Source organism: Aricia agestis, chromosome 11, assembly GCF_905147365.1.
Source record: "Aricia agestis chromosome 11, ilAriAges1.1, whole genome shotgun sequence".
NCBI lineage: Eukaryota > Metazoa > Arthropoda > Insecta > Lepidoptera > Lycaenidae > Aricia > Aricia agestis.
In genome coordinates, this window is record NC_056416.1 from 17,336,650 (window position 1) to 17,408,738 (window position 72,089).

A 72,089-nucleotide genomic window follows, 5' to 3' on the forward strand; every position below is an offset into this window, starting at 1 on the left:
TTAGTTTAATTGGAATAATTTTATAAGAATTTAATATTTGAATGTAATATACTTAATTTTTAATGTAAATTGATTGTTATGTTGTAAAAACTTAATTGTAAACAACAAGCCCTGACACCGTTAGGGGGGATGAGTATTAATAAAAAAAAAACCCTACCTCATTCACGCCGGGTTAAATCGCTATCACAAAACGCACGTCGCGTCGCGTCTCGATGTCAACATAACTGACCCAGCGGTACAATAGAATTACAATTAATCGCTGTTAACTCGTATGCAGGATCCAAATATCCTGTCAGTTTTTTAACATGGATTTTTAATAAACCATACGATTCATTCATTACTATGTCCGACGTTAGATTTGATGCTTATATATACGAAATCTAATAAGTAGTAGGTAACTATTTGATTTCGTATACCCAATTTTTATACAGATCGAATAGTACATCTATACATGCCCTAAAGAATTATTATCACATTGTATCATTTTTTTTATGAAATAAGGGGGCAATCGTGCTTCCGTCGCCCATGGACACTAGCAGCATCAGAAGAGCTGCAAGTGCGTTGCCGGCCTTTTAAGAGGGAATAGATTAATAGGGGAGGGTAGGGAAGGGAAGGGAAGGGAATAGGGGAGGGTAGGTAAAGGAATAGAGTAGGGGAATGGGCCTCTGGTAAACTCACTCACTCGGCGAAACACAGCGCAAGCGTTGTTTCACGCCGGCTTTCAATTCATGAATGCAATATGGTCGCTCTATCATCTATGGTTTCTAATACAATCTGGTTTGTGGTCAGCGGGCGCGTGCGGTACTGTTAAGTGTTAGGTGCGGTACCGCGTAACCCATTTGCGGCGGGCGGCCCTGCGGCCAGGATCGCCCCTCGCCCCTCGCCCCTCAAACCAGCCAGCCGTTCCCACGCTCCACGAAACTCGTTTGCAATAAAACTGAAGTGCCTTCATTATGATTGAGGAAAACGAATGGAGACATTACGATTGGATTGGGCTACAGGCGCGATAGTCTTATGTTGTAGGGTCGGTCTATGGCTGGCTGGAATTATTCACCCTAATTTTTATCCCACTCCAGCCAAAATAGTATAAGCGGAGGTTTGGTCTCACATGGAGTAGTTTCTCAATCTTCAGAGTTCAGACAAGGGCACCAAACACTTGTTTAACTGCTGCTTTTCGGTTCTGTGTTTCCACTCTCTAAAAATCAGTCAAGTAAAGCAAAGCAATGCTAATAATTAATATGTAGCTTATAGTTAAAGATACAAGTTTCTCATTATTTCTTTGTTTTTTTCAGCAAACAATGTAAGCGGGAGCCGGGCTGTTCGCGCCATCAAACATAATAAGCTATCGAGTAAGTTAAATCCGTTATTTCTGTTTAGACACAAAAAAATCTTTATCGGTAATTAAAAGGAGATTACTCATCCTCAGAAAATCTTTACTCGTAATACACGCATACTTTGTGGTGGTTCCAGGGAAGGTGGAGCTGCCAGCGGGCTGCCTGTACAGCGGGCGCTGGCACGGTGAGGGTCCGGTGCGCGCTGAGGCGTGCCTGGAGTGCGTGTGCGTGCGCGGCGCGCTGTCGTGCCGGCGCCGCGCGTGCGCCCCGCCCCCCGACCCGCCCCCCGCCTGCCACCTCCAGCAAGTTTCCGGAGCCTGCTGCCCCGAGATCCACTGTCCAGGTTAGTCTTCCTATACAGGTCTGATACACCTAAGATAAAGATTCGGACGAGTGCACCTTCTTAAGCATAGCAAAAATATTTTTTCAGATGGCGTGATAAAGTTGGATCAGACGGCGTCCGCGAGATTGGACGACTTTACACCGGAATCTATGAGCCAAGGTTTGTTAAATCTTTAACTGTGTAAATAATACGATATAATATGAGGAGTAGTGTAGACGATTAGTAAGTACTAGCTGTTGCCCGCGACTTCGTCCGCGTGGACTTCAGTTTATAGCGCGCGATGTCAACAAAATTGGTGTCAAAAGCTTTTATAAAAAAAAAACCCTGGTAAACCTTAAATCAAAACAGCTGTGCAGTGTGCACATAATATTTCATTTTTTAAAATTAAACTTTACATTTTATGCCAAATTTTAAAGCTTATTTAGCCCCCCAATTACGAGTACACAACTTTACCCATAAACTATTTATCATTGATAGGTTTAAAATATATATGTATTATCTATGGGTTTAAGGTTACGTCACTGTTATATATAATATAAAGTATTGACTTATTAAATAACGTAAAAAAGAAATAACAATCGAAAAAAATCGAAAAAAAAACCCAAGTGTATGATGATACCACCTCTTATAGAAAGATGTTGGGCAAGCGTTAGCGCAATGTAAGAGACGCACGGCGCCATGAATTTTTGGAACTAACTTAATTTTAACAAATTTTCGTATTTTCACCCCCTTACAACCCTTTTTTCGAGGAAAAAAATAGCCTACGACCTTTCTCAGGCTTTAGACTATCTGTATACAAAATTTCATTACAATCGGTTCGGTAGTTTTGGCGTGAAAGCGAGACAGACAGACAGACAGACAGACAGACAGAGATACTTTCGCATTTATAATATTAATTAGTATAGATTGTCAAACCTTGTAATGTAATGATTATACCGGTGGTAGGCACCGTAGTATCGACGTTCGGTAAAGTTGTTGTAAAAAAATTACTCCGAATAAAAATATTTTTGATTTGATTTGATCAGGAGTAGTTCTGCCGGCGTGCGTGGAGGGCGGCACGGTGTACGCGGCGGGCTCGGCCATGGCGTCGAGCGTGTCGTGCGAGCAGTGCTTCTGCCTGGGCGGGTCGCGGCGCTGCGTGCGGCCCGCCTGCCTGCCCCCGCCCCCCGGCTGCCGCGCGCACCCCGCGCCCGGCGCCTGCTGTCCGCAGCGCTACTACTGCCAGCACGTAGACACCACACCACCGCAACCTCAAAACCATCATGGTGAGCTATTTAGAAATTACCAAGGTTTTAAAATAAAAATTTTAATTAAATAATCTTTTCTTTTAATGAGAAATACTGTTGTTCGAACAGTAATGCTTGTAATAAAAATTTCAGACTGCCAGACAGAAGACGGTCAATGGGTTCGGGAAGGCGAGGGAGTGCCGGCGCTGAGTTCGGACAAGTGTACTCAGTGCTTCTGCTTGGGAGGAAAAATACTGTGTCAGAGTCAGTCCTGCGCACATAAGCTGAAAGGCTGCACGCCGCTCGTGCTGCCCGGCCAGTGTTGTCCTCATAAGTATATCTGCAACGACCGGAGCAATAGTAAGTGTTCATTCCAATGTGGAAGTGCCTTTCTCTGGCACGGCAAGGAAGGTAGCATTTTTAGGAGCGTAACTTATAAAAAACGGTGGTCTCCTGAAACGACTCTTTATTTCATGTCACCAAAAAAAAAAAAATTAAACTAGCTGTCCCGGTGAACTTCGTGTCACTTTAAAACCTGCCCTGGACTTCTACGAATGTTTTAAGACTAAAATCAGCCCAATCCGTTCAGCCGTTTGCGAGTTTTAGCGCGACTAACACATTTGAAAATAAATTTTTATATATAAGACTAGTCTTATACAGCTAGCTGTCCCCGTGAACTTCGTGTCACTTTAAAACCTTCCCTGGACTTCTACGAATATTTTAAGACTAAAATCAGCCCAATTCGTTCAGCCGTTTTTGAGTTTTAGCGCGACTAACACATTTGAAAATCCATTTTTATAAATAAGATTTTCAATGGATAATAAAAAATGGATCTTGTCAGTTTTTAAAAGGAATAAGTTATGTTATTTGCTATTTCAGATACCATATCAAATTTTAGTAAACAAGATAATCTGATAGTGGCATTGAACGAGAACAGATCCTTCCATACATCTAAATCTACTAAACGTGAAACAACAGTTAAGGCAGCCAGTTCGAATACGAACAAGAAGTCGACATCCCCGACGACCACCACGACAACTAAACCGACGACGACAACAAAACCAACTACTACTAAACCCACAACAAAAACAAAAAATACAGAAACCACTAAGACGACGACGACGGTAAAGAAAAATTTGGTTACTAAAGTTGGGAACATGACCAAGACTGGTATCACAAATAGTGAAACATCGAGAAACACTATTAAGGATATAAACGTAAGTTTAGCGACCACACCAGTACCTAAGGTTAAAAAAGAAGTAACCACAAAGATACCAACAACGGTAACGGAGGAGAACACTACACCAGAAAGTTTCACAGAGATTACGAGCACAGAACAACCCGAGAGGAGTATAAAAATTATCATTAACGGAACAGTGAATTGCACGACCGAACTGTCTTCGTCGACTCTACTACTAAATACAACAAACACAAATGATACAGTTTGGATAAACACTGAAATACATCCTCGAATACCTATGTTCAATAAAGAAGAAATAGAGGCGCACACCTCTTTACCAAATGAGATCATAACGAATAGAGTATTTAATGAAGATTTTGATGAGAATGAAAGCTTTACTATAAATGTGACGAGTTCCCTGCGTACCAACATGAGCAGCCCAGCTCTTAGTACCACTACCACATCGACTACACCACGGTCTAAAACGGTACCACCCATAATGGTCGATGGAGCAAACGCATCAAAGTCAAAGAAAGACGAGTTAGACTTTGACTACAACGAACCTACATTACCACCGTCGCTGCCTAATTTAAAGTAAGATCTTAAATGAGACGATGTAAATGATATCTGTATATTTCACTTGTATGAATCCACTTTTTGTGGATTGCAAATATATGGCATAAATAATATTTGTAAAATGTTTTTCAGGATAATTCCTTTCGTAGCAGCGGATGCAGTTGTCGATGATGAAACGTTACCAAAAGATAACTTACCATTCACAGCAGTTGCGCAAGACGAAAAGTACCCTGTGTATTTTCCAGGACTAGAAAATAAGGAGCTTGAATATCCAATTCGAAGAGAAGACGATTACAATGCTAATCAATATCCGATATTCGTATCAAAGAAAGAAGATAATAAGAACTATCCTTCTTTGACTAACTTTGATAACTTTAATACAGGTAACGATAATAACCTGACTGATGCGTTACCAGGAATGCAAAAATTCATGACCAAGAAAACGAGCGGTAATAAAAATGAAATCAAAACATCGGAACCAAGCATCGACAATAGTAGAATATCGGGATCTAGCCTGTTTTCTCCACCAGTAGAGACAGAAGGTACTATACTATTGAGCAAAACGAGCATACTAACGTTACGTTATTTGAGTTGTAACACTATTACTTAAACTGTTTTAGGTGGATTCATTCCTAAGGGGCCCGGCGGTATCGATGAATATTACTCCATATATCCAAGTACTCCGGCGGGTCCGACGATGCCCCATCTTACGACTTCAATGCAAATAGATACTAAAGGTCGTATTTTTTATTTTATACAAAGCTTAGTTTTCACTAAGTTTTCCTACAGTTAGATATCCTACAGTATGCTGAAACTTTTTATATAATATTTTAATAGGCTTAGCCGGCGTGAAATGTAGGTGACATTAATAATAATAAGGCAAACACATTTTTGCTTCCAGAGGACTGTATATCTAGCACCGGCCAGCGCATATCCGATGGTGCATCAATTGAGATGGGTTGTTCGCTGTGTATCTGTGCGTGGAGCGAGCTGCACTGCTCTCCCCGTCCCTGTCACACACCACCCGGCTGTAAGTGGCGCACCGCCAGCATGCACTCACACGATCTTTGCTGCGGGGAGTTGATTTGTGACTATGGTAAGACTAATTACATATTGTATCTAACTAAGATTCTATAAGTATGAGTATTGAGTATTCTTTAGGTTTTTCATAGATTAATAAAATAATAATAGTTTCAAGGTGCACATACCTAACCAGCTTATCTATAAATTGTTACATATTTAATGAATAAGTTCTGTTTTAATTCCAGATAATAAATACCCATCAGTAACGACTGATTCAAACAAGATGATTGAAAAATCTTCTGAAGCACCTTCTAACAATACTGCGAACGACTCGGTCAAAGTAGCAGATAATGCAACTGTAAATAATACAGTAAATACGATGCAAAAGGAAACACAGAAGATATTAATTGGATATAATGAATCACCTTCAGAAAATAAAACTCAACTTGAAGTATCTACACAACAAGTTCCACTCGCAACTGCAAAGGTCGAAGTCAGTACAACCAAGGCACCAATATTCACTGAACCTTCTGATAACAGCAGCAACACTCAGTCACTGGAGTACGACGAGGACGAAGACGATGATGAGGGATTTTCTCTGGGGAGCGTATTAAAACTACTACTCAGTGAAAGTTACGACACCAAAACTACCACTTTAACACCCACTAGGAAGACAACATCACGCGTAACAGAACAAGAATACAGACCAACTACGCCCAGAATAGAAACACCACCGAAAGATTTCTACGACACGCACAACGAGTTCATACCTATGCCGCCATCAATAGTGCCCTTCAAGAAGATACCGATGCCTAATCCCATTACACGAATCGATCACCTTCTGCTCGGTGAATCTAATGCAATCAGAGATACAAGTCCCCGGCTTCCGACCACAACTAAACCGACGCCAACGACTAGAAGATATACCGTGAAGACGACGCAGCCGCCGTACACGAGCAAGCCGACGACGATTAAAGAAGTAATACCGGAGCCGACACGACACGACAACGACATACCGTCGGTGGAGGTTTCTCGGCCTCCGCAGCCGCTCGGCCTGGGCCCGCTGAAGCTGGCGGGCTGCAACATCTACGGGCAGATGTACCGCGTGGGCAGGATCATCACGGAGCTGTCCACACCCTGCCAGGAGTGCCGCTGCACGGAGTTCGGGGTCCACTGCACCGCGCTCGACTGCTGAACTGTTTGCAATATTGTGATGAAGTGTTACAATCAAATTGTCGCATTTAAAGTGCATTTATAGTTAACGTTGTACAGTAGAGGAGTAATTAAGATTATATTTATTTAGTTTAATATCAGTATTTACGCCGGCGTTGATCTCACGTAGTAGTACCGTTCATATTTTATATTAATTTTCACGAACGATGTGAAACATACATTTGAGAGTAGCTTGCCTCAATATCTTAAATTTTAAGTATTTCCAAGGATGTATAGGAATAAAATATTAAACAGGATATTTGTTTCATTGCATCGATGATGCCGGTCAATCGGATATGAAAAAAATAGATAAGTGTGTATATAAGATGGCTTTATTAACAAGTATCACAAAAGGACATCAACAAAATCATCACAACGACAAATAGCTTGTGACTTCGTTTAATGTTCAACATTCAAAATAATACAGTCTTCACATGAACACCTTGGAAGTTACACAATCACATAACGACATACCAATAGCAAAAGTCAACAATTTCAAACATAATAGAGTGCGCGAGCACTGTTTCTTTGTACCAATCAATCAATCAATAGACATTTGAATAACGCATAATAGGTATAAATAATGAAAATTCTTATATTCTTTATGTAGTGTCTTTTGATATGTTGGTTAAAAATCTTCAAATGATATTATAATACGGGGTAATCTAGATGCCCAAAATGAAAAGGGGACAGAACTTATATCGGACTAGAGTGAACGTTATAACGTCACGTTGGCAACTATAACTTACCAAGTCATCAGAGTATATTTTATGCCATTTTATGCACCCTAAGGTCATCCATACTCTTTTCGAGAAGCTCCAAGATATATGCTTCGTGTTTCTCTACATCTCATTAGATGATCAAAATCTTCTTACTTTAAAACTAGTTGCCGTTATAAAAACAAGGCATTTTTAAGTCAATTCGTTGCGTTTAAGTTATTTCACTTATGTAAATACCTATCTAACAACAATGTACACTTAAAAATATATTTCAATGTTATTTATATGTACAAAATTTAAAAAAATTGTATAAATGTAAAAACACATAAGTACCTTCCCTACTGTTATCATATAATCGGTATTTGGTTTACAATTATCTTACAATGAAATCAATAACGACTATGAGGTTACACATGAAAAATCACTAACAGTTTCTTTGGTTACTTCATTAGACCTGTACAAAATCGCCTAAAACAAACCCAGCGACAGTATGACACGTATCAAAATATACTGGAAGACTGAATTTTGTGCGCACTTTTTACATTGTACTCAATTCGGTTACATAATAATTATTCCTTTAAGCGTACGTATGTACTGCTTACTTCGTCTATTTCATCGTCTGTACCATATACCAGAGCTTTATGTACACTTTAACAGTCAACAACTAAACTACATGAGTATTGAGGTTCACGTCGGTTTGACTAGCGAACACAAGATGTAGTCCCTCAGGGACCGCTACTCAGCCCAGAGTTCATCTATTGACTTCCATACTCAGCTGACAGTGCAAATATTTTCTGTATAGCTTGTTCCTCGTCTGGAAGACGATCTATCAGGTGCCGAGCTCGACCTGGTACTTGTGTATGTAGAACACTGTCATGGTGAGTACACCCGTCATCAGCAGCACGAACGAGCCGACCCGGCAGATCTCTATGTAGGCTTTCGACGAGTTTTCACCTGGAAATGAAAAGGAACATAATATTTTAAAATTATGGCAATTTGAAGATACCGAGGATTTACAATTACTTATTGACTAACTTGCAACAATAATATAACATTTTGTAGCCTGTTGCTTTTAACACGGCAATAATATCTTTACACAGATTGCTAATACATAATTGAGTTTGACAACAGCGCCGATAGTCACTAGACTGCGTGCTAGAGTACACAAAACATACAACAGATGGCAGCACCGGTGAGGAAATATTTAGAATACTAGAGCAACGCCAACCGGTATCTAGTATATTACCATAGGTACCGTAAAGAGCTATAATATGCACTTGTACGTTAGTCTCTACCTGTGGCACAGAATAGATAATCCGATGGTAAGAATCGGATTCGGCAGTGTCTTCGTTATGCTCGTTTTCTTTTTTCTTCTATTTAATTGTTATAGAAATATCACACACCGGTAAAGACTATAAAGCCGAGCAGTAGGCCGAGCAGCGCGCCGAACACGTGCGCCGGCCACGCCACGGGCGAGCCGTCCGACGGCGCGTGCAGCAGCGCCACGCCCTCTGACGCGCCCAGCACCAACACCGACAGCGGACGGAACCACCACAGCGGCACGTGACCGTACCTGAAACATAATACAGCTTACGTTAGAGAATCCCGTCATAAGATTGTCCCTTTATAAGCCTCTCCATAAGATTGTGTTCAGAGTTTACTGACTCGAATTGGATTTACGAACATTGATGTGGTAAATGAAGATTTCTTTACATTGAGGAAATCTAAGCTTTAATATTATAATGTAAGAAGCAGACGCTAGGTTATCAAAAATGATGAAAAAAAATGTAGTAAGTACCTCAGGCAGACGTTGGGTATGTGCGCGGTGAGTAGCGCGTACACGGCGGCGGAGGCGCCCACCACCTTGACGCGCGGCTGCAGCGCGCTCGCCCCCAGCGCCCCGCAGCCCACGCCCGACACCCACACCAGCGCCACGCGCGCCCACCCCTGCTCGCGCTCCAGCCGCCAACCCACCTGGAAACATATTCAATAAATCAGTACTCATACACTGATATAGAGAATAGAGATCTTAGAATAGCGACGTGTGTAGTTTAGTTAATACATATATTACATTACTTTTTTATACTCAGAACAGGCTTTTTAAATATATACCCGTAACTTTGTTGCTCCCAAATCAAAGCTTAACTTACTTGAAAACAATAAAAAAACAAGACAGTTTCTTCGGTATAACAAGAAATGGTACGTACAGCGAGGGCGACGAGGGAGTTGAGCACGAGGTGCATGGGCGTGGCGTGCACCAGGCCGTAGGACAGCAGGCGCCAGGGCTCGCTCCAGCGCGGGCCCGGCAGCCACTCCAGGTGCGCCTGCCACCGCGCCGGCCCGCACAGGTGCAGCAGGACCTAGGGAATAAACATGTTTATGTGTATCTTAAAGATTTGAAGGAATATAAACTAAAAAAAGTTAAATTGTAAAAAGCTGCGGGGATAAATTTCAAATACAGAAAGAACAATGTTCATTACTAATACTGTGATCAAACGTCCACCAAGTTTCTTTAATTACTGATTGCTATCAGTATTTGCATAGTCTATGTTGTTTTGTTTAATTATGCTAATTCCTTATCATCAAAATGAAATCCAATGCTACTACTCAATTACTTATCAACTGTTACTTAATTAATTATTATCGTTTTATGATTATTATTGCGTATTAATCGAGGAACACTCACGATGATGGCGATCATGGATATAATGAAGTAGGGCGGTCGGAGCGCGTCGAGGATCTTCTCCTTCCGCTTCTGGAACTTGGTCTTCGCCGAGACGCTCGTCTGCTTCGTCAGCGGCGGGCACTTCAGAGTCTTCCTGGTGAGGGTGAGGTTTATCTCGTACTGGCGGCGCGGCGTCGACTTCGCGGTGTGGCCTAGCAGCCGGCGGCTCTCCCCGGGGCTGTTGGTGCGGCTGTCGCCGGGCGCGTCCTCGGTCTCGGTCCAGGCGCGCGCCGGCGGTGGCAGGTCCGGCAGGATCCGCCGGCCCTGGTGCACGGGCGCGTACTCCTCGCTCGGCCTCCTCGCCTCCTCGCAGTCGGCGTCGGGGGCCATCGTTCCCCGAGGTCATCTCCGGCCGTCACGACATGTCGCCGGCCCGCGCTGCAACATAGTGACACGCTCAGTCCGGCGCCCGACATTTATACGGGCATTACAGGAAAACAATTACGGGAAAATTAGTCAGAATCTGGCGATGGAAAGGAAACTGACAGTGTATTCAGTTTTGCGGTTCCCCAATTATGGTGGTGTCCTTAACTGTTACATTAATTCTGATAACTTAATCCGTCATGTTGTCGGGTCAAATATAGCCGTTCGCTTTCTTTGTGGTATTTCGTACTCCAGTTGCGTTTGTAAAATATTAATATGTACTTTATTCTCTAGTTGAGTACCAATAGATCTCTACCGAACTTTTAAGAATTTGGATGTGAAGTGTATATGTTACGCTCAAAGACCGAAAACGCTCAGTGAGCGAAAAAATGGCTCACAACGCGTTGTGGTCATAGTGAAACGGCCACGACGCGAAATTCGCGTCGTGGCCCTAGTGAAAACGGCCACGATGCGTTCTGGTAATGACAGAAATACCACATAGCGAAATTCGTGTCGTGGCTGACGTGCTATTCGACCACAACGCGTTGTGGTAATCGAGAAAAGCCATGACGCGTTCTGAGCATTTAAAAACAGCCACGACGCGAATCCGTGTTGTGGCCCTAATGAAAACGGCCACGACGCGTTCTGAAACCAGGTTAGTTACTCAGGAGTAATTTTATAGCGTCCAACTCCGCCCAAGTGTGTGCGCAATATACAAGAGCACTCTGGTTTCAATTAAACTAGGCCAGTTACGAGTGAGTAATTTTATAGTGCCCAAGTGTGTGCGCAATACACAAGAGCATGTTACGCAGGAGTAATTTTAAAGTGCTCAAGTGTGTGCGCAATAAACAAGAGCACTCTGGTTTCAATGAAACCGGTCCAGTTGAGCAGAAGTCATTTCATAGTGCCCAAGTGTGTGTGCAATACACAAGAGCACTCTCGTTTCAATGAAACCAGGCCAGGTACGCATGAGTTATTTTTATAGTGCCCTAGTGTGTGCGCAATACACAACAGCACTCTGGTTGTTACGCTGGAGTTATGTTTTAGTGCCCAAGTGTGTGCGCAATATACAAGAGCACTCTGGTCTCAATGAAACCAGGCCAGTTATTGCGCACGCACTTGGGCGCTATAAAATTACTCCTGCGTAACACGGCCTGGTTTCAGAACGCGTCGTGGCCGTTTTCAGTAGGGCCACAACACGAATTCGCATCGTGGCTGTTTTTAAATGCTCAGAACGCGTCATGGTTTTACTCGATTACCACAATGCGTTGTGATCGAATAGCACGTCAGCCACGACACGAATTTCGCTTTGTGGTATTTCTGTGATTGCCAGAACGCGTCGTGGCCGTTTTCACTAGGGCCACGACGCGAATTTCGCGTCGTGGCCGTTTCACTATTACCACAACGCGTTGTGAGCCATTTTTTCGCTCACTGAGCGTTTTCGGTCTTTGAGCGTAACATATATACTGCATGTTCTGCGACGTGTTGGTTTGCACGCTATTAACAACGTGACATTGTTGCTGTATAGCGCAATATATAATATTATGTTGTAACTTGTAGTGCGTGTATGTGTGTGTTGTTGTTATCCTGTGCCTTACGGTCTGAAGTACCTAGACGTAGGTATTCCCCCGTAGATATCTCCACTGTAAACAAAGTAACAGCTGTGCAATTAACCACAATGTTATGGTGGGTTTTCACCCGCGCCGCTATACGCGTTACCTTTTGGCTGTAATTCAGCATTTTCGGCTCGATGATATCGTCGCGCTGGGCTCTTAAAATACTTAAGCTTATTAATTTTGTTTACACTACATAATATTTTGTGCATGACGTAATATGTATTTTGTAAAATTTATAATAAGTAATTACGAGTATATCTCTGTGGCCATGCAAAAGACATTTTTTTCAGAGTTTGTACAATTGCAAATAATTAGGTTGGTAATCGCTTAATTTATTTAAAATGTTTATCTCACCACCGTCAAACGAAAGCCAACGACTACGTGGTGTATTCCTGCGCTGCGGCAAGTAAGCCACATGTCGATTGTCATGCCCATATTCCATAAATAGTGTTGATGATATGATGGGCCCATGTTCGTACATGTTGTCACTGTACATGTACACAGCTAATTATGCCAAGCCATCAGCGGTGTCAGCTGCCAGACCAACGTGTTGATCTCACAGATATGCCTGACTCAGGAGGCAGGATGAATATTCAAACACTGATCAGTGATCACCTAAGCTGATAGTGCTCTGTGCCAACTGTCTGCCTAGTGCGTCGCCTACTAATATTGATACTAGGTGTGGGGAATGTGCATGAATAGGGAATATTACGAAAAGGTCGTGCAGAGGGCGCTACTAGCACATACAGTAAATAATCCGACCAAAATTCGACATGTTGCACAGTGCACAGTGCACAGTGCACACGTCAAACGTCGAACAAAACTTTATGTTTACTGTCTGTGCTTGTGCTGCCATCTAATATAAAAGAAAAAAAAGAGCTAATATTAAAGGTTTCCTAAACTTAAATAATAGAACATAAGTTTCGGGCTAGCCACCACCTTTTGCGCCTGTTTCTCATTAAATAAAAAAGTATGATAGAACCACAACACGGTTGTTCATGGTTCTATCGTACCTACTTATTTATTTCGAATTAAAGAAATTTGACTTACAGAATATGTTCCTTATTCCTTTTCAGGAAAATTTCGTAAGCACATAAAACTGAAGTTGGCTATAAAACCTATATAATAACTGGCTATAAAATAAAATCACCACACTTATCTATCGCGAAACGATAACATATTACATCAGTCACATTTAGAACATAGAGAAAAGTAAATATAACATAAATTGATTTAGAACGTTTGTCACTGTCATAATAATATATACTTTTTTTTTACCGAGCACAAACATTAACAATTTTTTTAACATCCGAAAACCACGTCTGTGCTCACAGACGTACTCAATGAGGTAGTAAGAATTTTTCGGGTTCTTATCTTAGCAGCAAACAAATTATTCTGCTAAGTGCTAGTAACTAGTTCGGAGCACAACAAAAGAATTATGGTTTCCGAGAAAAAAATAATTTATTACCTACCTGTAGGCTGCAGCTTAGCGATACAAAAATATGAACAAACTTTTAGCCTAAGACAAAATGTACACCCGTCTTTCGGAGGCGTACCTAAATATTTACACAAACTACTAAGACGTGCTTATTCACAATTTTTTTTTTCTTTAAAGTAGATGGCCCGGTGAACTTTCTATCACTTGTCTCCAACTATACAATGTGTCCCGACACCGGTGTCCGATCCTTTAATGTCATGACTCATGATCTATGGCATATTTTATCGACAAATTGGCCCTCAATTTTTTTCTCTCTCTCACGGTTGTAAAATGGCAACCATTTTAGTTTTTCTCAGGCTTTCACACTTATCTGACCATTACTTCTCATGTAAATATCCTATGAAGATAAAAAAGGTCTCATTTGATAGCTAAACTTGTGGACTACGCTTACACAGGCAATATGTTATGAATTTCGTGGAATTAACAATAGAAAAACGAAAGTTTAAGAAAAAAAATTGTGTATTTTTTAATTAATGGGTTTTTGTGAAAAATCTAACACATTAAACTGGTTCTTTTTTATTTTAAAAAGATAGAGGAGGTTTTTATCTTAAATAAATTCTATACTTAAGTTAAAAGCTAAAAGAGCTGCAGGTGCGTTGCCGGCCTTTTAAGAGGGTATACGCTCTTTTCTTGAAGGTTTGCAGGTCGTATCGGTCCGGAAATACTGCTGGTGACAGTTCATTCCAGAGTTTTACAGTGCGCGGCAGAAAGTTACGCGAAAAACGCACTGTGGAAGACTGCCACTCATCAAGGTGATGAGGATGGTATGTTTTTCGCGTGGGACGATAGCGAAAAGTTGCAGGTGGTATGATTCCGAACAATTCCTCAGAGCACTCCCCGTGATACAACCGATAGAGGATGCAGAGTGAAGCAACATCTCGGCGTAATTCCAGGGGGTCCAAGCTGTTTGAAACACTATGGCAGTCAACAATTCGAGCAGCCCTTCGTTGGATACGATCCAGAGGGAGCAGTTGGTATTTTGGCGCCCCTGCCCAGAGATGAGAACAATATTCCATATGAGGCCGAACCTGCGCCTTGTAGAGTTGTAGGCGTTGGTCCGGACTGAAGTACTGTCTCGCTCTGTTAAGAACGCCAAGCTTCTTCGAGGCTAATTTGGCCTTACCCTCAAGATGATATCGGAACTGGACTTCGCTCGATATGTTGACGCCAAGTATCTCAATGCTAGGGGAGATGGTTAAAGATGTGCCCTCGAAACGAGGATAAACGACCATTGGTGACTTTTTAGTGGTGAACGCGCAGACTTGTGTCTTGGCGGGGTTGAATTGGACTAAGTTACGTCTACCCCATTCAGATACCTTCTCCAATGAATTCTCCACCTTAGACACAAGTTCGTTTCGACTCTCAGTGACATTTTGCCGAGAAATATTAGGGGAGCCGGTATATACAGCATCACCTGTATTATCATCCGCATAGCAATGAATGCCTTTGGTTTGTAACATGTCATTGATATGCAGTATGAATAGAGTAGGCGATAGCACACAGCCCTGAGGGACACCAGCATTAACAGACTGAGTTTCCGAGCATTCGCCGTCAACTACGACCTTTATGCTTATGACCTTTATATATTTTCTTACATATTGCCTGTGTAAGCGTAGTACACAAGTTAAGCTATCAAATGAGACCTTTTTTATCTTCATAGGATATTTACATGAGAAGTAATGGTCAGATTAGTGTGAAAGCCCGAGAAAAACTAAAATGGCTGCCATTTTACAACCGTGAGAGAGAGAAAAAATTTGAGGGCCAATTTGTCGATAAAATATGCCATAGATCATTAAAGGATCGGATACCGGTGTCGGGACACATTGTATACCTTCCCGACTTCTACGAATATTTCAAGACTAAAATTAAGTAAATCGGTTCAGCTGCATTAAATCGGTTCGGCTCCATTTCTAGCGAGACAAATAAAATTTAGTATTAATTTTTATTTATAATATAGATTAGGAATAGTTTGTAGACTTTACACTAACACTTATTAGTCTTCAAAAGCTATGCCTTCCGTTCTACTCGCGAAAAAAATATTTTGTACCTGACTCACAAACAAAAGGCTAAGCAGTCTTTGTTGTTGGCTTTATATAGGGAGGACTCAAAACTTTTTTTAAATAATACACTGTTCACAATAAACGCACAGGTATCCCTTTTGCACTTTAGTCGTTACCTACAGGTAAAATAAATATACAGGGTGTAACAAAATAAAATGATTATACTTTAGGGTGTGTATGTGTCCCTATTGAGTTCACTGTGAAATTAGCAGCACTGAGAAAAAAAAATGCGCTTTGTATGGGCGCTCCAGCATCACGAATTTTTCCATACAAAAGTCCGGCCAAGTGCGTGTCGGGCCACGCGCAATATAGGGTTCCGTAGTACCACTAGTTTTTTTTTAATTTTTGTATGATCAATGAATGTACATTTATAACGTGTTTTACACTACTAACAACATCATCTCAGTTACTTTCAAAGGAATTTGAACGAAAAGTTCCTTTATACTTCACCGGATACATTTTTTTTATTGATCGACTATTACTCAATAACTTATGAAGTGTTCTTAGCCGTGATAGTATTCCTTTTAAATTCAGCATATTTCCTACTCCCGTGAAATTTTTCACATTTCCAGAAGCAACCGTTTAGCTGGTGGAAGGGGGGGACACTGGACTCCAATGATTTTTCCACTTATAATTTAATATTTCACAAAGGGATCCCTAATCGGAAAATTATCTATGAATACTCATAATATTTTTAAAAAAACCTATCCAACGACACCCCACACGATGGGGTGGGCGCGAAAAAAAAATCATCCCCGCTTGATGTGTAGGGCAGGTACCATAAAAAATATTTTTTTAAGATTTTATGTACCATTTTGTTGGCATCATTAATATGTGTATTCATGCCAAATTACAGCTTTGCAGGCCCTATAGTCTCTGAGCAAAACCGCGGACAGACAGACGGACGGACTGACCGAAACTATAAGGGTTCCTATAAGAAAGAATACCACAGTTAAATTAAGTAACAGTATATTTATTTACTACATTCATTATATTTATCCCATATCACACAATATAGACAATCATTATAATATTATATCTGATATTTATTCATCACTTCACTTTGTGCTAATTAATTTAATAAATACATTACCACCAATCACACTTAAGACTTTAAATCACACTTAACGTATAGAACCACACTCTGATTCTTCACTATTACTTCACAACACTATCAGCTTTTCGATGTTCACTTCACTATAATTTCCCCAGGAATGAACCCGTTCGATCGTGTTCGATGATTTTATAGGGACTCAACAGTCAACCATCCCCTCTGTGAGTGACGCCATCTTTCCGCCATTAAGTCCTCCATATTGCTGTCACTGTCGGAAGTGACACCTAGTGGCGCCACCTATACCCGAGCGATAACATCCGGCCGTCCTGTAATTGCGCTCGTCCTCGAGCAGCAACTTGGTCTGGTGCAGGAGCTGAGGACATACAAGTAACATTTTATAATAAGTACTTAATCCTGAACAGTGAACAGATTATCAAAAAGGGACTCTAGCATCCAATCCATTAGAGAGTCCGACTAAGGTTGTATAAATTATCCCATCGACGGCCAATTAATACAACCACATGGTTTGAACCGAGTGTCACGAAACTTAACTCAGCTGTGTATCACCATGCATGCTGTAATAGTGTTCATCACAGATTTCTATTACACATGTTAGTCTACACTCTACATGAAATGGATGTTCGAAGTGAATGCACCAGACTCTTATACATACAGAATATTACAAAGGATAACATAGAGAGATCTTACGCTTATTCTTCGATAACATCCGGCGTGTCGGGGTCCGCAATCTGTATCCATGGTTTCATATTCTCAGCGCATGTGACCCCGTTGTAACGTCTAGAACTTCTTTCAGCTCCTCTCATGTCAGCAACTTTGTATCTATCATGACCTAGTATGTCTGTAACTTGGAAGGGACCTTTGTATTTAGGTAGCAGCTTAGTACTCTGACCTTCATTAGACATACTTGGTATTTTTATAAGCACCAAGTCTCCAATTTTATAAGAAGGCGCATCCTTCCTTTTGGCATCGAAGACTTGTTTTTGTTTTTCGGCGTCTAGTTTTATATTTTTATCGACCTGGTTTCTTAAAGCCGTAACGTCAACCGTGTTAGTGAATGTGCTATCATCAGTTAACCCGTCAGAGTTCGTAAGAACCCGATAGCCAAAGAAGACCTCGCTAGGGATGGCTGATGTAGTTTTATTGATTGTGCTGTTTAAACCTTGTTGTATACTAGTAACATTTATATCCCATTTGTTATTGTCTGTATTGGCCCCCATGCTACGTAAAGCTTCCAAAATAGTTCGATTATAGCGCTCAACCTGCCCATTGGAACGCGGTATTGCAGTAGCTATAACATGAGATCGTATATTTCTTTCATTGCAAAAGTTAGTAAAGGCTTTAGATGTGAAAGCACTACCGGCATCACTAATTAGCCGCTTCGGATTGCCAAATACCTTAAAAATTTTATCAAGTTCATTTATTACAATCTTTGATTTAGTGTTTTTCACAGCAGAAATAAAAACAAATTTGGTAAATGAATCAACAATCACTAACAAGTATGAATTTTGTTGTGTAGTTTTTACGAAGGGTCCCAAATGATCCAAGTGCAATGTGTGAAATGGCCTGGCGTATTTCGGGATCGGATATAGCTTTCCAGGTTTCTTGCCATGAATGCTTTTAAAGTATAAACAATTTAAACAATTTTTAATGTATTTGGAGACTATTTTCTTTAAACGTGGAAACCAATATTTAGATTTAATTCTTTCGACAGTTTTATCGACAGCAAAGTGTCCTATATCATCATGGTTGGCTCTAATTATTTGCCAAATGCACTTTTTCGGAACTAACCATCGCCTACCATATTCTGTACGTCGATATACTTTATTTCCCAACAATTCATATTGATTAAATATCTGCTTATTAGCTTCGGCCTCACCTGACGATAATATGTCTCTTAAACTACAAATACTGGGGTCTTGAAGTTGTACAGATAAAAGCCAATCACTTTCGGTAACAAAATTGACGTTTTCATTTTGAATTAATGGCTCGCTTATGACCGGATTTCGGCGTCGACATGTTGCATCTGTGTTCCTGGTCTATGAATTATATGAAACGAAAATTCTTGAGTCTGTAATACCCATCTACCTATACGCGGGATGATTTCTTTTTTACTTAAAGCATATTTTACTGCATTGCAGTCTGTGATAATTTCAAAAGTTATTCCTAGTAAGTAGTGGCGAAATTTTTGTAAACCTACAACAACAGCTAAAAGCTCAAGCTCAAAAGAATGGAACTTTTTCTCATCAGCACTTGTCTGACGGCTATAAAAATGAATAGGACGCTCACCATTTTCTGTAACCTGAATCATTATACATCCAATTCCTTCACGACTGGCGTCTGTATATAAACGTACTGGTAATTTAGGATTAAATATTTTTAAGACGGCGTTATCAATTAGAGCATTTTTTACCGTATGAACAGCTTGATTCTGTTGAGGTCCCCATTCCCAAACAGAGTTTTTCTTTAGTAACTTTGTGAGTGGACTACAAAGAACTGCACAGTTTTTGATGAACTTCCTAAAATAATTTATAAGACCTAAAAATTGACGTATTTGATGTACTGTTTTTGGGGTTGGAAATTCCTTAATGGCATCAAGTTTTCTACTACTAGGTTTTACTCCGTTTGGAGAAATATCGTAACCTAAGAATGTGACATGATCCTTAAAGAAAGAACATTTTTCAAGGTTAATTGTTAACCCATTTTCTTGAAGAACGCGTAAAACTTCTTCTAGACATGCAATATTTTCATGTAAACTTTTAGTTGCAATTAATAAGTCATCCATGTAGCAGATAACACTACCAAATCTGAGTGAACCTAATACTTTATTCATTAATCTTTGGAAAACTGATGGCCCATTACAAAGACCGAAAGGCATACGCATATACTCAAAATGGCCATCAGGTGTAATGAATGCCGTTTTATGAATAGACTCAGATTTAATAGGAATTTGATGATATCCGCTTTTCAAATCCAAGGATGTAAAGAATTCACAACCCTCTAACCTATCAATAAGATCCTCAACCATTGGCATTGGGTATTTTTCTTTAACTGTAATTTTATTAAGATGACGGTAGTCAACACATAACCTTTTTGCTCCTGAAGACTTATTTACTAATAAAGCTGGACTAGCATAAGCTGAAGTACTGTGTCTAATAATCCCATTTTTAAGCAAATCATCAGTGATTTCTCTAGTTATCTTACGTTCTGATTCAGACATTCTATAAGGACGACAACAAATTGGCCTATCAGACGTTAATTCTATATCTAATTCTACACAATTGGTTTCGCCAAGAGTGGACAAGTCCTCAGAGAAGCATTGATGATATTTTTTTAAAATCGATTTAAGTAAATTTTCATGTTCCCCAAAATCTACAGACTTTTTATTAACATTTATATTATATACAGTAACAGTTTCTACATTGTTGAAAGTTAAAGTATCGCCGACCCTAGAATACATAATACTACTATCTTCAGTAAAATTACGACCTATCAAAACATCACATCCATTTAATTCAGGAATTATATAGAATAAGGTGACCAGTTCCACATTGTCAACTTTTAATTTTACAGCAACGGCCTTGGAAACTTGGGTTGATGTATTACTAGTGAAGCCAACTAAGTTTACAGTCTTGTTTAAATTAAACGGGTGTAACCTATGTCTTTTTACAAGCTCCCAAGTAATCAACGAACAGTCGCTACCCATATCAAAGAATGCTTCACATTCAAAATTATGTAGCTGGACTTGTTTGTAAAACTTTTGTTTACTTTGAGGTTCGCAAATCAATTTCACTTTAAGGTCAATTTCTATTTTTGGTTTGGGCTTAGATTTACAAGCTTTTTCTAAATGTCCTCGTTTTTTACATTGAGAGCATACGATATCGTCCTTGAGGCTACAATTATTTCGTCTATGACCAATTTCGCCACAACGATAGCACGAGACATTAGTATTTATCGTATAATTTGTATTGTTACTACTAGAAGCCTCCATTTTAAAATCAGTTTTATTATTATTTATGCTATTTTGCTGAAATGAAACTAATCGATTACTATTATTCAGTTTTGAACTTGAATAATTTTTATTACTTATATTTTTATCAATTACAACATGAGTTTTTCCATGTAAAAATGAGGCTAAATCATCACAAGAAGGAAAGTTCCCCGCTTCTGCGGCTGTGCAAATGTTTGTGTCACCGATTGAGCCAACTATGATGGACACTATATCCCTGTCTTTGAATTTAAGTTGCAGTCGGTCTATTTTTCCTTTTTGTTGAAAATAAAATTCATAAAGTGACTGATTCGGTAATGGTTTGGTTTCGATTAATTGCTTAAGTAAAATAAACATGTTACGTTTAGTTTGAAAGGTATTTGACAATCGTTCGCGCCAATCTTTCCATCGCCATTCCGTCCAAGAAGTCTCATTTTTTTGTAAGGAATCTAACCAAGTTTTAGCCGTATTTCGCAATTTTTGTAACCCTTGGTATTTAATCATATTATCAGACCATCCAAAGGCCCGACCGTTAGCCTCTAGCACATTAATCCACATATCAATATCATCCACTAACGGGTCAAACTCGGGAATAACTGAAGATAACACAACATTTTGACTCACGGTTGGCGATTCTCTTCGACGCTTTCTCGTTCTACGACGGCGGCGGTTATCCTCGCCACTTGTACTGTAGCTGGAACTGCGTGATGATGTTGCACTCGAACTTGTAGAAGGCGCTCGTCTACGTCTGCGACCTCGCGCCATTTTTATGATTTGTGGACGTTCGATCACCGCTTCTGATATAAGAAAGAATACCACAGTTAAATTAAGTAACAGTATATTTATTTACTACATTCATTATATTTATCCCATATCACACAATATAGACAATCATTATAATATTATATCTGATATTTATTCATCACTTCACTTTGTGCTAATTAATTTAATAAATACATTACCACCAATCACACTTAAGACTTTAAATCACACTTAACGTATAGAACCACACTCTGATTCTTCACTATTACTTCACAACACTATCAGCTTTTCGATGTTCACTTCACTATAATTTCCCCAGGAATGAACCCGTTCGATCGTGTTCGATGATTTTATAGGGACTCAACAGTCAACCATCCCCTCTGTGAGTGACGCCATCTTTCCGCCATTAAGTCCTCCATATTGCTGTCACTGTCGGAAGTGACACCTAGTGGCGCCACCTATACCCGAGCGATAACATTCCTTGTTGACTACGGAACCCTAAAAAAGTTACTCTTTCAGCACTGCTACATTCACAGCGAACTCTATACATAAAGGGGATCCATACATACCCTAAAGTATTATCACTTAGTTTTGATACATCCTGTACATACTTTTATAACGAGTTGCGACATCACAAAATGATGTCTGATATTTTGAATAAAATCTTTTAAATAAAGTGTTTTAGAAACCCATTTATCCTAACTATTCATGACAATTTCTATATTTCGTAGACATAATAGTTATATTATATAACATTTATTTATGGCTTATGTAGATAGATACTCAGGGAAAGAGGATATTTGGTATTTAACAAAACAGGAGCATCTTATTATAAACAGCAACAAATATGGTTTGCGGTGACCGCACCCGCCGCAGACCGCAGAACTGTTCAAGCAGGGTTTTCCTGCGAGCTATCCTGTATTACTGCAAATTTAATTTATTATAAGCAGACTGCACTCAAGTCAATATAAAATTTAAAAAAAATCACAACTCCGCTAAAGAACTTTTCTCCTAAAATAGGTTGAAACTTGCACTCTGTGAGTGCCGGCGGAAGTGAAATTAAAATAGTAACGGTACGCGCATTAGAAAGACAGGCTGTTATTACTTCTTATCCGAGGCCGCGCCGGTTATGTATTCTTTCTTCGTCTACTTTTTCAGTCAGTTGAGTCTTTTTTGGCCACTACTTGGTACTACTAATATAATATATATTCTGTGCCACTACTAAAAAATCCGTTTCTGTACAATGTGTATACGTGGGAGAGCCATGCTTCGGCACGAATGGGCCGGCTCGACCGGAGAAATGACCACGTTCTAACAAAAAACCGGCGTGAAACAGCGCTTACGCTGTGTTTCGCCGAGTGAGTGAGTTTACCGGAGGCCCAATCCCCTACCCTATTCCCTTCCCTACCCTCCCCTATTCCTTTCCCCGTCCCATCCCTTCCCATCCCTACCCTCCTCTATTACCCTGTTCCCTCGTAAAAGGCCGGCAACGCACCTGCAGCTCTTCTGATGCTTCGAGTGTCCATGGGCGACGGAAGTTGCTTTCCATCAGGTGACCCGTTTGCTCGTTTGCCCCCTTATTCCATTAAAAAAAAAAATGTGTATGTTTCAGCGAGTAATATTTCATTTAGCGTAATTAGGTGAACAATATTAGAATGATGGTGGTTTCGGAGGCCAAAGTGACGTGAACCATTCGGGACACGTCACTTTGGCCTGTTCACGCCAAGGTTGAGGCTGGACGGATATAGCTTCCCGTCCTCGCTCGCCCCGCGCTGCCGCCCGCCCCGGGCTATGTTTATAATTCACATATTTCAGGCGTTCGCCATATTTATTTAGGAATTGGTAATTGGTATACAATCCAAGCCGACCCTTAAAATTTACAGGGAGTTATGCAACTCATCACAACAGACTTTATAAATTGTTTTCCGACTAAATTTGTCCATTGTATATCATCCTTGAGGTCCACTCTTCTAATTTTCTAAAAATCGTTTCAATTGGTCCTAGCCAAGTAATCAAGACTTTTAATTATATTAATGTTTGTGATTAAAAGTATTGATTGTGTTTTAATAATTAGTGTTTTTCAATGTCAACGACCGCGGGTGGGTGACGCACGGGTTTTCCTGCGACGGTCAGGGACAGGGATAAACTAGGAAACACTAACATTTGCAACCCCCGTTTTCTATAATTTTAATAATTAGGAAAGTGGATACAACACACTTCATCGTGGCTTAGTGTGTGCGCAAGACTCAACGCTCTTTGGTCTCTTACATAATTTCATAGTATATATAGTTTTATCTACCCTCTACCAAGGATTGTAAACAAAAAGCTAGGAATTTGGAAATTATTTTGTGTTATGTAAAAAGCCTTTAGGCGTCCGCTCCATCAGATAAACAAACTCAAACACTACACCAAGTTAACAACAAGGCGACAGACACCCTGTCATAATACTGTTTAATAAAATTACTTGTAAAACATCCCCGCCCAACTCTCATTCCCGCTCTCATTGTAATGAGGCACCGTAGACTACGTTTGCGTACTACGGCTCTGGATAATGCATTTGTGTAGGTAACAGTACAATCACCACAATATTCTAGCTGGAAAAATTGCCGCTGTACAGTCGCAGCCATGGCATTTTAATATGAAAAAAAAACCGGAATCATTGCAGGCAACTTTAAAACGAAACAAAAGAAAATACCGACCAGTACTATGGCAGTACTGTCGGGTTCACGGTGCTGCAGACTGTGAAATCTACGCCGGTGTACGCTACAGTATCGTAATGTAAATTATATACAGTAGATGTTCATAGAAGATCGACCGTATCAAGTTCACGCACAAAACAGCATTATTTAGACAACTTGCAGAACCAAAATAGAGCAATAACACGTCGCACGGGCACGCGTGTACAACTTGTCTCCATATTTTGTAAGTATTTTAAGGATACTTCTGAGTTACTCTACTATACATTTATATTGTGGTAGTACAGTCTCGTTCACAAGTCAGACGGTAGTCTGCGCGAGTGTACCGGGATAATGAGCGCTCCCCGCTCCTGATTTAATCCCGGCATAATTACGCACCGACAGACTTTGAGGCACCGCACTATATGTATCTATACTTAGTACTTGTAGTCCACAAGTACTAGATATAGTGCTTAGTGTTCGTAGGCTTTTGTTATACGGCTGAATCAGATTATGGGGAAAAGACTCAGGCTTTTTGTCTTCATCACGAATAGCTGGAATAATGTGAATGTCGTATTTGTCTAATAAAATACACTCGCATACTTAATACACAGAGATATACAGTTTATGTAATTTCAATTACTTTTAATTTAATTAAGATGTATTACTTTTCTGAGAAATAATTAAAAATGAGCAGTATGATTGATTTATGGTAATCGGTGACCGCTTCTGACACGTCACAGAAAATAGCACCCCTTTCATGTTAAATAACTCGTTTACTTAAGCTTCCTTATTATTCCTACTAATAATAAGAATATAAGTGAACAGCACCATCAATCTTGTTAAGAATTAACAAGTGTTTACTGCCGCTCTCACTTAACATCGTTAACTATTAACAGCCCGGGAGCGGCCCTCGGCACTCGGTAGTCGGTAGTAAAGTATATTAAGCCATTGTTACTGCAATAAAGTTAACTACATGTGGGATGAAGAACTATAACCACCACCTGCTGCGATCATAACGCGCGTAAAGTCGGCACTACATAAATGCAAACGCGTTGGCCGATGCGTTGGCCGGCGCGCTGGCCCAATGTGTAGAACAGGCGAAATACCTACCGCCAACGCGCGAACGCCCGTTCTACACATTGGGCCAGCGCGCCGGTCAACGCAATGGCCAACGCGTCGGCCAACGCGTTCGCCTATAATGTGTAAGTGCCGACATAAGTGACAATTTGGTGCCTCTCAGCCGGTTCAAACCCTTGACCTAAGAATTGGACTAGCCGTATCTATCTTTCAAATGTAGCCAAGCGTTTTGAGCTGATTGAGAACATAAAATTGATCATAAAACGAAGGTAGGTATTGGAAAAGCGCATTTATCCAATTCTGTATGGAAAATGTAATTTATCCCGAAAATAAATTATTTGTTTTTGTCAATCATAAACAACACAAATTATGTAATAGTCTATGTTACCACGATTAGGGTATCTATATTGTTTATTTAAATCAATATTATTATTAATAATATTATGGCTCCCAAATCGGTTTCGGTGACTGTGGCCGGTTTCATTGAAATCAGGCCAGCTACGCAGGAGTAATTCTATAGTGCCCAAGTGTATGCGCAGTACACAAGAGCACTCTCTATTCCTTTACTCTCATAACTCAGTGGGACGGAAGACCGACACGACCGGCGAGAGATCAGGCGCAGGACCGACTTGTTACATGCCCATCCGACGCATGGATCAGCCTGCATTGTCCTAACCAAACTTGGAAATAACATGTTTTCAACGCGGGAATCGAACCCACGACCTCCGAGTCAAGAGCCGCGCTCTATACCACTAGACCACGGAGGCGTTATTACTCGTATTAATGAAAAACTAATTAATAATGGCGATACAAAAATCTACGAGGTTCACCAAACTCGGCTAAAGAATAGAGAATGTTACATGGCCCAAATGTAGAGTTTAGGAAATAATAATTATTATTTTTGGGGAACCAGATACGCTGATAACCCCCGACGAGGTTCAACGTTAATTATATTCGCTTCAATATAATATTATTGTCTGCTCAACTATTTTTGAAACTCGTAAAATAAAATCGTTGAGAAATTTTATGCTAGGACTATTAAAGTCCTTAATTCATATTCGTGAAATTACATGAGTCATTACTTACCCGTTTATCTCTAACTACCTAAAAAGTCACATCCAAATTATTTTACCCTCGTATTTCCTAAGTACAATTATGCATTTTTTTTGCCTCTCCTACTTGGTAAATAGTGAGCTTTATATTAATTTTAGTTTATTTCGCACAAAATGATTTCGTGAAGCGCTCCTCGGCGGGTCTTATGAAAGGTTTTATTTAGTTTCAGGCAATTACGCCGACTGAAGCGAGGTTCAACAAGCGGCTTGTAATGAGCCTCGCAGAGAGGAGCCAGTCTAATACTGATACAGTCTGTTTACATCTAGTTTGATTTTATTGTGAACGAAATGCTGAAACGACAGAAAATTACCATGGTCTAAATCTTTTTATTACGGAAATACTTAAGTTTTATATAACTGAGTATAACTCCATTTTTTAAAAACAACATCATTCTGCATCCACCATCAAAAAGTGAAATTATACTTGTGTCTGAACGTAACTTACAAGTCTGCGCCTACCTATGATGCATTGAAGTGACTGCGCTGAAATATATTTTCACAAACGCTATTGTTTGTTTACTTACCTTTGTCTATTGATCACTGTAAATGAATGTTTTGCGAATAAATACAACGAATGTTTGTGAAAAGTCGGATAAAATGTCTACTCCATAATAATGATTGAACAATTAGAATTTATATACATGAAACCAAAAGATGTCTACTTTAGAGTCAATTCCTAGAGTAGACAAAGAAAAAAATTAGACCTATTAAACCAACAACTGAAATGTTTTTGCCGTCATATTTTATCACTACTTGTTTACATAATATAAAGGTTTACTTTAATCGAAATTCAGCAAATTAGAAGAGACCATTTTTAAAGTTGTTATCTATGTAGAGCTCATGATTTAATTGTACTAATGTGGTGTTGAATTAGCCCCAAAATGTCGGCATTGAGGTAAATAGGTGGCGTAATCACTAATCTGTGTCAACGACCTGTGTGTACAAACCGTGGTACAAACTGACAAATTAGTTGATTGAGTAGATCAATATGTTAATGACTATCTGCCGCTAAAAACTTTTTTTGGTTAGCATTTAGGTCTCTGTGTTCCTAAATCCTAATTTACATGTCGCATCTCTGTTTGTTAGAATATATACTGTCTAGCCGCTAGTGTCTGAGCTAACCAATAGAAAGAAGTTTAGAAAGTTAAATATTTCGGCTGATTTATCAACTCAATAAGTTAAGCTACTGTCTACTGTAGACAATTACAAAAAAGTTAATTAGCTCGGTTTCGGATTCGTGAAGCTAATCCTAGATTATTTCGGTTAAAATTAAAAAAAATCGCCCAAGTGCGAGTTAAACTCGCGCACGAATGGTTCTGTACCACAATAGAGCAAAAAATACTGTGAAGATTTCAGAAGTCTAGCTATAGCGGTTCTTGAGATACAGCCTGGAGACAGACAGACGGACAGACAACGAAGTCTTAGTAATAGGGTCCCGTTTTTACCCTTTGGGTACGGAACCCTGATGGCGCATCCACACATGCCGCCGGCTTATAACGCCGGGTTTGTCGCCGGCTTTCAGACTGCCTTGCCACCGAAGCCGGCGGCATGTGTGGTTAGCCGGTGGCAGGGCCGCCGACCGTGCTGCCGATGCATGTGTGGATACAGCATAAAAAGGACCAACTTACGTAATATAACAGAGGAAGGATTTGAGTATATTTTGTTGGAAAGTCGATTTTCAAACGTACGTTTTTCATTGGATTGGTTGGTTGGTTCTCATTTCTGTTTGAAAGCATCACTCATTGCTGATGATGAATATAAACATAAAACTAAAAGGAAACAGCAAAAATAGTTCGCAAACTAACTCACGTCATGTTTACTGCCACTAAAATATTATACTTGTACACGAGTATACCTGATATTATAATGTCGTCTAGATTCAACCGGTTTCAAAATGTTTTGAATTTTGATATAGCGGACGGCGGACCTCAGATTTTTATTTCATAGAACGACCTATTGTTTTATGACCTGAACAGCGGACGTATCATTTTTTCTCAACATCCAGTGATGCCAGATTGGGGGGAATCCCCCCAAATTTGGGGGTTTTTTTAGGTGATGGGGGGAAAATTGGGGGGAACAATTTTTTGGGGGGATTTTTGGAGGAAAAAATCTGGGAACAGACGGCGAAATCTAAGTACTATGGTCCCGTTTTTACCCTTAAGTTAAGACTTACGGAACCATAAAAATGATCAAGGAGCTCGCGAAGATGCTGATTCTGTAAAGATTGGACGCTATTGCAGAAATAGTGTACATTCATCGTATCCATTTGTGAAATTCCCATTCATAATGAACAAAAAATTTCTTTTATAATTTGTGGGGGGATTTTTCTTGAAATCCCGAATTTTGGGGGGATTTCGGGGAACACTTGGGGAGAAACCGAGTTGGCCGTCTGGCAACACTGTCAACATCCGACCTCTAGTGCACTCTAGACGGCTGCAGATTGTTGACATTTTATTTCGCTAACAACTATCAAGTGTCTTCTTTAGCTTAGATAAATTTTTTTTGAGTTTCCGCCCGCATCAAATATTTAACCATACATTTTCCCACGGCAAGAAGTACGCGTTTAAAAACTTTTCTTCTTTTTCATTTGAAAGGGAATAAAATAATTTTATTTCTTTTGAAAGTACATATATATGGCTTTTCCACCACAATATACTGCTTATGTAAACACCAAACTCCTAAATAAAAAAATACTGCTCACTGCAAACTGTTTTTTTTTACATCAGGAATTTTCATTTGTACGATCGCATTAATTAGTTTATCAGTTACAAATTACAATTTATAATGAAACAATTAAAATCTGGAATGTGTCACATTTCAAAGCAACGATTTTCTTTTGTTTCCCGCAACTGCACTTGTTTATCACTTATCATCAGCAATCACAACACATCAATACTAATTGGCTTTTCTGTTGCCGATAACAATTTTTCTTTCATGCTTTTAATCATTATTACCACGAGGAGAGGGACTGGGATAAGTGGGGCTTACACACGATTTTCACAATAATAATAATGAGTAACGACTTACAATGTATGACACGTGCCGGGCGACGTGTTTCTGTGTGGGCCAGACGCGGGCTCGCTCGCCGGCCGCGCCGGGTCGACTGACGCTATCTGATAACGACTGATAACGCGATAAGTGAGCTGACTGCTGACTGCTGGTGTCAGGGGGTTCGGGGTGATGAATAAGTGCCAATCTTGGTGGGAAAAGGTTTGAGATTGTGTATGAAGCTTATTAAAGTATTATGAAAAGGTTGTACATGAAATATAACAGTAGCGTCATATTAGATTGGGCCCTGATAATAATGACTAATTGGCTAAATCGTTGATTTTTCAGCCGACTGTTAAGAAGGAAAGTTATTTCAACTTTATTTATTTCATCTACAGTCTTACAAATAAGAATAGATTTTAAATGTAAGGCACGAATCACGATGCAGCTGTTTGAGGATAACAAACTGATGACTTGTGACTGATAAGCGGATGAGTGTGAAGTACACAGTACAGTATAAACATCGAACACATGTGGAGATATCAGTTTCATATAAATTATAACGTTAGCGATCTGTTTCCTCATAGGAATATTATAATCGTCCTCATAGAAAATATGTGATAATATATCATAATATAAGATAATTATACCAATACAAACTTTTATCATAATAATATATGAATGTATAAATTAAAATGAATTTTTAGTTTTGTTACTCGCATTAAAATTCGAGAACGGCTAAACCGATTTCGCTAATTTTAGTGTTGAAATATTCGTAAGTCCAGGGTAGGTTTATATAAGTAGGAAGTGCACCGGGTCATCGTATAAAATATAGTAAAAAGTTAATCAAAGGTGTTAAACTAAACTAGTTAACGTAGTTGTTTATATGAAATCTAGAATTTCGAGACATTTCTGTGGAATGTGCGGGGTCGTTGTTCTCTGAAAGCTGATAATAATATAAGTATATTACATAATATTATATTCATAATAATTAACGATAATAACCTAAACATTTTCGTTACGATGCCGTGGTTATCAGTAACAAGTGGATGTTATTAAATATTTCATAAATTAATTTTTGAATTGTTTCCTTATTTCACATCACTTAATTCAAATCGAAATTTAATATTTTTGTTCCTTTATCAATGAGGATATATTGGTACCTTTTTCATCAACATAAATTACAATTATGTTATTAAATTAGCAAACGTGTATTATTACTGCGATTAAGTATTGCCACTAAATATATCGGCTACAAAATAATAATAGTAATGTTATTGAAACCTCCAATAAGATCCAAGAAACTAAAGTAAGCAAATAAAGTTATACTTAAATTAGTAGCATTATAGTGCGCTATCTCATTGATAGGGTTTGATTTGATTAACAAAAGAATACAATATGAATGTTGGCGGTACAAAAACAGCAACGTGGGGAGGCCGATTAATTAACAAACGCCGCCTACATGCAGCCACAGCCTTAGGCAGACGGTAGAGAGGATCCGGAAACAGACATGAAGTGGGTATTTCAGACTATCTATATCTAAATCTATATATATATAAAAAACTCAAAGGTGACTGACTGACTGATTGACATAGTGATCTATCAACGCACAGCCCAAACCACTGGACCGATCGGGCTGAAATTTGGTATGCAGGTAGATATTATGACGTACGCATCCACTAAGAAAGGATTTTGATCAATTCCACCTCCTAGGGGTTAAAATAGGGGATGAAAGTTTGTATATAATACTACTTAACGCGAGCGAAGCCGCGGGCAAAAGCTCGTAGGATATAATATTACTGCAAAGTTTTCACGCTTGAAGCAGCACCACACTCAGCAGCATAGACAGTGAACGATCAATGAACAAGTAAAAAAAATTCTGTCAATATTTTAATACGACATGTTCAACATGTTAGATTTTGATCGTATTATTTACTGTATGTGGTAGTAGCGCCCTCTGCTCCGACCGCAGCGTAAATTTCACAATCGAGTGTTCGATTATTAGCTCAGGGTGCTTAGAATTAAGAGGTAATTTTTGTAATCGCTTTCATGAATTTCTCTAAAATTGTTTTAGGTAGCATTGAATTTGTAACATAGTGCTATGTTAATGCCATATTGATCCAAGCTGACATATTATGCATTCGAGTAGTAATCAAAACTCACACTCAAGTCTGTCGTATTCTATTTTAAACCGACTTCCAAATAGGAGGAGGTCTATATTCGGCTTATAGAATTATATCTTTTTTATCAACGCTCTATATTTTTCTCGGTTTCCGGATGTAATGTAGCGCCAGCTTTATATCCTGTCTGTGGCGGTCGATACGCCGGTAATTACGCGCCGCGATGGCCCGGCCCGGTGCAGACTATTTTGTTTTACTCCTGCAAACCTCCACGGTATTCTGCAAACCTAGTCTTTTGTATTGCCAGCTTGCACGCTGCCTGCTTGCACGTTGCCTGCTTCCACGTTGCCTGCTTGCACGACTATCGACTACCGTATTACAAGATTTCTACATATAAATTGAAAGCAAATTTGATTCTACATACGAGCGGAAATCGGAAAAGTTTTGAAGCTCCAGCGATATTACTATTCGGGATATTTTCGATGTAGAAAATGTGAGGTTCATATATCGTGTTCTACACGTCATCCTATGAGCTCAATGTAGCAGTAATTTCATTTTATGTACATTCATTTTACAGACCAATCCTATTAAATGCTCGCTATATTCCCAAGTTACAACATTCATGGCTGTTATGTATCCTGTCTGGCAAAAGTTCGTTAGTTTCCAATTAGGAACACCTGAATGTTTCAACGTAATTTACCGGCGAGCTCCTAGCATGCAAACGCTCGGGCCGGGGCCCGACGGCGGGCACTCGGCCGGGGCACCGGGCCCCACGGTGGGGCATAGGGCATGAATATGCAGCGTGTGCAGGTCTGATTATGTCTCGAGAGCGGCGGAGAGCTATCTCGGGCTACAGACAAACTGACATGTTGAGCTGCTCGAATACTGAATCAAAATTGTAGAGTTCTACATAGAAATAAACCTCATACCATAAATGTAGAACGAAATTTAGAGACTTTTTCTGGATGCGAGTGAATAGATTGTTATCATAATATTATAATACAATTCCATACTATGAATATTTAAAGTACCATTAAACATCAAAATTACTGTTTTTATTTAATCTCAATGAAAAATTGTATAGTACGCACCAAGGGAATAATAGAGTTAAAATTTTGTTCAAACATTTGAGTGTGCAGACCGCTGAAAACTGACTGCCATAGAGCTGAAACTATTCAATTGGCACAAAATACATGTACGTTTTTAGAGGCAGGAAATATGTACAAAAACTCACGTACACTAAAGTCAGATAATTTAGTGTACGTGAGTATTTGTATTTTATGTTATTATTCAATAACTTGTATAATATAAACTATATAATTTTATTTATTTTTACTTCAGTGTTTGTCTCTCTATGCCAACGATACAAGGGTTAATCTCACAAGGTTAACCCTTGTATCGTTGGCATAGAGGTTAAAAAGAGTCCAGACTTGGAGATACTGCAACTCTACGAGTGCGAGATCCAGATATGTAGGAAGTTAACCCAGTTCTGTAATTAGGCGGGTCAAGTTGATAACGTATAAGGGCTCCGCGCGACCCGCCATTGTGTGATGTAGATAGCCAGACGCGGCGGCGCCGGCAAGGTCGCCCAATATTATACGGTACTATAAACAATACATAATATAACAATATACAGTAGCGTCAATAGAACGTACTCTTGAAATTCCATTCGTGAAAAATAGAGAAAATCAACGCGACACTGCTTTGGATGCAATTGCAAGAGAGTTTGGTTTTTATATTTATTTAGGTATTTTATATAACAAGAAGATTAAGTAGCCAACAAAATATATGCTGCTGACTTCTATGCTCTCTAAAGTTATCTGAAATCACACTTATGTGTGCCTGCTTCAGATTCTAGGCTATCTAGTAATGTATAAAGGTGGTTTACTACATTAAAATCATATTGTGGCAACTCACAATATAAACTGACTCATCACAACACAAAGGTAACGTTATACACAGACACAATAGTATAAAGATATAATAGTACTTCATATAGAAATAGCTACGCGTGTGTGATAAATGTAAGCAGCTATTAATAGTAAATAAACATGATTTATAGTGAAAATGTTGTTTTCAGTTGTTGTGGGCTTGTGGTCTGTGGATTCCCATTTATCTATTCTCTGTATTTCCTTGAACCGAGTTATTCTTAGATTAGTTTCCGTTTAGGGATTTTATGGCATTATTGTGTGTGTTGCCGAAGTTATAAAATTGATTTGTTGTACGGTGTAGTGTCAAAGATACAAAATTTGGTACGGAGATGTGGTAAACTTCTCGTTAGCTAGATGGATATCTACGTAATACTAAAACGAAGCTGAGGCAACGAGCTTTAATTGGCATTGTTATTTTTTAGGGTTCCGTACCCAAAGGGTAAAAACGGGACGGGAAGGATGTTTGTCCGTCTGTCCGTCTGTCTGTGTGTCTCCAGGCTGTAACTCAAGAACCGCTATAGCTAGACTTCTGTTTACACAGATTGTGTATATTTGTTGCCGCTATAACATTGTTGTTATAGCGGTAAAAAGTGCTAAAAAATATATATAATTATTTTTTTAGTACTTGTGTACTAAAAAAAATAATTAAACATTTAAGGGGGGCTCCCATACAACAAACGCAATTTTTTTCTATTTTTTGCTCGACATCAATAACTGCAACACATGTGCACTTGAAATATTCACGAAATACTCAGTTGTATTTGTACTATAATAATCAATAATTAAATTGAAATAAATTAAATAATTAAGGGGGGCTCCCATTCAAAAAACACAATTTTCAGCCTATTTTTGTGGTACGGAACCCTTCGTGCGCGAGTCTAACTCGCACTTGGCCGATTTTTTATAGATTGGGAAAATTTATCATCTTTACAACTAGATAATATACCATTTCATTTGACTACGTTATTTAGCGAAAGTTGGAATGAAAATTAAATTTAATTCCAAGTTCCAACTTTCATTAACAAGAGATGAGAGATCCAAGCTTCGTACTGCCAGCTGGACCTAATTTTCTTTCCTCCAGTTTAACAATCAGTAATCACCGAGATTTTTTCGTTCAAGTTCGAGAGTTGAGCGCAAACTGAGTTTTTAGAATTATACAAAGTCTATCTCGATTCTCGACCGGAAATTCCTCGATTTGGTCGTCGCCGGCTGAATGAAGGAGGATAACCAGATATTCAGGGAACTGCGATAGCGGCCGTGTTCTACTGAATTAATTAAACGTGTGGACGCGCTCCACATAGATACACCCAATAACGTCATTTGTATTGATTGTGGCTACGGGAATTCTACTTAATACTCAATTAAAGTTTATCTATTTTACCGAGTGCAAAATTGAGGGAAGTTGATTTTGGCAGTTTCTTCGTTATTGTCATTTTTACTTTTTGGCGACCTCATTAAAGCTTTTAGTTAGTGCTGACAAATAGGTAACTTCTGATTCATAAATCATACGACAGTGATAGACCTAACGCTGGCCCATTTTAAAGCTGGATTAAATAAAGTCTTAAAAGAGTAAAGTATCCTTTGAATGCTGCAGTGAAACTGCAGCTGCAAGTATCGTATTTAATATTGAAAGAGGTATTATGAAGATTAAACACAAGACGGTGTGTGCGGAACACTCGACCCAGTCCGGAGCGACGCGGGCCCGCGGGCTACTCGCGCTAAACGAACGCCCAGACTCCATTATACTCCTTGTTTCCTCCAGGATATTAAAAATGGCGGCTTTTAATTTGTATCCTGCTTCCTGAAGTATCCTGGACCATTGTAGCTGCCAGCGAAACTCGTTACTATACCGGAAAACGAAAAATTACGAGTATTTTTGGTTTAACTCTAACTTGTCTGCTGGGGGCTGCCGGTGTAATTTTTTTTATAAATCATGTTCGGATTCAATTTAATCAACGCGAAATATTATGTATAATAATATAATTTTCTTGTGACATTTCATCGCATAGTCAATATTAAGTATTTATTCATATAATATATTTAAGCGAAAAGACTACGCAGTATAATATAAATATCGAGATTGGCGGGACGCTTTCAGTGATCTTGCAGCTGCTGACTGTCGTCAAATAGCATCAAGATACATTCCGAAGCTTATCCTGTGAGACGTTGCTATGTTTATTTGAAAGATCTTTAGTGATATACCTAAAAATCTTAAAGTTTATATTTAGATAGGCCTAGGACATAAGATTATCGTGATAGTAATTGCTAGTTTATTATGATGTAATATACGTAATGATGCACTACTGCAATGACACAAAACACAACATGTCTCTGTCACAGTCCACAGACGGCTATCGAGTTAACGATTGGAATTTCCGCAAATCAAATATGTATTCGGGCATCACATTGTTGGCGTGCGAGTGATCACGCGACTGTACCTGCAGGGCTGTGACGTCACGATGTCTGTTCATTACCTACCGCTATAAGCGCCAGCCCTAAAGGCCCCAAAGCCATATTATCGTTCTTGTATAGGTTGTTGAATAAAAATAATCAGGCATGACTTGCTTCGAATTAAATGTGTGTGAGTCTGATTATTGATATGGCTTGTACGTCCCTTGTAAATTATTTTTCTTCAATAAATCAGTCTTTAGGTGTGGTGCGTTAGGAAATATCAGTAGGCAGGCGTAAACTTACGATTGTGATTAAATGGCGAAGCGATATGAAAGCGAAAACTCCAGCTATTTTCAGGCAAGGAAATCCAAACACATAAAAATTAATATAGGCTATAAACCTGTGAACTTTTGTGGTACGGCTAGCAGGAGCAACGAGCATTTCGACTTTTCGCAATTTTGAAATTCAACCAATATAACTTTTACATACGTGTAGTTCAGTTACGTTTTTTCTGTAAAGACACAACGTAGACAAATGACACGATTTCGCGAATATTTTGAAAGACATTGGCATTCCACACATTTCTGATGCTGCGTACCTTATTATAATTTAGAATTAAAGAATTCAAAAATAGTTTAATATATTTATGGACTCAAACAATTCAAACAATTAATTTAATCTGAAGAAAATTGGAGAAGTAGGATTGCAGGTTGCTGTCTGTACATTATTGCCATGGCAGGCGGCAGCACGCACATCGCACAACCAAAGCGACGGGTTGCGTGCCAAATGCCAATACTTATTCACAAAGGTTACCTTATAATATTTAACTGAATTTGGGCCGGATTATAGTAACTGCGTGTAAGTGGGCCCTTAGCGCTTGTTTAGCGATTTTCCCTAAACAGCAACAATTTGACACGACTCGCGAGGAACGATTTCCTGTGGCCGATAAAAAATTGCTATAATCCATAAAAATATCATAAATGTGAAAGTGTCCGTCTGTGTATTACCTCCTCACGCCCAAACCGCTGTACTGTACTGATTTTGCTGACATTTGGCATGGAGATACCGAGAAAGGATATGTCCTTTTACATTTTGTTAGTATAAAAGTATCCTATGGGATACTTTTATCCTGGCAAAATGTACCGTACATTTTGCCAGGATAAAAGTATGGGAAAATGTACGGTACATTTTGCCAGGATAAAAGTATCCCATAGGATACTTTTATACTAGCAAAATGTAAAAGGACATATCCTTTCCCGGTATCTCCATGCCAAATGTCAGCAAAATCAGCAATAATCCCGCGCTAAAAACGAATTTTGGCGCAACGGAGTTGCGGGCATCATCTAGTATAGTTATACAGCCAAAGCATGACGTCAGCGCAATGTTAAACAACCTGACACCAATAATAGTTACGACATGAAAATTGATAACGTTTTTATTTTTCATGCTTCTTATCTCCAGCTCTCGACTGACGCCACTCTATATCCGTACCGCGCCGCGCCCGGTCGACGACAAACCGTGAACCTTATCGCAATAGGAATAGAGTCGAAATGTGTTAAACTGGGATGTGATCGAACGTGCATATTGGTTGTTACGACCGCACATAACGTTGATGTATCGATATGTTTAGTGCACATAAAACTAATTGAACGATAGTGCTGATGGTGTGGCTGTAGCGCCAGCCGCCCAGGCCGGGGCGGGCGGGCGGCCTGTTGAGTGTTATGGTGTGGAGTGTTATGGCCCATAAACAGATAGCTGGGCTTTCAGACGAGTAGCATTCGATTATTTAAACAGCAAAGACTATTAAAAACGTATGAATAGATATAAAACGTCGCAAAGTATGTCATAATCACTATTTTGCGTTATCACAAAGTACATACCAAAATTTTTTTTCTTTCATACTTAGCTATCGAAGTTATCAATTGTGACTAAAGTCTTGACTAAAGGCCAGCTGGCGTCGGAAGTGTCCTGTCTGAGGACCGCCCATGGTCCACACTTTGTTTTAGCCCAATTTGGTCTTAATTATTATAAATGTACACATAGAGAAAATGCCTTATAAAAACAAAACTGGCTTCTTGCCTGTATTACGAGGGTCGTAAAAGATATTCTGTGGTAGAAGGTAGCAACCATGTGATCGCTTCTATGCGTTTTTTCCAGTCTTATAAAAGTGCAGTAGAAGTCACATTAATATTAGATTATTATTTATTTATTTATTATTTTATTTATTTCATAACATAAAAATTTAATTTAAAAAAATGTTAGTAACAATTCAAATAACTTAACTAATTAATAACTTTGAACTACACAATGCATTTACATACGAAAAGTCAGACACATATACACAGACATTATAATATATTATTGATATTATTTAATATTGATGCTAACGAAGTGGGCAAAACCCATTTTGATATCAATGATAGTATTGATATCAAAATAGATTCTGCCCGCTTTTTTTTCTATAAAAAGCGGGTTTTGTTTTCTATAAAAGTTTGATAACTCACGATATTTTCAAGTGGAAGTGATTACAAACGGAATTACCGTTTCGCTACCTGAAGGAAGCCAGATAAAAAAAGATGGATAACTAATTAAATGAATAATTTACCTTTATTACGTCATTAAAGTATAAATAAATCGTACACATGCTCGAACAGCTTCAAGACCACAAAACAATTTGCCAAATTCCAAATCAAATATTGACGCTGAAAGCGCAACGACAGGTCACAGGTACCTCCGAGGCTGCAGGGGGAGACTTTTTAATCTTGTGATCGGCTCACACCGCGGAGTGCAAACAATACGATAGTGCGATAGGCGCGATTGTTACTATAGTTATTTTCTTTTTCTATCCGTCTAGACTCTGGATATAAAAGTACAGGAAACATTGAATTCTTATCTTTTACACGTAAAATAAGTAATGCTTGAATTACGATTTTTAATTAACGACGACTGCTTTGGGCTTACCTGTCACCACAGCTGCGGTCGAGCAGGCGGGGCGGCGAGGGCGGGCGGCGGGGGGCGGGCGGCCCTCATGTTAACTTCTCTCAATCATACTTCATTACCGCCCTCGCGATCACAATTAAATATCGGGACACTCGCGCGCGCGTTTACCGACTGTTTACAAATACGGGGCGGGCGGCGCGCTGGGCGGGCGGCGGCACTGGGCGGGCGGCGCGGGTCAACGGCCGCGTCGCCCCGGCAACTGCACGCTGCATGCGCGAGACGGATCACATGCCATTGTCAGTTCGCAGCTCGCGGTCGAGCGCACGCACGAAAAAAAAATGTCTAGAGAAAAATCTTGCGCGTCTAATTAGTGCGTATCGCATGCCTGTCAGGTTTAAAAAATACTTAAATTACGAAAATAATAAACCGATATGCAATTTTAAATTTAATCTTTTAATAATATTTTAAGATGGATTCATTATGACGTTAATTTATGGAAATGATGGTGACGACAAAATATATAAAGTTTTTATATGGTTTTAATAAAATTTTATACAGCAGAAATAAGTCTGAATATTACTCCTACCTATAACAACTTGGAGACTACAACTAAATAAATTAAAATTCTACATGAAAATGATAAAATGAACATCACATTTTCTTATTTTGTGTTTTGTGGCGCCATCTGTTAGGATTTCCACAGACTCGCTTTAAGCTTCACACGCGTAATTTACTCGCATCTGCAAAGATTACAGCTGCATTGGGTGCAATAAACTTGACACTGCTTATCGTTTCCAACATGCTCTAATAGATGGCAGAAGTTACTGCCACCGACATCTAGCGGGGAGTAGAGGAAGTTTTGGTAAAACTTAAAACAGTGAAATTTGAGAAGCATGACTTCTCATTCTTATAATAATGTAAAAAAACCTTATTCTGTAATTAACTTCTATTATCTAGTATTTATTTATTTACACAATATTCTAATTTCTATTCCACTCTGTTATGGTGAATGATTACATTGGAAACGAATAGTTTTTATAGTTACTAGTAGATGGCGCTAGGGGTATGAAACTTGGAATAACTTTATTATATCAAATTTTTGAATTACTGTAATCAAAAAACTGTAATTAAGCCTATACTAAACAAAAAAAAAAAAGCTTAAAAATATAGCCTGAGTACAAGAAGTTTTATATTGTTTGTCGTTCTATATCTACTAAACTATTACAGTTTGTCGTGTGTTGTTTTTAGAGATGTTTGTAGAGATGTTTTAGAGATGTGAACCTATGATACTCTCTGCGTCTTATCAGGGTTAATCTTCTGCCTATATCCCGTCGGCAACAACATTTAGTCTGTCGAGTGTATGAAGTCGTCTGCCCACGCCCCGCTAATTTCTATATTTATATCCCGCGGTGTTTGTTGTTCCTGTTCACCTCCTCCTAGCTCTATCGCTAAACTAAACACCATCGGTTTGTTTTTGTACGATATCCACGAAATATGTTTCACTTTATGAAAATACTAAACAGAATCTAGCCGGAGCGTGCTCGCTCGTGTAAACTTTTCTCGATATTTTGTTTTAGCTGCATTAGCACTAATGGATGATCTAAACGTATTCACTTTGCACGTTCCCAGAAGTGTTCAAATATTATACAAGAAACCTCTATGATTAATCCAAATATCAGGAAATGAAAATCTCAATTTGAATTCAAACGAAAATCAAATGAAAAAAAACAAAACAAAAGAAGAAGCGACCAAACTAGAAGTCTAGACTAGTAAACTAAAATATAATCTACTATACTAAAGCTAAATTCCCCCCTCCTCTGATGCCTAATAAGGCGCGGTCCGAAGGGGGGGGGGGGGTCACAGGGGACATGCCCCCCCCCCAGATCTAAGGTAAAATCTCAAAATCTCAAAATCTTGCCAAAGAATAAAAGGAAATTTCTAGCTATCCCCTAACCACCACTTCGACCGACCTTAGACCGAGCTGCTGCGAACCCAGAACCGTCCGAGGGCGCAGATAAAAAAAAAATGTGTAGTGACTACTGAGTGACCCCCCCAAAATTTCAGGCTGCGACCGCGCCTGTGCCTAATAATGATGCCAAATAATGAACCTCCTTACATTACCTTATTGAGCAGGTAGACACACAAAAATGTGGATAATGACTGTCGTTCTGTGCACCAGCGATCGTTCTCTAGTCCCCCGTGCACGCCAGACTCGAAGGACCATAATCGATTTTCAATTGAATTTCGCTGACAATATATCTGCGGAATATTTAAAGAATGTGTCTGTCTACTGTCTCTACTGTCTAGTGTCTACGCTCTACAAACTACAATTGATTTTTCGCTACGTGATATTGAACTTGGCAAACTTTTCAGTTTTCACCTTAACATTTAGTCGAATACCTATAAACTTTTTATCAACTTTAACTAAGACTAGCATAAGTTTCTTTAGGAAAAAAAACATATATACACATTATTTTGAATTATGGCCCGCAGACAAAATATAGGTATTATTTAAAAATATTCTGATTCCTAAACTGGCAAACAAGCGGACCCTAAGGGCACGATAGCCAGAAGGCCCGAATTATTTAGCGAGTGGCTCGCTGTACACATACCCACATAACATCCATACTAATATTATAAATGTGAATGTGTGTATGTCTGTTACTTCTTTACGCCCAAACCGTTGAACCGATTTCGATAAAGTTTTGCTATGGAAATAGTTTGAGTCAAGACTATCCTCATACCAAATTTTACCCGGGAAAGGACATACGATACTTTTAATTGAGAAAAATGTACCGTAGATAAAGTGGAGTATACTAGAGTCAAGAGTCTAGAGCCATGATTAGACAGACGGCAGAGACGACATAATTGTACTAATTGTGTGTGTCCAGACGATAGCAGACATATTTTTACGGATTCGCTGAACTTGTGTAATGACGAAAAGTTCTCTGATCGTTCTCGCAAACGACCCTTGTATCTGTCCAGTGTCCACCGTGGCCTGTGCCCTGTACAATCATATAAATTGGTTCATAGGCAGATTGTCACCGGCGGTGGCTGGGCTTGATATAACCTGACCAAATTACGTAGGTCCGCCATCTATTCCGCCTGTCGTGTACACAAATCACAATGCATATTTTCTTTTTTATTATTTATTTAATTTAGGGCCGTCTATGGGCTCTGCGCCCATATCCTTTTTTGCTATCTTTGTATTGTTTTTCGCAACAAGGATAATTTAAATAATATCACTAATTGTAATAATAATAATTGTAGTCCATCACGCCATGGACGTTTTTTTTTATATTTATATAAAATTTATACATATATAAGTATTAGAATATAGTATATTATAATACTTATATATGTCATAACTAATAACAATAAATATATTAATAATATATATACATACTAATATATATTTTTGTTTTATAAATTGCATAATAATTATAATGTTTTGAACGGTGTGGTCCGGTGTGGCGGCCAGTAGATCCGTCATTTTTAGATTTCCTAAGATATTATGCTGCTCCACCCTTTGCCTTTAGATGTTGTGACAATGGCTTGGTAGAGAGGGGTCACTCAAGCTGGGTGGAGTTTCTAGGGTATTTAAGAGATATATCGTTCTGTGTCGAATCTACCAGATACCAACCAGTGGGTTCGCCAGGACCGTTTCCTTCCTAATGTTGCAATGTCACAATGCATATTGCTCATGCACTCTCTCACTCATACTCTTTTAAGTTACTGCTCTCATTGTAGTCACTTCCTGTCAAACATTCACAGGCATCCTAGTGCGAAAGACATGAATTTCGATATCGAACGAGCAGGAACGTCGTCGATATTGTCCGTTACGTCAGCAAATGTTTTCACGTCCGTCACGGTCAACTTTACAGACGTTTTGTTTGCTTGGAAAATTCTAATGATTCGGGGAAATTCTAGTGTAATGTATACTAGACTATGAAATTGTTTTATATTAACAGATCAAAAAGCCAGATCTGCGAAAGTTTGTTTCACTTGTTTGGACTTTGCTAATGGATTATATACGTAGGAACTATTTTAGTACGAATAACGATGCAGGCCTGGGGGCGAGGAATGAGAGTAAGTTTCGAACAATGAAAACCGATCGACTTTCCTGTTCTGGAAAGTCAAGTGTTGTATGAAATCCATATCGGGAGGCGTCATTCGTCAGCTGATTGCGTTTTGGAGCCGTAAAGCTGATGCGTCGTGTCAGCGCCCGCGCTGATGCCGGCTTCTGAGTATTTCATAACGAACGAGTGCTGAGTACTGACCTAATTGTTAGGAAATGTAAACGTATTATTCTCAAAAAGACTTGCAAGAACAAGATATTTGTATAGCGATACCGCTAGCAACAGAACGTAGATAGAGACTATTACGACTCTAGCTTGTTCGAGACCTTTCATCAAAAGTACACGTCGGGCTAGCTTCTAGGGCTTGAAGAATCTAGCCGCCGGCGGCGAGTCGATCTGGTAAATTAATATCAGTATTCGCAGAGCTATATTACATCACATAATATAAAGGATGATTTTTCAATCCGAGCTAAAATTTCCTACAGTAAATTCTCGAATATAAAATAACATATTTATAAGGAAACCTAATTTAGTATATTGAATATCCATACTCAAATATTTTGCAGGGATTTGGTGAGATATTTGGACACTGACAGCTAAAACACCCTGTTACCGAATATAATATTCGACTCTCTGTTTGCGTACGATGTGCGAGAGTAGAGAGGTAAAGTAAATACTGAGACATTGACGAGTACTCTCAGAGTGAGTATTCATGTTTATTGTTGTTTGCTCACAGTTATACTCACAATAAGGTATGATGTTTGTTTGATGTCTTTCACGTTACGTTCGTAATATTCGAGGAGTCTGGATTATGATTTCAATGTAAATATAATATAAGCAACTGAAAAGTAATAATTGAAAAAACATGTCAAACGCTATCACCGTCTTACTTGAAGGAAATGTTACATACTATCTAAAGTTTATAAGCGGTTTTCAGTAACGAACTCGATCGAGATGTCCCTCACCTCGGCGCTATTAACTCGCAATAAATCAGCGCGACAGTTTCAGTCCTGGTGTGTGGTGTCCGTCAGGCGGCAGGTGACGGCCGTGACAGGTATTGCGGCGGCGGTGACGGACGTCCGACAATCTCCCTCCGCTTCCCCCTCCTCCCCACCTCGCGCGATGGACGGCGTTGATCAGCGGCAACATCAATCTGAGACATCGGGGAAGTGTCCGTTGGTACAGTGATACATGTCGCCGTCGGGACGTATGTTTAGCATCAAAGCAGGTAGAACGTAGGTAGATAGGTTTCCTGTGTGGATAGCGGATAATAATATAATATTGTGCCAATTTCCATAGCGATCCATCAAACGCTGAGACGTGCTCAGAATATTAAAAACAGATTAAAAATAAATATTATCTTACTAGTACTTACTTGCATAATAGATAAGGAAATGTATCCAGTATCTCGTAATAATTATTGTAGAGTGAAAAATACTATAATATATTAAATATAACATTATCTATATTACATGCATTCGTCATTCGTGTCCAGATGGTGACGATCGAGGTTCGCGCGTTTTTCTTCGATTGAAACTCTGATATTCTGAAAAAAGCACCAGAGCATGCAAATCATAATAACTGAGAATTTCAAGCAGACGCGAATCGCGATATTTCACTTCGATCGTAAATACAGAGACATCAGACGTCTAAACACTCGCCGAAGCTCGCCAGATATTTAAAGACTCGCAATAATTTTAATTAGTTCTAAACTCATTTAGCGAGCTTTGGTATTTCTTCAGAAGTTTCGAGCACTTAGTAGCCGTAGTTCGGAACTATTTGAGGGAATAATTACGCAGTACTAGATCGTCCTGACCATGAAATTGTCGACTAGAGCTTTTGTGTAATAGAGAAGGATCGCCATAAATGTTGTGACATATTCGAGACTCTCATAATATCTGCGTCCATGATACTGTAGTCCCAAGTTCAATTTTAGGAAAATGTAAATTAAGATGAAATGTGTAGGTAGCAACTGTTTTGGTTACTGCAAAGTTTGGTTTGGTAATAATTGGTGCACATAACCATCATGACTCAAAATATGTAAGTATATAAGTACTTACTTATTATTATTTACGTAACATATTAAGGTCCGCTTTATTGATCTGTCATGTGACTTATCCAATATGCTACATAAAGACAAGCAAACCGAATAAGAATAAAGATAAGCAATTTGTTGGGTAACAGTCCAGCTCAGCGCCGGCTTTAGCTGACCGCAAGCTGTCTAGTTATAAGTTATAACAAGATATAAGCTACAGCTCGGTGCTCCACAGCTCATTATCTGTCCGTGTCGTCACGTCACTCGCCACATGCGGGATTACCGCCGACCGCCGATCGCCCAGTTACATCAAAGCTGAGCTGAGATCGGTTCAGTTCTAATCAATTAACACTTTAAGTACACTCCCTGTTAAATCAGTAGTTTGTACTAGGTATCCGATTATATAGGTATTTTTTTTCCGAGTTTTTACAAAGCAAGCAATACTTCCTGATACATATTATTATTTATTAAAAGTGTTTGTGCGAACATAAAATCAAGAGTTCTATGTTATAGTTCAACTATAAGATAAATTCAGCCAAGGAAATGTAAGGAAAATTGTTGGGAGTCACCGAAGTAAAATACTTACTTACTTCTTTAGCGAGAAATAATTTTAATCAATTGACATGTATACTCACAATGACTATTTTTTAATAATTATAATTATTATTTTATTTAATGAATTGTTTTTTTATGACTTGCTTTTACTTATGAATTGTTATTTATTGTTTTTTATTTTAAGATTATTTGATTGACTCTATACTTTATTATTTTTACCTGACAAATTGTTATTTCTATTATGATTAAATTATTCTTATATATTTAGACTTGAAAGCATGTAAATGAGTTAACGTTGAATATTATTAAAATGTTAAGTTTCACACACCATTTTAATGGTATAATGTAAGCACAAACTAGACATAAGATAACACCTTTATAAACTACATTATGTGAATAAATGATTTGATTTGTTTTGATTTGAGAAAACGCAGCGACACAGCAAACCATAATATTTTGCTCCGAATGCTTTTGCGTGGCTTTGAGTTTCAGAAGCAAGAAAATATTCCAAAAGTCCTATTGTTTTCGACAATTCATGTTTCTTTTTAAATCACGGAAATAAAATCACCGAAAACACAAATGTATTTTTCTCACTGTATTGAAAAAATAAAGATTGAGATTATAAATTTCATATTATTTATACCTCAGTTATTTAAGAATCGAATAAAATAATCACTGTGTATGAACTACTTGTAGTTTTTGCCTTGCTAACGAAATTAGGGCTAAAAAAAGTTTGGGGACAGTCACCGAATGTATAAGACTAGATTTCCCGAACCGCTTTTTTGCGCGGCAAGGCTGAAAACTATCTAATTTTTTCAATATAAGTATCGTTTTCATTATTGATTTTAAAAGTAAAACATAACGCTTATAAGTTGGGCCCATCCTTATTTTTCAAAAATAATTATTATTTTCCAAGAAAATAAACAACACATAACCCTCCTGGCAGTCGGTTAATAAATAATTTTGTGGGAGAGCCATGCCTCGGCATGAATGGGCAGGCTCGACCGGATAAATACCACGCTCTCATAGAAAACCGGCGTGAAACAGCGCTTGCGCTGTGTTTCGGCGAGTGAGTGAGTTTACCGGAGGCCCAATTCCCTACCATATTCCCTTTCCTACCCTCCCCTATTCCCTTCCATTCCCTACCCTCCCCTATTACCCTATTCCCTCTTAAAAGGCCAGCAACGCACATGCAGCTCTTCTGATGCTGCGAGTGTCCATGGGCGACGGAAGTTGCTTTCCATCAGGTGCCCCGTGTGCTCGTTTGCCCCCTTATTTCATAAAAAAAAAAAATGGCGATTTCCAATTTAGGTGGCTTCACTTCATTCAGAATACGCCATTCACTTCATTCTGTCCCAAGCTAACTCGTCTAGGTGGTGGTTGTCGTACCAGTTTCCCGTAAACACCTAATCACCAATTTTGGTGGAAACAAAAACTTCCACCAAAATTATATAAAAATGCAATTATGCAAGTTGTTGAATCCACTCAAAAACCTTTAGAATTTTTATTTAAATGTCTGGTGGTCGAAATAAAAATGTGACTGTTGCCTCTTAATATTAGAATAACCCAAACTAATCGAAAAAATGTAATTTCATCCTAAAAAGCGTTTTTACACTGCCGTTTTCATTCCAGCCGCGTAAAAAATGCGTTGGGAAATTCACTTCTTCCCTTGATCTCCTAATTGTAAGCGATTTTCATCGCCTAATAACTATACTTGTCGTACCAGAACAGCTGATAACTGTGCGTCTACAGATTAGTCATAATATTATCTTCGATAATAGTTCTATTCGGAGAACAAATTTATATTAATAGACAATGTGTAAGTAAACAAAAAAATAAATGTATTCCTGCTTAGTGTTAATCCGGCGGTAAGCTACCTCTTGCCAGCACTTCCCAGAAGCTATATAATGGCGTTATAACAGCGATAAAAGTTTTTGGCGAGAGTGTTGTGGCTCCTGGGAAACGGGTAAGGAATGTGCAGGCCCGTTGACGTCACACGCCGGACGGACACTATTTTAATAAACTTTATTTCGGCCCGATCGAAATAGCCCGAGGAATCGTAGGCGTCGATTAATTCAGCGACGTGACAGATGTCATTACACATATTTTCTGGTTTTTCCTCAAAGTATTGTAGATCAAAATTCTCGTAATCCCGGAGAAAGCAAACACATTTTATCCAAAAACCGGTTAACTTATACCTAAGTATAAGTATGTTGAGTTGCAGAACTTTGCCATTTTCAAGGCTCGATCTGATAGCCAACGGCCTAAAGAATTTTGAGAAAAGAGAGCACACTAATTTTTATGTTCTCCGGCGACGGTGATCGCCAACTATCTGTCGATTCGTCTGCCCGTTTCCTGGTGCATTTTATGAGCAATTCAATGTTCAAACAACAGAACGAGCCGTTGCATCACGGACGTCGAACCCGCGACCTTCGCATCACGTTTGCCGCTCACATTCCTCAGCTAATGTTGGCAAATTACGGCGGAGTCGTCAAAAGGACGAGGGATACAAATCTAAGGATAATCGAAGTAAATTGTACAATCTATTTAAAAGCTTTTAAAGGACATGAAGTGTTTCTAAAAGCGTTTAAAGGACACCGTTACGGCCGTCCCCGACCTCGCCCGACGGAGTTACGATCGCCGATGCCGCCCCATAAACTTAAAATGCACTGATATTTTCGTTCACAAGTCGATAAGTTTGTTCGATGGGTTTTCACGAGAGCTTTTGCCGGTGATAGAGACGGATAAGTTGTTAGCAAAATTCAAACGTAACAATAGATTATTTTTTTTTATATTCATAGAAATTTTAATTAATTAAATGCTCAATATAATTACCATGGCACATATTATTTCGATTGAGTTTCAAGTTGAAATTGAAAAAGTGTACACAGTCTAGTATTCACGCGGTTTGAGCTATGTAAATACTTGTTGTCACATTAATTATTATTGATCTCGAGATTACTCGTAAAGGTCACAAAAAGTTATAAAGTCCTTTTTATTCTTAAATATAACTCTTTACTACATTAAAATATTGTTATTGTTGACTATAGTCACGTCCAGTAGTAATTAATTAGTTCAGTCTGAGTGATGACGCCGGCACAGGATCTGAATTACGATGAGCTAGAGGCAAGAGCTAGGTTAGGTCTCTACTCTCTAATTTTTTTTAATAAAATATTTTCTTTTATTTTAAGTCGGTTCAAAGTTTACTCCTGAATGCAATTAACTAATTCAAAATTAATTTCATTATTATGTCATTTAAATGAAGCACGTTATATTATTTTGGTGTTATCGTATTTCTATTAAGTCAGTCAGCAGTCGTATTCGTAATTTTCACACTACAAGTATCTTTTGCCAACTTTACGAGTTGGGTACTCGGTACAGCTGTCTCTTGTTCTTGTGTACCGTACATTGCCCACAGATACTTATTTAAAAAAGTAATTTAAGAGCGTTTACGGCGTCCACGCTTAATTTGGCTTAAAACTGTACTTTTCAAAGTTGAAGAAATCATCAACCACTTATCTTTATAAAAATGTTAATTACTTATTTTTATAGAAAATTTCATGCTCTATATAAGTATGTAGTTAGTAGAGAAAAAAAAACGATTTATAGAGTATATTTTGTACATTAAATCTCTATACCTTAAAAGAGGTTTTCTTAAATTCCGTTTTAGTATCAGTTTCGAAGCTTAAAATTAAAAAAAAAATAACTAATTGACAAAATACTTAAACAAACAGTTACTTAAAAAAAATATTTGATTTAGGTATTCAACTATAAGTAAGTAACTTAAATTCGAAGAATGAGAAATATTATATGGAAATATCAAGGAATTTAAAACTTTTTTTTACCTATTTATCTAGCTTAAATCAAAATAATAATAACTTCATATCATAGAAGAACATTTTAATTTAAAATATAGTTTTTAATTAATCTTTTGTAAAAAAAATTTTACAAATATTTTGAAACTATTATAAATCGCTGCCCGCAAAGCAACTCATATTAGTCAGCCGCGACTCGCGAGGCTTGCTGGAAACTTGGCATTATGATTTATGCGTAAACGCTCTTAATTGAAATTGTATCGAATGCAAATATATATCATAATTGCCAGAAGTACCTGGTGACCATGATAATGACCAATGACCATGGATCGGTATCATGGCCAGCTATGATGTGTAACATTTAGCGTCTCCCCGAGGCCGCCTGCTATTAGTGTGTAACTAATAGAAGATAGTCAGATCGCCAGCCTCTTCGCTCCCGGGAGACTCACAGCGTCAGGGCGTTCACCAGGGTAACAATATTTCCTAAATACTGTTATCAGTAACTCTATCACTTTCTCATCTCACACCAAATACAATTAATTGTACTCCACTCTTGGGGAAACCGACAGTTTCTCTGATGACTGACCAATTAATTTATTTATTTATTTAACAAGTGTGAAAAGAAAAACGACACAACTTGTACCTGCTACCGACAATTATTGCCTGTGATTTATGGGGATTAACTAAGAGCCCAAATGATTTTGCCCAGTCTGCTATTCGCTGTAGGTCTGCATTGATGTCCCTGACCGCAGTACTAATATCATCAACATGAGAACGACGATATATTTGCAAGTCGTCTGCGTAGAGATGAATGTTACACGATAAAATTATTAAGGTGACTGTGTTTATAAAAATTGAAAAAAGGATAGGAGAAAGTACACCACTCTGTGGAACCCCCGCATCGAGATCACACCAGTCGGAGGCAGCCTCACCATAGCGGACTCGCTGCGAGGGCCTCCGAAGATAGGAGTCGAACTAGTCTATCACTGCGGATGATATATTGAGGTAACGAACGAATTAATATTAAATATCCTATTATGCTTTCATTATTTAAGAGTCATTTACTTCGCTCAAACGCCGCTTATTTTAGAATTTAGAACATGAAAGTTACCCCTACGTTGAGTTTTGTAAATTTTTTACCAGCTTAACTTTCGCGCAGATCCTCACACGAGTTGTTTAAGCTTTTGGACTGAAGAATTAGTTGTGTGCTGTGAATAAATCAGGTACCACACTTGAGTAAATAGCTGCACATACTTATGATCCTACGCAAGCGAAGTCGGTTTGAAATAAAAATTATTGCAATAATATCGGGCGGCGCTTCCTGCGTTTTACGTTCGGCAGATTTATTCCCCGGCCGCTTCCCGTATGGAGATATTTAAGTATCACGAGTAACATTCATAAATGTTTATTTGATAAGCGATAAATTATATCCTCGTCGGCGGAAATTTTTGACGCTGGACGACGATGAAAGAAACATCGACGAAATATTACGAGCGCCCGCCGCCCACTGTTGCCAGGGGCTGCGCTAATCTAATCGAATAAAAGTTCGTCCGAGCAAAATGTTTTTTAAACATTTGTCTTTTCTTTTATAGAACGAGTACATAATATAATATTGAAGGCGCAGATATTAAACTATAAGTTATAGGTACTGATAATTATAAGCTCAGATTGAAAATTTACGATCAGAGAACAACAACAACATTTCCTAGAAGTCAGCAAATAGTGTCCAGTGTTGTCGCGAAATTGTTTTATGTGCGAGTGTGTGCGTCGCGGAGATTTCCCGCGGGGCAGCGACCGTCGCCGGGATTCATACTTAATGTGTCCCGGACTGCCGGCCCGGGACAACCTTCCGTGGAAATCTAATAACCCCTCCGCCGTCTTCGTATATTATAGACCAGTTATACTCAACCTGCGGCCCGTCGCGTCGAGACTTTTTCAGTGGGTCTGCATTAATCGATGATTTAGAACGACGCAATTTTTTACCCCTACATAGTTTTTGTTCCGGACTGCGGCCCGTGACACCAAGATCAAAAAGTGTTTGTGGCCCGTTTAAAAAAAGGTTGAGTACCGCTGATATAGACGAACAACGACGCAACTCGACTAACCGATTGCTAAAACGTACGCAGGTGTAACGGGATAGTATCGTCGTAAAATCTCTATTTGTCCGCGACAACAATCGTACTCCGCAGTTTGCGAACTTGCACTTTCATACTGCATGTGAAATTCGCTGCGTTTTTGTGTATGAAATGATTTCAGTGTCCCAGATAATGACACTTAGAATTAGTATTAGCAATATTAAAGGGTTTGGAGTTAATCTGTAGTTCTAAGGTACAGATATTACCTTCCAAAGTTGTCAAAGTAGAACAGATCACAGATTTAAAACCAGCCAAGTGCGTGTCGTGCCACGCGCAATATAAGGTTCCGTAGTACCGCTACTTTTTGATAATTTTTGAATGATCAATGCACATTTATAACGTGTTTTACACTAGAAGTCTACTAACAATATCATCTCAGTTTTTTTTAGGCCGTCTATGGACTGTTCGCCCATATCCTTTTTTTGTTATCATCTCAGTTACGTTCAAAGGATTTTAAAATAAAAGCTCCTTTGTACTTCTACGAATACATTTTTTTTAGTTGATCGACTATTCATAACTTATGAAGTCTTTTTAGCCGTGATAGTTTTCCTTTTAAATTCAGCATATTTCCTACCCCCGTGATTTTTTTTACATTTCCAGAAGCAACCGTTTAGCTGGTAGAAGGGATGGATTTGGGAGGAATTTCCACTTTAAAACTTCATATTTCACAAATCGAAAAATGATTGAATACTCGTAATATCTATTTAAAAAAAAAAACCTCCAACGACACCCCACACGGTAGGGTGGACGCGAAAAAAAGAATCACTCCCGTCGGCCATTCTCCGGAGAACAAAATTTAAGTGTCCCGGGCTTGTATACTCTGTAACATAATCTTATTCAAGTATGCAATATTTTTAAACGGTAGATAGCATCCGTAACTAGCTACAAACTTAAACACAGGCTTCTAATTTAAGTAATTCAGACTAAATTAATTTAAGTCGTGTTCAAAAATCATGTTTTTCTCATTACCGTGACGTGTCCCCACGCCAACTTGATCTCGAAACTTGCTTGTAATTTTTATAACATACATATTAACCATGATCTATTCATCATTTTAAATACTCATAAACATTGGTTATCGCATTGGAAAATATCGACTCAATAGGCCCAGCCTATAAATAGTTATCATGAAATAATCGCTTGTCCTATAAAAAGTTCTAATTACCGTAACGCATGCTGTTTTCGGGTGCCCACCCAAAAATAACAGGATTTGGCACATTACAAGTGCACAGATCACTTCTCCTTAGCGTGTTCCACGGCCCATCAGCGGTCTCACGTCGTTAATTTTAGTGTGCCGCCGATGAAGCACGAGAGTAGATACTCTCGTGCTTCATCGGCGGCACACTAAAATTTCGTTACCAAAGCTACGGTAAGTAGATACTTACCGTAGCTTTGGTAACGAACTTTTCTAATTACCGTAATCTTATTTTGCTACTTGATTTTTAAATAAGATTGTATGTTGATCATGTCAATCTAGAAAGTAATTTGGCCTACGTACTTTGCCCTAAGCAAGTTTTTGCAAACTGTGTCGGTTTTTAAAATTTTTCAAGAAAATCTAACTTTTTCTAATTACCGTATACTAATTACCATATGTTCATAATTACCGTTGTATAAAAACTGATACGTACTTTTTTATCAATTGAAGTTTTCTCGCGGTTTTCATAGATTATTATAATCATGAATGAGTCTTTAATAATACTAGCTTTTGCCCGCGCTTTGCCCGCGTTAAAAAGTATTATTATATACAATCTTTCATCCCCTTTTTTATCCCCTTAGAGGTAGAATTTATCAAAACCTTTTCTTAGGGGATGTCTACGTCATAGTAGCTTTATGCATGGAAAGTATTAGCCCGATCGGTTTAAAATTATGTTGTAAAGTGGTCTGGGGCTCTCTCTAGCGAGTATAAATTAAGGTGTGGAGTTCGACAAGGTGGATTAACATCTCCTCATCTGTTCAACCTTTACGTAAATAAGTTGATCGAGGAGCTGAGCAGCACTAATGTCGGTTGTTCCAATGGCGGAGTACGGCTGAACTACATTAGTTATGCTGATCACATGGTGTTGCTCAGTCCCTCGATCAGTGGCCTCAGAAAACTGCTAGGCAAGTGTCAAGCGTATGCCGAGGCCCTAGGACTCAGGTATAACTCTAAGAAAAGTGAACTTCTTGTTTTTCAACCCCGTGAACACAAAGTTAGCACAATACCTCGATATTCTTCTTAAAAAAGACTGACTAGAACCTGTTATTTTCATGTTTTATTTTATTATAATTTTTATAGTTTTAAGACTACACAACAAATTTTGCTCTGTAAAACACAAGTTTAACGTTAATTCTTCATCACACTCAATCACAAAAACTCATCTCAATCTATTTTTTCACCTAAAATACACATTAAATCTACATAGCAATTTTTTAATCCAACCACTAAATCTTATTGTAACATTAACTTTCACTATAGCTACCTTCTCAAACAAATCATTTAAAATTCGCAGCCAGAAATAATATAGATTTTTTGGACCACTTTAATATAACTGAATTTAATACCTGTGAACCGGAAGAATGTCAATCAATTTTGCCACACCCAAATTCTTTACTCAAAATACTGCATCAAAATATCAGGAGCATAAATAAAAATTTCCAACAACTTAATGTTTTACACAAAAGATTACAATTAGACCTTGATATAATAGTTCTGTCTGAATCCTGGCTATCGTGTGTAAACAACCTTCCTACACTAACTAGTTATAAAAGTTACTCAACTACCAAAAACTACAATCAAAATGACGGTATAGTCTTATTTGTTAAGGATGAGTTAGAGTGTAAGGTTATTGAACCCAATTTTGCAGAAGCAAATTGTTTAATTACAAAAATTGGAAAAGATACAGTAATAATTGCAATTTACAGACCTCCTTGTTTTCGCTTGTTGGATAATTTTCTTAAGAGCCTAAATGATCTACTCGCAACGATGACTACTTGTAAAAATATTATTTTAATTGGTGACGTAAATATTAATATTGCCGAAATTAACTCCGAAACGTCTGGTTATCTTAATATTTTGGCATACTACGGTATGGTCCCTACCTTTTACGACCCTACAAGAGATGATAGTTGCCTTGACCATCTGATTCTGAAGTCGAATTTATCATCACATATGTTTGTCCTTAAGAGCGCTATAACGGATCACTTACCTGTACTTTTTTGTCTTAAAACAAAAAAAAACGACTACTTCCTACACCAAATCAAAATATTTCAATAAAATTAAATTTGACACACTTCTAGAGGAGGCTAAATTATGTGACTTCAGCAACATCTACAAAAATGATATTTCCGTAGATCAATCAATGGACCTCTTTATAGAGCGTATTCAAGGTCTAGTAGAAAATAATACTGTTCACGTTAAAAAGACTAAAAGTAAAACTAATTTAAAACCATGGATAACAGTAGGCTTACTTAGATGTATTAGAACTAGGGACAGAATGCACTTTAAAATTAAAAAAGATCCTGAAAATAATATCCTAATTGATTCGTATAAAAGGTACAGGAATTTTCGTAATGAAATTTTAAAAAAATGTAAGCAGCTATATGAGAAAAATGAATTAGAATCTGCAGGTAAAAATAATAAAAAAATGTGGAATGTTATAAACACGATTGTCAACAGAATTAAATCAAAAGAAATTCCCGTCGAACTTTTAAATATTAAAAGTACCCAAAAAGAGTCTACAGAATTCGTAAATGAATTCTTCGCTAACATAGGAGCTGATCTCGCAAACAAAGTAAAAACAAGTACAAAGGTCTCACCAATGGCGGTAACAGATAATAATCAAATGAAATCTTGCTGTGAGTCATTTGTACTTTTCCCTACTACGGAAAAGGAGGTTGATCGTTTGATTCTTGATTTAAAACCTGATTGCGGAGCTGGGTATGACGGGATCTCATCTAATATCCTAAAAAATGTTAAAGAAGTTATTGTTCCACCATTAACATTTTTATTTAATAGATGCTTGAATGAAGGTATTTTCCCAACATCGCTAAAAAAATCTAGAATAATACCAATATTTAAATCCGGTGATAAAGAAAATATTAGTAATTACCGCCCGATTTCTATGTTGCCAGTTGTTTCGAAACTTTTAGAGCGTATTATTAATAAAAGCCTAATAAATTATCTAGAGAGCAGAGGTATCCTTTCAAACAACCAATTTGGGTTTAGAAAACAAAAATCCACTAGTCATGCTTTCCACAACCTAACAGAACACTTAGTAGATCGTCTTGACAGGAAGAATAAATGTCTATCAATATTTATTGATCTTCAAAAAGCATTTGACACAGTTTGCCCTCTCAAATTATTAGATAAATTAGAGAAAATTGGTGTACGGGGAACTCCACTTATGCTTCTTAAAAGCTATCTACATGACCGACGTCAGACCGTAAGAATCGGTGATATGGTAAGCAATGAGCTTCCTGTCGGATTTGGTGTCCCTCAAGGAAGTATTTTGGGTCCAACCCTATTCCTGTGTTACATAAACGAACTGTGCAATCTCAACATAAAAAATTGTAAAATAATTGCTTACGCAGACGACACTTGTCTCACATTCTATGGTCTCTCCTGGAATGAAACTTTCCAATTAGCACAGGATGGCTTTAACATAGTAACACGCTGGTTGGAACAGAATACTCTTACACTAAATGCAAGTAAAACGAAATATATTACCTTTACAATTAGAAAGTCTAAAGAAATGTAAAACTGCCTAAATAGACTCAAAATCCTAGCCCACTCCTGTGATCTACAGACGTCTGACTGCTCATGCACAGAAATACAGCGAGTTCCTCACATTAAATACCTGGGCATTACTATTGACGAAAAACTAAACTTTCATGAGCAAATAAAAAACGTTATTCAAAGGATACGAAAATTAACGCATGTGTTCAAATGTCTCAGGCACATAACTGACTGGAAGCTGCTGAAAACAATATACTTCTCCCTCTGTCAATCCATCGTGAACTACGGCATAACAATCTGGGGGGGATCCGACAAAACGATAATGCTGGAAGCTGAACGTGCTCAGAGAATGCTTCTTAAAGTGGCGCTATGCCAGCCACGTCTCTTGCCCTCAGCAACTCTATATAAAATGGCAAATGTTTTAAGCGTAAGAAAATTATATATTCTAGAAGTAATCATTAGAAAACACAAAACTATAGAATATCAAGCCTCAAATTCCATCCTTCAAAATCGTAGATACTTTCACATTTGTCCATCCATTAGAGTCAACACTAGTTTTGCCAGAAAATTTTACAACTTTAGAAGTGGGAAACTATACAACACTGCAAATAAATTATTTTCAATTTATCATTTAAACAACCGTGAATGCAAAATGAAGTTAAATGAGTGGTTGATGAAACTTAATTATGATGAAACTGAAAACCTGCTAACATAACATAGTGTTAATAATTACTTGTTAAGCTCCTAAACATAGACTCACACAAACACACACACGCACACGCATACACACACACACACACACACACGTGCGCACGCGCACACACACACACACACACACACACACACACATACACACACATACACAAACAATAATTATAAAAGCTAGTAATACAAATTAGTTTTTGTTTTATATATATATTTTTTAATGTAGGTACAACGTTTCTTATTTATAACTTTTATGTATTGCAAACTCACTGTAAATAATTAAGTCATTAGTTAGTTAAGAGAACTAGAGAGGGGGAGCCAGGAGTCCCAAGGCACAGGGTAACCTAGTTTGGGCTCCTGTCTCCCACACAAGTCTATATAATATTATGTATGTCATATTTTTAATTTTGTGTTTATTTTCTTAATGTACTTGTTGTGGGAGAAATAAACTTATTTATTATTATTATTATTATTATTAATACCACCCGTGTTTCTAAATGAAGTTCCACTTGCTAAAGTCAATAAATTCAAATACCTGGGTCATTGGGTAACTGACACGCTTGCTGACGAAGTAGACATTGAGAGGGAGCGAAGGGAGTTGGCCGTACGTGGGAACATGTTAGCTCGTAGATTTGCAAGATGCTCTACAGAGGTGAAAGTGACTTTATTTAAAGCTTACTGTCAGTCCTTTTACACATGCAATCTATGGGCGAGCTACACCCAGCGTGCGATAAATGCTCTTCGTGTTCAGTACAATAATATCTTTAGAATGCTGTTAGGACTACCGAGGTACTGTAGTACCTCAGGTGTGTTTGCCGAAATGCGCACTGATGGCTGTAACGCCATACTAAGGAAACGAGGGGCGTCATTGATGCAGCGTGTCAGAAGTAGTCATAACAGTATTCTAAGGTAAAGTAAAAATTTGAAATTACCCAGTTTTATATCAGAGATCAAGGGAAAAAGTGAAAGAAAGGTATACTTAATAAAAGAAAATACTGCTTATCAGCGAAATTCCAACAAAATGGCGGAAGAAAACTCAAAAAATAAATGAGTTAAACTTTAGAGCTTATTATAAAAGACAAAAAGAAAAGAAAAAATGGAAAAAAAAATCGAGAAACAAGTGTTCATAAATAGAGATGAACTTGTAAAATTACGAGAAAACAAAAATAAGTAAATTTTGAGCTGTAAAAGCTGTGAGCTACATTTAAATTGCTATTCTGTCCAAAGAGATTTAGAATATAATTATTTTTAGGTTCACCGTACCTGGATCTTAATAAATATCTACCGATTAAAACAATATTTGTTGTTATTTTCTCATTTTTCAGATTTTATTTGAAAGTGTCTATTTCTTACTATTGGCAGGTTATGGTTGTATAGGACATCGTTAATTCTACCCCTTTTGTGACAATTATGACATGTGCAACTTATTAATCAGTGTTTTTCTATGATGTTTTATATAGAATTATAATGCTTTTCCGTTAAACCATATTACCGTTACACAAAATTTTACATTTGTCTAATTACCGTACCCATAAAAATGTTAAGGCTTATTATCTCAAAAACTATAATTAACTGTACCACGCCAAGTTTATTATTGTATTCGTATCTTTCATTACTTTAATAAAATAAATAAATTAAACTCATAAAAAACTTATTTTAATGAGTTTAAGTCAAATTAGCGAAGAAAAAAAATGGTAACGGTAATTAGGCAAATAATGCCAAACCTGAGAATGGCCGCCGTATTGAAGTGTAGGGGAGGTAGCGTAAAGAAATGTTTTTTTTAAAGATTTTATATACCATTTTGTCGACATCATTAAGATGTACATTCATCCGAATTACAGCTTTGTAGGCCTTATAGTCTTTGAGCAAAACCGCGGACAGACAGACGGACGGACGGACAGACGGAAAAACAGACGGTCGGACAGACCGAAACTGTAAGGGCTCCTTGTTGACTGCGGAACCCTAAAATTTAACAAAACGCCGTCGGCTGAAAAAAGAATTGATATCTACTACAGTTTCATCAGTAGGTAGGTTTGTACTTTGTACCACGGTATCACGGTTCATGAATGACTGCATAAGCTTAAAGTGTATTCAGCAAGTCAATAATTTGGCACTATTGCCGCATGTGGTGTGAAGGTGCGCCATAATTCCAGGTACACGTGCCCAGGCAGCCAGTTAAGCGGTTATTACTGAAGTTTGGGCGTTGGGCTATTAAGCATTACGTCATCGTTTTATCGCCAGAGGTCGAGGAGAGAGAGAGAGGGTTCTGTGGACGTCTCATGTCCTCGAGGGCCGGTCAAGAGGGAGTTTGCACTCCAGAGCCGGGAGTTAAACCTCTTTAAAGGAGTGCTCTCATGTCAGCGCCACGAGATGCGTTGGCGAATTAAATAAACTCCACATTGAAATGTGGGTCGGGGTAGGTGCGGTTTCAGCGATAGTCCTATCGTGATGTTAATTAATTAGATATATTTTTAAGATTTTCAGGTTTTGCAGTGATCAACCAGGAAAACGCGTTCCAGTTCTACTAATTTTACTGGAATATCCACGAAGGTACTAACAACAAAATATGACGTTATATAGAACGTTTTTTTATGAAATAAGGAGGCAAACGAACAAACGAGTCACCTGATGGAAAGCAACTACCGTCGCCCATGGACACTCGCAATATCAGAAGAGCAGCTGCAGGTGCGTTTCCGGCTTTTTAAGAGGGAATACGCTCTCTTCTTGCAGGTTTACAGGTCGTATAGGTCCGGAAATACTCCAGAGTCTTACAACGTTTGAAAGTTTAGTAACAGTATGTTGAATAAACCATTCCGTAAAGGTGGATCACTAACCATATTCACAAGAGTCATCAACTCATCATCGATTCGATAGTGACTGAGAACAATTACACCTTAGTGTGGTTCTAGCATCATTTTGAAACGCCGAGGCCACATCTCCATTTATTAAATCCTCGATCTGTTAACGACTCGTGTAGCTAATTGAGCAGGCCTTGTGTGTGATACAGATCCATTACAATTTACAATTAACAGCGCGTTATGTCTTCCTGACTCACTTGTTTATTCGCGATTCTCTCAATACGGTTTATATCTTTCGCAACACTTAAAACGCCATTGCTAGCAGCATGTTAAAAATATTGCTGATTTAAACATTTTCATTTCAATATTATGTACAGATATTATATAGTCATAAGAATTATGAAGAATTAGAAAGATTGATGTATCATTCTGTGTCAGTAGATTCCTTGAGTGAAAAGTGAAGTGGCTAACGTTCACGCATGACGAAATAACTCGTCTAAGTCGAAAACAATGTGGATGAGTCAGTCCGTCTGTCGGTCAAGGCCGGCCGCATGTCGGATGGTGTCGGCGGGTGTCGTGACACTGACGTGCCGGCGACAGTGACACGCCTCGACCGGTCACACTACGCTGACACCGTTACAGGAAACCCACCACCCGCCGTCGTCGGTTCCGTGTTCCGACCCCGACCAGTATAATGATTCACCGTTATCTTTCATTGTTATGTAATTATTGTATAAAATGTACGTAATTGTATGCAATTAGCACTGTACTAGTTAGACAACTAACATTTGCCACATTCTATACGTTTAGATTGTTATTTGTTGGTCTTTAGAAATTTGGTTTAAAATTTTCATACTTGTACGAAGACTGAGCATTGCAAAAGTCAGACTTCTACATTTCGATCATTACGATAGGCGCTAGTTATATTTTGTCGCCCCTCACTGTAGAAGTGATGATGAACATAAGATCAAATACTCAAAATACTATCGTACATAAGTTACAGAGTCTGATGATGTAAATATATAATCAAAATTACATACTTTCAGAAATTATTATTTTACAGAATTCCATATAACAGTTAACTCGCATTCACTCTCCCTAGCTTGTCGAAACGAAAACGTATCTTTTGACTACGACATAGAGTACGTTATTCAATAGCTGAGCAGGTAAACACCTACATTGGAGCATCTGGAACACAAACGCGCGGTGATTTCTAGAATCGTCGATAATGCACAATTATGACGGCATTAGCCGTGACCTTGAGTGGGCCCGAAATAAATGCACACAATGCGTATACAGCGTGCATCGCCAGCCACACTGACATAAAATACGGATGTAATCTACCAAGTGTACCGCCGACTGCATCTTTCTCGCTGCTGCTGCTGGACATAAAGAATAGACGGATGTCTTAGTAGGACTCAGGTCCACTGCTGGCAAGGTCTTTCCTGCGAAAAAATGACAGCAATAGGGCGCACGTTCTCTATCTTTTTCTAGAGCCTGGATTCCAATCTCCTAAATCGTCTCTTTCTGAGACGTAATGACGCAAGTGCCGCGGTGAGGCAATAACAATAAATTCAGCTTACCCCGTTGCGCAACTGGAGCGCAACACAAACCAACAAACACCAAATGCGCCACATATCATCGCATATCGGTGCACGGTTTAGGATTTGCACCGTTTGCGGTAAGCCTCGATTCTAGAGGCTTAAGAAATCCTATGCGTTTTCCAATACGAAATATGAAATATTTCAAATCGGAATGGATTTTGCTGCTATTGTTGAGATTAAGGCAAGGAAACTTGTATTGGTGATTGGTGTGAAATTTGTAAAAACAAAGTACCCACAGTAAGTAAGCCGTTCCTAAGCTATAATATCGGATGGAATACATAAAGTGCGCGTTTATCTAAATTCCTGTAATATTTGCCGGCGGCGCGGAGCGGGTGGCGGGTGCTCGGCATAGTTGCGTCGGTATGCGCGTCATATCGCCGCCCCGCGTAGCGCCGCGACGGTTTCGCTCGCCCGAATTCTTCCACTTATAAGACCTCATTACTCGATGATCTGCCATAAGCGACTACCCTCGGCGACTCGCCGATAGCCTCATTTACATCAAACTCTACATTATGTGTATTAAAAAATTTAAAAGACGCTACTAGTTTCTTAATCACCAAAACATCGCCTAATAGCAAGCATTTGGCAGGGTTATCCTTTAGCGCCTACTTCCGTAGGTTGTTTCATATTGCAGTTTTACTTGTGTATTTAAAAGACAATCCATTACCGACGTACAATATAAAGACATGTTCAAGTATTTAAAGACACTGACTACCCATTTCTCCCTCTAGTACGAGTATATGCGAGGGCTACTTGTGCAAACTCTTTGCAGACGGTAACCGACCTCTCCGACACCTAGGACATTCCGCTGTCTCCTGTCCCTCGCGCGGTGCCCCGGCTCGAGCCCCGGTGCCCCACTGCGCCACTTGTCCTGCACCTGACGTCTTAACTCACTACCGTTTGTTCCACCAGGAATCTATTGAAGCGATTGTCTAATTATAATGCGATTTGGCCGCAAATATTCCGTCCAAAACAAACTGAAACTGAAACGAAATCTATACGAACATTCAAACTACATACATTGCCAGCTCTATTTCCTCGATATAGGCCGCCGTACTCGGCTCGTCGGGCGAGATTTTATGTGCCGTAAAAAGCAAAACGATAAACATCAAAGTTTGGCTGAAATCAAAGAGGGGTAAAAGTTTTATCGCGATAATTAACATGAAAATTTCATTACAATAATATATAAAAGTTGTAAGCGAAGTGCCAAGTAATATATGGGGCCGGGAATAGCTCCACCCGGGAAGTGGAGCACCGGAATATGGGAGACCGCGCAAAGCTCACCAGATACGGACATCTCGCGACGACAAACTTTTTGTTTGTCGTCGCGAAAACTCAAGTGCAAAAATACATGCTAATAATAATTCAAAGCTGAGCTACGTTTAAGGTCTATCTTAGATTTAGTAAAGGCGTATACAAGAAAGGTCAATGTATACGCCTTTACAATAAAATCCCAGAAAACGTTCAAAATCTTTCCATTAATAAATTTAATAAAAGTAGTCAAAGAACGTTTGTGTGCCAAAGCCTATTATAAGTAAGGTCAATGATTTCATAAACGATGGCACATCTTGGGCGTAGGATGGTTTCTTGCAAAGCTACTTCTACATTATTATATGACTTATAAATTACTTTTTTGGTAAAAAGTGGGCCCCGTGCGAGTTTCTTACGCCGGTTTTCTCGGCGGGTTAGTTCCCGAACCGGCGCTAGGCACCAGGTAGGACATTCTGAAAACATTTATTTTTAAGTATTCAGAAATAAAAAAAAAATCGGGTATTCACCTGCTCATACACCGGGTACCAAAGACATTTCCGCGCAAAAGGACAAACTAGTGGCCATTAGTCCACAACGTCAAGAGGGCGAAACGGAGCGACGGACCGGATAATACGAGAGCCTAACATTTCTTTTGCCTTTTCTATAACGTAGAAAGTGGCGCTGTAATGGCTCCGGGGCTCAATAATTAGTGCTATTTCGGGGCCGGCCGCCAGCGACAAGATTGATGGCTAACGCGACAATAGCTAGATGCTAATGGAACCTAAATACTAGTACTCCCTCACTATCGACAAGTCTACTATTGTTCTACGACGCGACGTTGCGAAATACTTTCACCGAGAAACTTGAGTACCCGAATGTCATCAATATAACTCGCAATTAGGTACTATTACGACCGATGTAGAGGCACTTAAAAGCTTTCACTATAATTTGATATTCCGTTTTCACATCTGCTCTTAAAATTATATTGCGAAAACTAACCTATATGACTAAAAAGTCACATAGTTATAAAATATGTTTTAGTGTTGTATAGTAAATAATGTGGTAATATGTTAGTAGTAGTAACTACGACACACATCTTATGTGTGCAATAAACATGATAATATTATATTAATCGCCTCGGTTCCACAGAACGTTTTCAATCAAAGGAATTCTTTGAGCCTCGTTGAATCCATTACGTCGCTAATCACAGTCGTCACGTCACGTGGCCGCGAGTGAACGACCTGTGCTGTCGCCTGTCAGTTGTCCGCCAATTGGTCCAATCAGCCAGATTGACAATTGCGCCTGCGACTGACTGCGCTTAGTGCTTCCAATTAGTGAGGAGTAATGGCTGCTTCCTGGACATAGGAATGTAGCTGCTCCGTCACAAGAGGCCATCAGTCGTTTAAAGTTTTAGCTCTTCTCTGCAACTTTTGTAATAAGTATCTTTATTAAATTATCATAAACGAATTGAAGAGCCTTTGTTTTGTTTTGATTCTTTGTTTGTCATCGAATTCTAGGAACCTGCCTTTTGATTACCTCGAAAATTAGAATCACCCGAATTTATTCCCTTTTGTAGTACACTTTAGGCTTTAGAGAATTCAGTAGGTACGCTTAGACTTTAGAGTGATTTTTCTTCTGAATTTAGGAAATAATAAGGTGATTATCCGTCTCTCCGTAAATTTTCAGGCGACACCACGAATTAAGGCATTATCTTGGTTTAAATAATATAATATTATGTGTCTGCGTGCCGCCGGCGACGTGTCGGGTGTAACAGAAGCCGGGTGTCGACACAACGGGGCCGAGGACAGAACTAATCGCTCATTTAAGCACTCGCCCGCTGACACTTATTAGATATTAAATTCGTGCCTGTTTTGCATAAATACTAGTCACAATGTAGCTAGGTCATATTCAATAAATCTTATATATAAAATGGATTTTCAAATGTGTTAGTCGCGCTAAAACTCGAAAACGGCTGAACGGATTGGACTGATTTTAGTCTTAAAATATTCGTAGAAGTCCAGAGAAGGTTTTAAAGTGACACGAAGTTCACCGGGACAGCTAGTTATTTATATTAATAAGCTAATGAAATTAGCTTAGGAAATTAGTAATTGAAAGATCAATTTGAACGACAACTATTAATCATGTATAGACCTGGATCCCAGAAGGATAAGACATAACTTACTCTCTGATGGATGAAACCATAGGTTATTAGTAGTGCCTCGTGTACTTAGAATACCTGCGAATTTGTGTAGCTCTAAGTGTGACGCCTGGTCAGATACCAGGAACCAAAGTGGACTGAAAATGAGTCTCACTTTACTTATTTTCAAATGGCTAATATTTATATATAATTTGTAGATTATTGTTCTGAACTAGTATCATGTAGTGTAAGACACTTTTCAATGACCAAATCTATTGTAAGACGTTTTAAAAGTAACTTTGTTGCTATTTTTTTTCAAAGGCATTATTTTTATTTTATAAATTAATATAACACCTTAGAAAACAAAACGATATCGCAAGAATTTATTTTCTACTAGCTGTTGCCCGCGACTTTGTCCGTGTCAGTATACCGCATAGTATAATAACAAAGATGGACAATTTTCCCCTGTTTCCTTACCCAAAGGGTAAAAACGGGACCCGATAACAAAGATATTTCAGCCTGTCCGTCTGTCTGTCTGTCCATATCCAGACTGTACTGATTCGCAGGTATTCTAAGTACACGAGGCACTACTAATAACCTATGGTTTCATCCATCAGAGAGTAAGTTATGTCTTATCCTTCTGGGATCCAGGTCTAGTAGTTTTGTAATCGAATCTAATTAATTACCCATTGGATTAACGGAGCCGCGGGAACCGGCTAGTTTATAAAAACAAAATCCCGGCTAAGCCGGTATATGGCCTATTAAAATATTACGGCAGGTAGTTGGGTACACTCGCTTTATCTCGGCTCTAACAGACAAGATTTATACCACGTTAAATTACGCCGTAAATGAACACGGGAAAGTGACACCGCCAGGGCTATAATTCAATTTGTTTTACAGACTGGATGGGAGTTATGACAAGTCACAAGAGGCTGTGTTTCAATACTAATGTTATAGCTATTGCGCCACGTTCAGTTTGTGCCAAGTTACGTCCGCTTATGTTGAACTACTAAAAGTTTTGTGGACCATACAAGTTTTTCACTTCCTCAAATATAATAATACCTCTAATATTATGTAATCATCCATGGCAATATTTCGGCTTTCACCAGATTCACACATACAGGATCTGGAGCAGCAAAATTTCCTATTATGCCCTAGACACCTACAAACCTAGATATTTCGTAATCCTCTGTCTCCGAATCCTCGATGACTAGCTAAGCCGTTGTGTTATGAAATGTTATTAGCATCCGGACTTGACACAGTCCCGGGCTGCGCCTACGTCGACATAACGGACTTTCCTCATTATCGTCAGAGTTCTTAAATTGCTTTACAAGATAATTAGGGAACATCCTTATGAATATTAGCGCTTTCCGGGATCTAAAATTTACCTGCCTTCTGTTTACTGAAATCGGTAACTACAACTAAGCTTTTTTACCCGATAAAAAAAACTAGAGAGGTGTCAAGGGACACCCGGACGGAACGAAGTTCCTTTCGATTAATTTGTGAAGCAATGGAAAATGGTATAAGGGAAATGTTAAACGAGCTTATTTTTTAATCCACTAAAAAGTAATCCCGCGGGCCGATCACTCCCAGTCGTATTAGCGACATCAAACAAACATCGAATGAGGAATTATCGGACTCGTCGATTTCGATGTTTTTGAACAACGACATTGAACATTCGATTCGCTCCGTGGTTCATTTAAAAAGTAATAAAACGTGTGATGAAAGTGTTAGTAAAAATATTATGTTTACGACGGAGACAACACAGCGGCTTGCGGCGCAGGGCGGGCGGCGCGGGGGCGGCGCGGCGGCGGGCTCGTCGTAAACCATCGCGGTAAGTCTATGGGCGGGCGGCGGCGGCGGCGGCCTCGTTGTCACACCGCGCCCGTTAATATAAAATATTATGTCAGCCGTGTTTGTAAACACTGAACACACGAGCACAGGTCGCGCGTCCCTCGATAAGGAATTTGCCTACTATATGTACACAACGCAGCTGCTACTGTTTTTAATACTAAAAGTTGTAATAGTTTTCCTTATGGAGATAATTGGTACTTCAGCCAATCTACCGTGTAATTTATACAATCCTGTACATACAAAGGGCTTAGCCGCTTTGTGTCTACCACGTTAATGGCTAGAATAAATTGGAAGGCAATATATTCATCGAGACGGACGCGGACGGTGCGCACAAAAGGCGTAGTGATGCATCGCGACGACACTTCAATGGCGCGAGGACAATCAGCAGGAGATTGGCTCCGGTGCGGCGACGGTGGCCGGCAATCTCGTCCGTCACTGCACATGAGAGCCTGCCGGGTACAGGCGCGTACAGCGGAATAAGGATACCTGTTACTAGGCTTCTCTATATTGTGTATTTTTATGGCCGGCAACGCACATGCAGCTCTTCCGTGGGCGACGGTAGTTGCTTTGTATCAGACGAACCGTTTGCTCGTTTGTCTCCTTATTTTATAAAAAAAACATTACACAGTATATTGGGCCATCACATCCCCGTGTTATTAGTCTATTCTTATCGCCTCCTCATCATAAAACCTCCGAGTCCCGAGATCCGCAACGAAATTAATCTGAAGAAAGGTTCGGAACGGAACGGTTAAATTTTTTATTCTTGAAAAAACTTCTAAGAAAAGTCTACATGTAAATACAATATAACAATTACACATTCTTTCAATAAAGCAGGAGGTTATAAATAGCATAATTAATAATTATTCTTTCGATGTGTTATTTATCAGTTCTTACTTAAGTAGATGTGATTTTATTCTATTCCCATTGTTTCAAAATTCTGAATAGAATAATAATGAAAAGGTATGTGTGGAATCATATTGTCACTGACTGTACGGCGATAATAAAGTGCAGTCAGCGAGTTGTGACAATATACCGTATCTCCATTTTCAGGGCGCAGGCTGAACAGTACTCCTATATACTGTACTCTACCTCTATATAGCACATGTCTGGTGTGAACAAAGAGGCCTTTGATGTTGATCGTGCTACTCCTTATTCACCATAATACATATACTAGATTGTGTGAAACTTTTTATTAAACAAAAGTAAGGGGGGGAAGTAGTCTTATAACCGATAATATTATTTCTTCAGTACCCGAGTACTGATTAAGCATTAAATCAAGACGTGGCATTTAAGTCATCATGTCGCTCTACTTAACAAACGATACGACAAACTATGATTAAGGTTCAAACTTTTAAGCGGCATGTCAGAAGTCGGGATTAAATCGACTAGCTGGTATAACGACTTGTCAAAACGAGTACTGGCGCAATGCTGTCTATTTCCGTGCGGACCCGACGCCGTCTGCGTAGTGCGTAGTACGAGCTAGCTAGTGGCTAGTGGGCACTGGGCACATAACGCGGTCAACTGCGCTTCCTCGACAACACGTCATAAATATTACAAAACAAACGGACGGATTAACTTTATTTATTACTGACGCCTTTCAGATAGTTTCGTAACGGGCGCAAACGTTAAAACATTAGGAGCTAATTCTGTATCGGCTTGTCTCGATGTGGGGTAATCGTCTGTGCGACGGCTGCGGCAAACACCAGACGCCAAATGGTTTAACGCTTCTGCATTATTGCAGTCATTCATGATAATGTAAAAAAATAGGGCGCTTTCGCAGTTCGCACGTTCGAACTAATGTGGCTCACATCAGTTGCGCAGCTTTCTGTGCTTTCTATGGTTAGCCCTATATTTGGAAATAGATCTATAACAAATTGCATTAATGCACATTGCACAGGCATAGCTCATAAAAGTCATGGCTACTTTCCTGAAAAATTTCTACGATATGTACACACACACACATTAGTTATGTTTATGTACCTACATACAACACGATGCTACTGTTGAATGCTACATCAGCTTTACCACGCAGGCCGCAGCTGATGTCGCTAGGCTTAGGCTGTAGGTATTTTATACCCTCATTTAGGGGCTCGGTTTTATTTGCCGAGATCACCGGATGTACCACATAAAGATGTCAGTCGTTTCCTTCGCGATGGAAAATCCATTTCCGGCGCCGGCGGCGGTTCCGGCTATATCCATCCTCCGTCACTCGGTGACTTACGTTGGGGTTCCTCTGCTAATGCACCGCGAGTGATGTCACGCGATGTCGTGACGTCATCACCGCCGAAGCCAAATCGAAACCGTCGAAACCGAATGTGCTGACACGTCTGACCGGAATATTAAGTGACGCGGTCGGCGGGGTGTCCTGTTTCTTATCAGCAATCATTGTATTCATAATTAGTATTATAGTTGTAAAATACTCAGACATTTTTTACCAGTACTCAATTCATTTGGATTTAAATAAGTCGTATAATAATTGAAATTAAGTGTTTTACAGGTAAGTATTTGATGATCTACTTTATCATATTGTCAATATGGCACCGCACAGACTTTCAAGTTGTAGAAGAATTCTCCCGGGGCGGCGGCGGGCGGGGCCGTGCGCTGTGTACTAACTCCTATAACGGTCCCATGTCCACACAGCACACTGGACTTGTAATAAATTAAGCCAATTGTCGTCCGCAGAATGTATAATGAGGTGATATATCAGCGTTAGTTCTGCACAACGTCTGCGAGTACACTCTCCGTCACTGTCCGAGGGAGACGCAGCTGTAGCGGTGACCTCGAGGCTCGCACAAACACATCCATCGCCCGAAAACAAACGGTTTAATTCCATTAGCACCTCCGATTATTTAAATCTCACCCGAGTTGTTTGTTCGAGTCGAACGTGCTCGCTTTAATCCGCGAATAAAGTTTGTTTGTGAGCTGCAGTAGCTTGGCTGATAACAGTTTACGACTGATAAGTTCGTCGTAAAGTGCCGGCTCGTAAATATGTGTGTAACCGGCCGCGGTGAGTACACACGCAGGACGTACAGCCGACGACATACTTTACCACTTTTGAACCTTATGGGTCCGGTAATACAGTCGACATGTGAAGCACCAGGTTTCGGGTATACCTACTACAGTGGAGAGCGTCGTAAACTCACATGCAGCGAGACGCGCTGACTCACTCCTTGCACAACGCACTCAGCACTGACGCAACACTCAACTGTGAACAGACCATCCTCATCCACTTGAACACATACTACCGCTAAATAATACATAATACATAATATTATGTAAGTTACGTAAAAGTAAAAGTAATCAAAAAGTTAATAACTAACGTTAATAACTATTTTCCACACCTAACAACCACAAAAATGGTAATTGAGTATGGACTCTAGTCTCTACACGTGCTTAAAGATGAAATATGCTGTGATCCTCTTATATTTAACATCCTCCGGGATAATATAAGAGGCTGACCGTTTTATTGACCTCCTAATTCTAATAAAAATATAATACTCATTCTCTACTATTTAAATTAATGAGCATCCTCAGCAGAACATGCGGACTGCTAGTACGATCTTATGTTAATTGTACCTGGAGGTAAGCAGACCATCTTAATGGGGTGAACGTATAACGGTAGAGTGTCGCGGTGGTGACAGTCGCCACGCTCTACCACCTGCAGCTGTCACCGGAACCATCACATCGGCACACTTGCCCGGCGACCGGCCCGCGCCGCCCGCGTCGCACGGCGCACGGGTCTGACCTCGAAATGTAACCATAATAAACACACATACCTCGCAACCTGCACGGTTTTTAACGAGTAACCGTTCGCAGGGCAAATGGGTAACGAGGCCAGCAATTTACTTTGATTCCTCACTTCCGCAACATACAGTTTTTTTGCAACAATACTGTCATTAGATCCGCGTCGTACGGCGTACCACTTAACAACAGAAACATCGTTGAATTTTAACTGGTTGCTTGGCCAGTTTAAATTCACCGATGTTTCGGTTATCGCGTGTAAACTTTTTAAATATGTTTCAAGCGAAATTAATTCGAAAAGTATTTCTGATATTTCATAAAAATTTCATCGGAACGAAAGTCGTCTGGAACTTTATAAATTGTATAAATTATCGTTATTAATGCTCGCGAGCGGCGACTCGGCCCGTATTACATTATTTTTGAACAACGGATACTCGAAATTCGTTTAAATCACAATAAGAAGCAAAAGCGAAGATATAACTCGAGTGGGCTTAATTAAATAAATACGACGAAAGCGCCGCCCGCCAAACCTAGTTTCGCCCCGCGACTCCGCCGCCCTGACACCTTGTCACGTTTTCATGTTCAGTCGGCACATGGATTTGCTTTCATAATTATATTACCGATTGGGTAATCAATAACACGCCGGCTGCCGGCATATCACTGTGCCCGCCGGCCGGTATACTGTATACAGCCCGCAGCGCGCGGTACACGCAGTTATAAATAATAATATTCCGGTCATTTATTACAATCCGATTACACTTTCAAATACACTGGAGAGCTGCCAGATCGTGATTAAGTCGGTCCGCCGCAGCTCAGCGGCATTATTCTAAACTCATGTGCAGATATTTCATATTTCAATGACCCTAATAACGTTTGTGCGTCCTGCTCTGGACTCGGTATATAGGAGTGATCCGTGCTAGATTAGAATAAACACTTTGCGGTGTTGGCTACATGGAATATGGCAATTTATAAATCGATTGAAACATACCAAAATAAACAAGCTCGTATAGTGAAACAGAAAAACAGATATCTTCGAAAACATTCGGGCGTAACAGAAAACAGCGGCGCGTATACAGAGGTACATACATACACGATACACAGCGACCGGCTATCTTCAAGTAACAACCATGTACGAGCTAGCCCGGCGATGACACCACCACCGATCACCACCGATCCATCCTTTGAAATATTACGCCCGAACCCGCATCTATCGAGTGAAAATACTCGGAGGAAGTGTTTAGAGACGGTTAATTATACAAAGTAGTTTCCAATTAGTGTAGGCAGTACTATAGGTAGTAGGAGAAAGTTTGCAGTGCGCTAGAGAGTTGCGACTTGCGAGTGCAAACAGCGAGGGCATCCCGCATTAGCATGCGCGGCGGCGGCTCCGGCGCTCGGCGCTCGGCGCTGACGCCAGAGCACACATAACCGTTAATGTACATACTTACATACAGACATTGTATTCGTAGATAGATATTGGATACGCATACCTCCATAATTTTGTCTATGCTTAACATAGACAAAATTATGGAGGTATGTAAAAAGAATACGAAAGCTCCGTATGTGGACACAATTACTACAATGTTTCTGATTCACCGTGCCGGTTATGCCGAATAGTATTATCATTCAAGTTCAAGATATATTTACCCCACCGCAATTTACGGCATTTAAAAATTAAACCACAATGCTAACAATGTAAATGTCACTAATTAACCGCGCAATAAAGGGCTACAAT

The 72,089-nt window shown here is 39.0% G+C and overlaps 2 protein-coding genes across 4 annotated transcripts; one reads left to right on the forward strand and one right to left on the reverse strand.

Moving 5' to 3' along the window:
* The first annotated feature begins 739 nt into the window (after window positions 1-739).
* LOC121731893 (mucin-5AC-like) lies at window positions 740-7,111 on the forward strand. The gene is made up of 11 exons (XM_042121568.1): window positions 740-801; window positions 1,077-1,096; window positions 1,471-1,677; window positions 1,765-1,836; window positions 2,703-2,942; window positions 3,057-3,263; window positions 3,783-4,677; window positions 4,792-5,201; window positions 5,280-5,396; window positions 5,561-5,755; window positions 5,928-7,111. The coding sequence occupies exons 1-11, from the start codon at window positions 740-742 to the stop codon at window positions 6,875-6,877; spliced, it is 3,375 nt and encodes a 1,124-aa protein (XP_041977502.1). The 3' UTR covers window positions 6,878-7,111.
* A 99-nt stretch (window positions 7,112-7,210) lies between these two features.
* On the reverse strand, window positions 7,211-39,067 carry LOC121731715 (rhomboid-related protein 2-like). Of its 3 annotated transcripts, none has more exons than XM_042121302.1 (6): window positions 38,956-39,067; window positions 10,300-10,716; window positions 9,821-9,973; window positions 9,412-9,587; window positions 9,017-9,186; window positions 7,211-8,567 (listed from the first exon to the last, which is right to left on the reverse strand). In XM_042121302.1, exons 2-6 carry the CDS (start codon window positions 10,666-10,668, stop codon window positions 8,443-8,445), a joined length of 993 nt encoding a protein of 330 aa, XP_041977236.1. In that variant the 5' UTR covers window positions 10,669-10,716; window positions 38,956-39,067; the 3' UTR covers window positions 7,211-8,442. The 3 variants fall into 3 exon arrangements, with proteins under 3 accessions (XP_041977236.1, XP_041977235.1, XP_041977237.1); XM_042121301.1 differs by lacking the exon at window positions 38,956-39,067 and adding an exon at window positions 29,592-29,654; XM_042121303.1 differs by lacking the exon at window positions 38,956-39,067 and adding an exon at window positions 13,368-13,390.
* Window positions 39,068-72,089: the final 33,022 nt, after the last annotated feature.

Excerpts from the sequence above, each read along its gene's own strand:
- LOC121731893 (XM_042121568.1), top strand. The coding sequence starts at position 740 with ATGGTCGCTCTATCATCTATGGTTTCTAATACAATCTGGTTTGTGGTC. Across the intron at positions 5,202-5,279 it reads TCCACCAGTAGAGACAGAAG|GTGGATTCATTCCTAAGGGG; the intron begins GTACTATACTAT and ends AAACTGTTTTAG. Across the intron at positions 5,756-5,927 it reads GGAGTTGATTTGTGACTATG|ATAATAAATACCCATCAGTA; the intron begins GTAAGACTAATT and ends TTTTAATTCCAG.
- LOC121731715 (XM_042121302.1), bottom strand. The coding sequence starts at position 10,668 with ATGGCCCCCGACGCCGACTGCGAGGAGGCGAGGAGGCCGAGCGAGGAG. Across the intron at positions 9,974-10,299 it reads TATCCATGATCGCCATCATC|GTCCTGCTGCACCTGTGCGG; the intron begins GTGAGTGTTCCT and ends TTTATTCCCTAG. Across the intron at positions 9,187-9,411 it reads ATACCCAACGTCTGCCTGAG|GTACGGTCACGTGCCGCTGT; the intron begins GTACTTACTACA and ends ATTATGTTTCAG.